This window comes from Haemorhous mexicanus, chromosome 32 (assembly GCF_027477595.1).
Source record: "Haemorhous mexicanus isolate bHaeMex1 chromosome 32, bHaeMex1.pri, whole genome shotgun sequence".
Taxonomy (NCBI): domain Eukaryota; kingdom Metazoa; phylum Chordata; class Aves; order Passeriformes; family Fringillidae; genus Haemorhous; species Haemorhous mexicanus.
The window spans coordinates 2,896,060-2,965,653 of NC_082372.1; the positions used below are offsets into that span (position 1 = coordinate 2,896,060).

General features: G+C 54.0%; 4 protein-coding genes and 2 long non-coding RNA genes across 14 annotated transcripts; 5 read left to right on the forward strand and 1 right to left on the reverse strand.

Annotated features, from left to right (window-relative positions):
- Window positions 1-201: 201 nt before the first annotated feature.
- Window positions 202-3,768, forward strand: LOC132340628 (uncharacterized). Its single transcript, XR_009489940.1, has 2 exons — window positions 202-348; window positions 486-3,768. It is a non-coding gene; the product is annotated as an uncharacterized LOC132340628 (long non-coding RNA).
- A 3,964-nt stretch (window positions 3,769-7,732) lies between these two features.
- LOC132340549 (uncharacterized) lies at window positions 7,733-10,379 on the forward strand. Its single transcript, XM_059871612.1, has 2 exons — window positions 7,733-7,886; window positions 8,388-10,379. The coding sequence occupies exons 1-2, from the start codon at window positions 7,872-7,874 to the stop codon at window positions 9,492-9,494; spliced, it is 1,122 nt and encodes a 373-aa protein (XP_059727595.1). The 5' UTR covers window positions 7,733-7,871; the 3' UTR covers window positions 9,495-10,379.
- Window positions 10,380-26,961: 16,582 nt separating this feature from the next.
- LOC132340591 (uncharacterized) lies at window positions 26,962-28,860 on the forward strand. The gene is made up of 2 exons (XM_059871665.1): window positions 26,962-27,101; window positions 27,402-28,860. The coding sequence occupies exon 2, from the start codon at window positions 27,670-27,672 to the stop codon at window positions 28,336-28,338; it is 669 nt and encodes a 222-aa protein (XP_059727648.1). The 5' UTR covers window positions 26,962-27,101; window positions 27,402-27,669; the 3' UTR covers window positions 28,339-28,860.
- A 1,730-nt stretch (window positions 28,861-30,590) lies between these two features.
- Window positions 30,591-33,640, reverse strand: LOC132340539 (uncharacterized). 2 transcript variants are annotated; one of them, XM_059871596.1, is made up of 2 exons: window positions 33,325-33,640; window positions 30,591-32,654 (listed from the first exon to the last, which is right to left on the reverse strand). In XM_059871596.1, the coding sequence occupies exons 1-2, from the start codon at window positions 33,638-33,640 to the stop codon at window positions 31,927-31,929; spliced, it is 1,044 nt and encodes a 347-aa protein (XP_059727579.1). In that variant the 3' UTR covers window positions 30,591-31,926. The 2 variants fall into 2 exon arrangements, with proteins under 2 accessions (XP_059727579.1, XP_059727578.1); XM_059871595.1 differs by having other exon boundaries at window positions 30,591-33,135; window positions 33,325-33,459.
- LOC132340616 (uncharacterized) lies at window positions 33,578-37,977 on the forward strand. 8 transcript variants are annotated; one of them, XR_009489909.1, is made up of 4 exons: window positions 33,578-33,718; window positions 35,442-35,596; window positions 36,587-36,667; window positions 37,411-37,977. It is a non-coding gene; the product is annotated as an uncharacterized LOC132340616 (long non-coding RNA). The 8 variants fall into 8 exon arrangements; XR_009489910.1 differs by having other exon boundaries at window positions 33,599-33,718; window positions 35,287-35,596; XR_009489912.1 differs by lacking the exon at window positions 33,578-33,718 and adding an exon at window positions 33,747-33,762 and having other exon boundaries at window positions 35,287-35,596.
- A 22,313-nt stretch (window positions 37,978-60,290) lies between these two features.
- Window positions 60,291-61,612, forward strand: LOC132340488 (patr class II histocompatibility antigen, DO beta chain-like). The gene has a single exon (XM_059871510.1). It carries the CDS (start codon window positions 60,291-60,293, stop codon window positions 60,762-60,764), a length of 474 nt encoding a protein of 157 aa, XP_059727493.1. The 3' UTR covers window positions 60,765-61,612.
- The last annotated feature ends 7,982 nt before the right edge of the window (window positions 61,613-69,594 follow it).

Here is a 69,594-nt window from a genome sequence, read left to right on the forward strand (position 1 = left end):
TAACTGATAAAAACGCGAGCAGGCTCCCAGTACCAAAGTGATTTCAGCATTTATTACAAGAAAAAGAAAGGCCCAAAGCAAGGGGGCCCGCGGGCCGAGCAGGAGCGTTCCCGTCGAGGATGCTGCAGCGCCGGCGCTGGGGCTGCCTCAGCAGCGATGGCCCCGATGTCCCAGGTGGAGGGGCACAGATTCAGTGGTCAGAAGCCCCTTTCTATCCTGTTTTTTGTCCCTTTGGATTGGTTTCTTTTTGGATCCTTCATTTGCATGAAGGTTTAAGGCGCTTGATTGGCCCATGGCAGTTCTGTCCAGGCTGGCTGGTTTCCCTTGGGGGTGGTGCCCTTTACTGAGGTGTGTTGTGGTACGTTGGGTACCGTATTTCTTATAACTACCCTTTTAACCCCTTTTACAATATAATAACCAAATGAACAGTACATGCTTAATGGTCTATCAACTATTTACAACAATTCCCAACCTTTGTTTAACAGTGTGCTCTGGGAATCCTGAACTTCATGTGCCAGAGGAATCTTTAACTTTGTGTGCCCCGGGACTCCTGAATTTCGTGTCTCCCGAGAATCCTGACTTTCGTGTGCCCCCAGAATCCTGAATTTCATGTGCTCTGAGATTCTTGAATTCCGTGTGCCCTAGTATCCTGAACCTCGTGTGCCCCAGGAATCCTGAACTTCATGTTCCCTGGGAATCCTGAACTTCACCTGTCCCTGCCTTTCTCAGACACCGGCTGCCACTGTCCTGTCCTCACTGTTTTCTTCATTACTGCTCTGCATTTTCTCCACACCATAGCCACCCCCTGCTGCCTTGCCTGCACGTCCCCACAGTTCCACCTCCCTCAAAACTCCTGATACATCTCAAACTTCTGATACATCTCAGTGTCCTGGGTTGCCAAGCACATTGTGTTCTATTTGCCATCTGCATGGCAGTTGTCTTCTGATAATTGGGCAGTTTTCCTTATCTCTTCCACCACCACTCCTCCCTCCAGAGACATCTGCTGATAACAGGCCATTGAATGTCACTGCATGGCTGATAACAACTATGGCATCCCATTGGGAGATGCTCTCCCCAGAGGGAGGAGCCAAGCATTCCTACCCGGATATAATCTGGAGATTCTGGAACAGCAGCACGGCTTCTCCACTGGATTCCCAGAGGAACAGCAGCTGCCTCTTCCCGTGGATCTTCAGAGGAAGAACACACCCTTTTACAGGATCCCTGCTCCAGCAGAACCACCCCTGACACTCCAGGAGGGCTACAGCCACAATTCCAACTGGACTGCTGCCAACACCCTGACCCACAGGGTGTCACGTTGTGTTCTGACTCTGGCAGTGTGGGTTTAGTTTACTGCATTGTTTATTTTATTTTCTTCCCTAATAAAGATCTGTTATCCCTGCTCCCATATCTTTGCCTGAGAGCCCCACATTCCAAATTCATAGCACAGGGAGGGGATTTACGTTTTCCATTTCAGGGGAGGCTCCTGCCTTCCTTAGCAGACTCCTGTCTGTTCAAACCAAGACAGATTTTGGCGCCAATATGCAGCTTGAGGGCATTGAGAGAAAAAGGAATAACAGTTCTTGAGTAATCTAATTTTTGTGTGCTGCTATTGAAACCTCGTTAGGTGTCACCATGTGGTCCAGCTTACCCTGGTTTGGGTGGCACATGGCCCTGGCTACATTTCTCCCATTTGCAGGCCCTTATCTCAACATGGGTCCTGTAACCAAGGCTACTGTGGCTGTTATCCAGTTTGCTTTACAGGTTAATAAGGTGAGCAATTAACGGATTTTTAACTTCCTCTGGAAAGCAGGCACATGGATTCAGAGCTACCACACCCTAACTGTACAGTTTTGGGGTCACTTTAATAATGGCACCCACTGTGAGGAAATGACACCGGGAGAAATTTTCTCTCAACCCTTCACCCAGCTCTTTGGGTCTGCCCCACCAGTTTTCGAAGGGTTCAGATCCACTCTAAATGCTAATGATATCAGACAGTGGCTGGTGTTGCTGATAGGCCTGTTAACCCTTTTTATTTAGCATTCAGTAATAAGGGAAGGCTGACTTGGATAACCACCCTGACACCTGTGGTAATCACATATCCTCTGAACAGAGAGAGAGACAGCTCTGCCAGGATTTTCCTGGGAAGCTGTGAGGAGCTGTGGCAAACTTAGAGAAAAGAATTCAAACAATTATTCTCTCTCTTTCTGCAACCATTGTTTATAGATAGGGTTCTCCAGAGTGTGCTATTCATAGTTCACCAAGAGTGTGAGAGGTTTTCACTTTGAGACCAATCAGATCTCACCTTAGCGGGTCACACTATACAAGACCCGCTGCTTTCATTAAATGCTTTTTGCCTCCTGATCCACCTGAGGACCGGAGTCTTTCATTCCATCCCTGACTCAACAGCGTCATCCGGTGACCGCCGACGTGTGCTGCAGCCTAGGCTGGAGGCACAGGGTCTGCTGGACCCCGACCTTTGGTGCAGCCGAGGCTGAAGAAACAGGACCTTAAGGGATCTGGCCGAGTTCACAGCTGAGACTGAACATGGGCGGGGTCTGGTGACCCCTCATGGAATCGCAGGACAGCCGGGACACGTCCCGAGATGAGCGACCCAGCGACCCTCTGCGATCGGACACCGTTTGCCCTCTTGAGTGAGGTAACTCTGCCTTTGCCCCGTGTCTTCCTGAGGAGACTGGTCCTGTTCAGACCACAGGGTTGGGGGCAAACGACAGACCAAACAAACCTCCCCCGGGAGGCTGAGAACTGAGCAGGGGATGGCTTTTCCCGAAACAGCAGACTGTCTGTCTCTTGAAGTGGACACCTGCTGAGGGATGGGTTTTCCTTAAAAATGGGGAACCAACCTTCCAGAGATGAACAACTTGTTCTGGCCATGCGGAGGAATGTCATACCTCCCATGGGAATTGCAGTCTCAGATGAAGTGCTCTGTGATCTGCTGGGCTGGGCCAGAGATCACGGGTTCCCGGTGGAGCTGGGCGCTGCACTGAGTCTGAGAACTTGGGAGGAATTGGGGGATTGCCTCTAGGATGAGGTTTGCAGAGGGGACGCAGTCGTGTCCGCACCGATCGTCACCTGGAGATGCATTTCTAAATTCCTTCGGTGCAAGGTCCTGGGGAGCAGAGCACTGACAAAGCCAACTTGTTGTTCACCTCTTGTCAAAAGTACATATTATATGGCTCTATGCAGATATTTACTATGTGTATTATGTATGATTAGTAGTGCTGTATTAACAGTTTAATAGTATTGTAATTGTAGTTTTGCAGTTAAAATGTAACTTTTGTAGTTAAAATAGAAACTATGTGTGCGGGATTATTTTTAAAGAAAGGAATAAGGCACTCACACCAGATAGCAGCCACAGGACATCTACATCTTTCAGAGAAAAAGAATTTATTGCTCCATCATCAGAAGAAACCAACTTCTTCCTGCCTTGCTCAGCCATGAAGATGCCGTCAGGATTCAGAGGACGAAGTTGACACTGACCAGGCAGAATCCTTTGTTTGAATGGAATTCATGCATCATGTATGATGTGTATGAATATGCCTATTGCTTTTAAGGATTAATCCTCTGTTAAGGTGTGTCCTTTTTTGGGCTTATTTTGCCCAGAGAGAGGTACCTGGACTTTTCATAACTCTTTGTTTTTATTGTCTTGTATTGTCCTAATCCAAATTGTTCAAATGTTTATTACTTTAATTATATTACTATTTTTATAACCATTTTATTACTATTAAACTTTTAAAATTCTGAAAATAAGTGATTGTGGTTTTTCACAGAAATTATGAGAGTATGATCAACGGCCCCATGCGGGCTCGTGTCTCTGCCATGGTCAAGGAACTTAAAGAGGAGATGAGGGAGAAGAGGGAGGAGGTGAGGAGGAACAGTTGCCATATCACCCGTGCGAGTCACAGGCCCCAAAGTCAGAGCCGAATGTCCCCCAGCTGGACAGAGAGGGTGCACCCCACGGGCTGACCTGTGTTTCTGTCTGTGTGACCATGGGGCAGACATGGGAAGGTGGGATGGGAAACCCACTTCTCTTGGGAGGGATGAAAGTTTGACAAGAAAGTCTCACAGGTGTGTGTGCTTGGCAGAGAGATTTTTGGATGCAGAATCTGAAGAAGGAATAGAGATGGAAGCAAGTTTTGATGTAGAAGAAAAGAATTGCTGAGCCAGTCGTACTGGATAACCAAGGAGGCAAAGGGTGTGCTAGTTAGAAGGGGGTTTATGGCTTAGAGCAAAGGATAAACCCACCCCAAACAAAAAGATGTTTTTACCAAGCAGAAAGAGAGCACAGGAAAACAAGTCAGCAAATGTGGCAAGTAGAAAAAAGGTCTCAGAATTTTCCACTGCAAGAAAACTGAAAAACACCTTCTAGCTTAAACTGTAATGTACTGACTTTTAGTGATTGGAGAACAGCAACATGAATATGGTAATTACAGTAGTTATGATAGGCTGTGGTATCCCGTGTTTTTCCTGGGCCTCTTACGAGTCCAATCCGGCTAGCTTAAGACTCTAGCCCACACGGACCCGCACAGACGAAGGTAAAAGACGAGAGGCGCTCTTCTCCACGTGGGTGCAAGTATCTTGTTTATTGGCTTGGTGCAAGACACAGGTGATGGGGTCACCCAGGTAGAAAAGAGGGCGTGGAACTCTCACACAGGAGGTTTTATACCCTAGGGGATGGGGGCGGGGGAGAGAGGACCGGAGCCAACGGGATGCCATTGGGGAGGGGCGAATTACCTATGGGACAGGCCAGGTGTATAACGGGGGGGGTGTGAGGGGGAGACCATGTAATGAGGGAGGGGGAAAACCCATCTACTTGACCCAACATGCTCAGTAGAAATTGCCCATCACCAGTGCAACAACAACAACTAAATAAACTACTCAGTGAAATACAACAATAGGCTATAGGTAAAAGTTAAGGTATAGATTGGTTCTGCTGTATTAAGATGGTGAGCAAAGAAAAGTATAAAATGCATTGTACCCAAAATTAAAGGCTCTCCAGGCCTGCCTGCAGCTGGAGCTGACAGCTGTAGGCACAGGCTCTGTTGCCCACGACCCTGGCCTGCTGTAACCAAATGGATATAATAAATTGCAATCTAAAGAGCCACCTGGACTCCCACATCCCTCATTCAGGCTCTAACTCTCACCCAAGTGACAAATTACACTGTTCTCTATTATCCATCTCACACTCTTGTAGGCTCCACTCTATCTTGAAGTCATTCTTGGAGCTTTCTCCATGGGTGAGGGTCAAAGGCAGGGCTCCTCTGGGGGTCAGGGGCCCTCAGAGCAGGCTGAGAAATATTCCCTGTGCCCTGGGTTCCCACAGAGTTTCTGATAGACACTGGAGCAGCACGTTTGGGGTTAAACACTGCAGAAGGGAAACTGAGTCACGATACTCTACATGTTGTTGGGGTGACCGAGGTGAGCGAAACACGGCCTTTCTTTACACCTTTAAAGTTTAAAATTTTTAAAATTTATTTTATGTATTAAATTTGATTATTATTTATTTTATTTATTTTACTTTTACTTTATTTATTTTATTTATTAAAATTTAAATTAAATTTTTCTTTCAACCTTTAAAATTTAAACTGGGGAAGCTCTGGGGAACTCATCAATTCCTCCATATGCCTGACTCCCCTAAACCATTGCTGGGGAGGGATTTGATAGAAAAATTGGAAGCAGAAATTACATTCAAAAAAGAGAAGGGTGTACGAGTTGTAATTCCTGAATCCAAATTTGTCCAAGTTGCTGCACTTTTTATACAGGAAAAATGTGGTGAAATCCCTGCTGAGGCTGAAAATGCAGTCAATCAAATAGTGGGGGCCAGTGATATCCCCAGGGACTGAGCCTAAATCCCTTGGGATGGAGCCTAAATGCCCTGGAATGGAGCCTAAATCCCGTGGGATGGAGCCTAAACACCCTGGGACTGAGCCTAAATCCCCTGTGATGGAGCCTAAACCCCCTGGGATGGAGCCTAAATCCCGTGGGATGGAGCCTAAACCCCCTGGGATGGAGCCTAAATCCCCTGGTATGGAGCCTAAATCCCGTGGGATGGAGCCTAAACCCCCTGGGTTGGAGCCTAAATCCCCTGTGATGGAGCCTAAATCCCCTGGGACTGAGCCTAAACCCCCTGGAATGGAACCTAAATCCCCTGTGATGGAGCCTAAATCCCCTGGGACTGAGCGTAAATTCCCTGGGACGGAGCCTAAACCCCCTGGGATGAATCCTAAACCCCCTGGGACGGAGCCTAAATCCGCTGGGATAGAGTTTACACCCCTGGGACGGAGCCGAGCCCCCCGGGACGGAGCCTAAATCTGCTGGGATAGAGTTTACACCCCTGGGACGGAGCCGAGCCCCCGGGGACGGAGCCTAGATCCGCTGGGATAGAGTTTACACCCCTGGGACGGAGCCGAGCCCCCCGGGACGGAGCCTAAATCCGCTGGGATAGAGTTTACACCCCTGGGACGGAGCCGAGCCCCCCGGGACGGAGCCTAAATCCGCTGGGATAGAGTTTAAACCTCTGGGACGGAGCCGAGCCCCCCGGGACGGAGCCTAAATCCGCTGAGATAGAGTTTAAACCTCTGGGACGGAGCCCCCCGGGACGGAGCCTAAATCCGCTGGGATAGAGTTTAAACCCCTGGGACGGAGCCGAGCCCCCCGGGACGGAGCCTAAATCCGCTGGGATAGAGTTTACACCCCTGGGACGGAGCCGAGCCCCCCGGGACGGAGCCTAAATCCGCTGGGATAGAGTTTAAACCTCTGGGACGGAGCCGAGCCCCCCGGGACGGAGCCTAAATCCGCTGAGATAGAGTTTAAACCTCTGGGACGGAGCCCCCCGGGACGGAGCCTAAATCCGCTGGGATAGAGTTTAAACCCCTGGGACGGAGCCGAGCCCCCCGGGACGGAGCCTAGATCCGCTGGGATAGAGTTTAAACCCCTGGGACGGAGCCGAGCCCCCCGGCACGGAGCCTAGATCCGCTGGGATAGAGTTTACACCCCTGGGACGGAGCCGAGCCCCCCGGGACGGAGCCTAAATCCGCTGGGATAGAGTTTACACCCCTGGGACGGAGCCGAGCCCCCCGGCACGGAGCCTAAATCCGCTGGGATAGAGTTTAAACCCCTGGGACGGAGCCGAGCCCCCCGGGACGGAGCCTAAATCCGCTGAGATAGAGTTTAAACCTCTGGGACGGAGCCGAGCCCCCCGGGACGGAGCCTAAATCCGCTGGGATAGAGTTTAAACCCCTGGGACGGAGCCGAGCCCCCCGGGACGGAGCCTAGATCCGCTGGGATAGAGTTTAAACCTCTGGGACGGAGCCGAGCCCCCCGGGACGGAGCCTAGATCCGCTGGGATAGAGTTTACACCCCTGGGACGGAGCCGAGCCCCCCGGGACGGAGCCTAGATCCGCTGGGATAGAGTTTACAACCCTGGGACGGAGCCGAGCCCCCCGGGACGGAGCCTAAATCCGCTGGGATAGAGTTTAAACCCCTGGGACGGAGCCTAAATCCGCTGGGATAGAGTTTACACCCCCGGGACGGAGCCGAGCCCCCCGGGACGGAGCCTAAATCCGCTGGGATAGAGTTTAAACCCCTGGGACGGAGCCGAGCCCCCCGGGACGGAGCCTACAAAGCGCCCAAATCCCGGGGCTTCCCCTGGGCTGGGGCGGTCCAGGTGCGGGGAGGGGCGGTGACGTCACCTCGGCGGGCCACGCCCCTTTCCGGCCCTCGTCCCTCAGCGGCTCCGCCATTGCCGCGCGCGCCGCTACCGGGGCCGGTTCTGGGCCGGGATCGGCGCCTGTCCTGGGGCTCGTTCGCTGCCGGAGCGTCCCCAAGGTGTCCCCAAGGTGTCCCCAGTGAGCATGGAGCCCCAAGAGGTGCGACGGGAGGGGAGGGGGCACGGGGAGGGACAGAGGGGACACGGCGGGGGGGGGAGGGGATACGGGGGGGAGGGGGCGGTGAGGGATGGAGGGGACAGGGGGTGGCGGGAGGGGACACGGGGGTGGCGGGAGGGGACAGGGGGTCGCAAAAGGGACAGGAGAGAGTGGAAGGAAGGGGGGCGGTGACAGAGGGGGTGGAAGGCGGAGTGGGGGATGGGGGGACACGGAGGGTGGCAGGGGCTACGAGTGTGGTGGCAGGGGGTGGCAAAAGAGACAACAGAGAGGGCGGGGGTGGCAGAGGGGACAGCAGAGGGGGCAGGGGGCGGGAGGGGCAACGAGGGGAGGGGCAGGGGGTGGCGGAGGGAACAAGGGAGGGACAGACGGACAGCAGAGCCCTCCAGGGAGGGGCACAGAGGGGACCCCGGGAGGGCACAGAGGCCACCGCAGGAGGCCACAAATGCCACCAGGTCCCTGACACCTCCCCTGTCCCCTTTCCAGGTGTCCCCTGCCCAGCTGCTGGAGGCTCTGGTGTCCGTGGTGGCCACCCTGGGTGAAGTGGCGGCCACCGTGACCGGGTCACACCAGGGCGTGCAGCAGTGCTTGTCTCCAGACTCCCTGCGCGCTGCCCTGAGGAGATTCACCCAGAGCCTCCGTGAGACCCTGGACCACAGCAGTGTCCCCTCCCTGGGCCAGGCCCTGGCCACCCTCAGGGCCACCTCTTGGATCAGCTGGGCCGATGTGAGAGCTGTGGCCAAGGCCTGGCAGAGGTTGGTGGCCGCGCTCAGGGACAGATGGGACCAGCTGGCCTTGGAGGCCGCCGAGCTCTGTGTTGCCTGCGCGGACGCGGCCCCTGCCCGGGCCAGGGACCTGTGGTACAAGACTGCCCGCCGGGGGACAGCTTGGCACAGACTGGCGGCCACCGCCCAGCGGCCAACGGTGGCCCTGGACTGGGAGGAGGTGGCCTGGGTGGGGGCCACACGCAATGTCCTGGAGGCAGCGGCCACCAGTGAGGAGGAGGTGGCCACCAGTGAGGAGGAGGTGGCCACGAGCATGCAGGAACTGGCCCCCAGTGAGGAGGAGGCAGCCATCAGTGAGGAGGAGCTGGCCCCCAGTGAGGAGGAGGCAGCCATCAGTGAGGAGGAGCTGGCCCCCAGTGAGGAGGAGCTGGCCCCCAGTGAGGAGGAGGCAGCCACCAACAAGGCCATGGGAGAGGCCGTGGTGGCTGCCAGCCAGGCAAGGGCGGCCACCAGGAGGGGACATTGGGCAGAGGTGGCCCTGAGGCCACTAGAGCGCTTGGTGGACGTGTGTGACAGGAACATGGATTACTGCCTCTGGGAGATCAGGATCATCCTGAACAGGACAAAGAAGGCATCCCCCAATGTCCCTGTGGCCTTGGTGGCCAAGGTGGCCGAGGCCGAGCAGCTGTGGGAGGCCGGCTCCCGCCTGGCCAAGGAGCGCCTGCTGGGGATATTTGAGCTCATTGACAACCTCCTCTTGAGTGCCTGTGGTGGCCCTGGTGGCCCAGGTGGCCCCTGTAGCCGCACAGTGGATGAGTGGTGCCAAGAAGCCATCAAGGACATCCCAAGGCTGCTGCAGGGACAGTGATGTCACCACTATGATGTCATTGGGGCAGTGATGTCACTGGAGAGACTTGTGGATACTCAGCTGCCACCAGCTCCTCGTGTCACCAAGAGCCCCTCAAGTGTCACCAGCGCGAGTGCCACGAGCTCCTCATGTCACCAAGAACCCCTCAAGTACCACCAGTTCCCCAAGTGCCACCAGCTCCTTGTGTCATCAAGAGCCCCTCGGGTGCCACCAGCTCCCCAAGTGCCACCAGCTCCTCGTGTCACCAAGAGCCCCTCGGGTGCCACCAGCTCCTGGTGTCACCAAGAGCCCCTCGGATGCCACCAGCTCCTGCTGTCACTGGGATCTTGTGCAGGAGAATCTGGGGGGGGTCCCTTGGGGCTCGGTCCTGTCCTCCTTCCCCATTATCAGCCAAGACCCCCCTGGGAGACAGTGGTCAGAATTGAGATTTTTATAAAAGTTTGTTAAGGGATAAAATCCTGGTGCTAATTGCCAAAAGCTCCCCATTAATTAAACCACGTTCTTTATATTCTGTTACATCACAGAGGTTCATGCATATTCACGGAGGTTGATGCATATTCATAATATATTATTGATCTAAAAATATATATATATGAGTAATAAAATAGAAATATAGATTTTATAAAAATACTTTACATTAATATATTTTATACCAACAGAATTTATATTATATTCATATATATAATTATGTTGATTTACTATATTATTTTAAAATAATATTTTATATTAACATTTTATATATACATAAATATACATATATTTTTCTATATTCTATATAAATTATATTCAAACATTCCTGGAAGTTCAGATGTTCTTTTGTTTGGTTTTAACCCTTGACTTGCCTCCACGCCATCTTGTGCATTAAACCAATTTATTTTATTTCTCCTTGCGGTTCCATCGTGTCGTGTTTTCACTCTCTGGTGATGGGAAAAGAATTCATAAATTCTTCTTTTTTTCACTTTTTTGGCACTGAGATGGAACTGGTGGCACTGGGACACAACTGGAACACTGGGAGAGGATGGGGAACACTGGGATGGGACTGGGTTGGTGAGATTGGGCTGGAGGCACTGGGACAGGGATACTGGGACAGAACTGGAGACACTGGGACACAAATGGGAGCACTGGGATGGGATTGGGAACACTGAGATAGTGACAGTGGGATAGAACTGGGGACACTGGGACACAAATGGGAATACTGGGATGGGGACACTGGGGCAGGATGGGGAACACTGGGATGGGACTGGTGACACTGGAGCAGTGACACCAGGGCAACCCAGGTGACACTGGGGTGGTAACACTGGGCTGGAAGTGGTGGCACTGGAACAGGGACACTGGATGGGAACTGGTGGCAGTGGGAGGGGACTGGTGACAGTGGGATGGGGATACTGGGACTGGACTGGGGACACTGGGAGGGGACACTGGGATGGGGACGTCAGAAAGGGGCTGGGGACTGATGGCACTGGGGTGGAACTGGTGACACTGGGAACAGTGGGATGGGGGCACTGGAACAGGATAGGGGACACTGAGATGCTGGCATTGGGCTGAAGTGGGGACACTGGGATGCTGGCATTGGGCTGAAGTGAGGACACTGGGACAGGAATGGGAATACTGGGACAGGGACACTGGGATAGGATGGGGGACACTGGGACAGGATGGGGACACTAGGATGGTGACATTGGTATGGGGACAATGGGCTAGTGGCACTGGGCTGGCACTGGGACAGGACTGGGGACACTGGGCTGGCACTGGGTTGCTGATGTCATCATTAATTAATTAACCAGAACACTACTTGAACATTACCAGAGCTAATGGCCAAGTCATGGCACCTGCTGGAAAGGGGCAGGATGAGGTGATGTCACTGCCCAGGCCCCGCCCCCACAGAGCCATGGCCTGCTGGTGGCCAGGTGACACCACGATGTCCCCTCCTCTGTAGGGCCAGCTGGCAGGACACTGCCACTGCAGGCAGGGCCAGCAGCAGGTGAGTGTCCTCGGCCACTGCGGGGACACGGGGACACCACACGGTGGCACCAGGGACATTGCAGTGCCACCCATCCAGTGCCACCAGTTCAATCCCAGTAGCACCAGTTCAATGCCAATGTCCCTGTGCCACTGCCACCGGCCCTGTCCTGGTATCCCCAGTTCCATCCCAGTGCCACCAGCCCAGTGTCCCCAGGGCTGTCCCACTGTCACCACCCCAGTGTCCCCAGCTCAATCCCAGTGCCACCAACCCTGTGTCATAATTCCAGTGCCACCAACCTGGTGTCCTCAGCTCTGGTCCAGTGTCCCCAGTTCCACCTCAGTGTCCCCAGCCTCTCCTCCCAGTTTCCCCACTCCTGTCCCAGTTTGCCTGCCCCATGTTCCCAGTTGTGTCCCACTGTCCCCAGTTCCATTCCAGTGTCACCAACCCAGTGCCACCAGTTCTATCCCAGCGGCACGATTTCAATCCCAGGGCCACCAGCCCAGTGTCCCCAGTTTTCCACTCCACCCAGGGTTTTCAAGGGAAATCTCTCAGTGACAGCGCCTTGAAGCAGCTCCCTGGCTGTGCTCCCCTCAAGGAACTTTGGGATGGCTTTAGTGACCACTCATCCCTCAGTGGGGTCAAGGGATGTGTCTGACACAGAGCTCAGATCAGCCTGGTTTGATTTATATAGAGGACATTTATTTATTTATTTGTTTATTTATTTATTTATTTATTTATTTATTGGCTGTATGGTGTACACACAAACTGACAGATTATATTGCACCAACCAGCAGCTACAAGGAATCACCAATAATCAATATCAGTATCAAATACCACATCAAATCAAATTGCTGGTGATCAATAACAATGTGCAAAAGGCAATAGAAAAGTGAAAAGGCAATTATTAAATTGTCATTTAGCCCCTCACTCTGCTGCAGGCACAGTGGAAAGCTAGAAGCTCTTCAGGGGACTCATTCACCCCTGTCCCCTGTCCCTGAGTGTCCCCAGAGTGTCCCTGAGTGTCTCCAGTGATGTCACACTAGGATTTGGGAGAATTTCAATGAAAATTCCCAGAAAATTTCCCAAATTTGTCTCAAATCCTGTGAGGGGAGTTGGGAGTGAAGAAGTGACAGCAGTGATGTCCCTGATGATGTCACAGCCCCCATGTGACACTTTCCTGCAGCAGCCTCGGGATGTCCTCGATGGCTCTTTGGCACCTCTCAGCCACTGCTCGGCCACCGGGGCCATCCGGGCCACTGGGGCCACCTGGGCCACCATAGGTGTTAGCGTTCAGGAACACATAATCACGAGAAATGATTATATGCAGGTGCTTTTATTGAAGAGCTCTGGGTGTCAGGGGTAAAGACCCAAATCTGACTCCGACATAGGTTCGGGATGGATATGCTTTTATATTCTATCGTTATATACCTTTCATGTTAATTATTGAACTTACATTGTTCTATAGTATACATAGATTTCAGCCAAGCATGGCCACCTTAGACTAGGAACATACAGTTTCTCATTGTTCTTCTTATGATTATACAATAATTATTTTAATCACTAAACAATCATTTCAGCTAGCAATTATACTACTTACGCAGGTAAAACACAAGGCTTAACATTTCAGAGTTTATCTTAGCATTTTCTAGGGCGCCACTATCATTATCTCCTTTTTGAAAGCATTTTCACTTCACTATAGGTGTAAATGTTTTCACTTGATACAGTCTTTTACTTCTCAATTTATGTTTGATGTTCTTCAAATCCAGGGTTGATGTAAAAGTTGTCATGGATGCTATCACGTGCTGGAGAACTAGAAGATAGTGGGTGTGGATCTCGTGTCAGTGCCTTTATTATTTTCTGGTTCTAGGACGTTTTCTTCTGTATTTCTCTCTTTAAAATGCTGTAAACTAACCAAATTGCTAAGAATACAATTAGTAAGATTATCACACTCTCAATGATAGATTTAATCTATGAACTCACATTCCACCTTAACTTTTTAAAGATTTTTCTTAACTAGCTTGTAGTCAAATCTTTTTGCTCTTCTTGTGCCTCATGCTCTATTTGTTTCAACTGATTGATGTCATATTCTACATCTGCAGTTACATTTGGGATGTGAATGCAGCAATGATCAACTCGTCCCTTTAAAAATCCACATACTCCATGCTCCTTCAGGAGTAACAAATCTAAGGCTAATCGATTTTGCAAAGTCATTTTTGTGGTGGCTTGTAATTGTACGTTTAATTCTTTAAATCTTTCTCTGGTGATTTTTGCTAGTCTATCTACTTGGCCTGTAAGTTTGTACAGCATCTCTCTATTCTGATAGTTTGCTATAGGACCGAGTAAAGACTCTAGGGCCCACACAAGTTTCACTCCACTAGAGGGTTCTTGCCAAGTGTCATCTGGATTTTTGTTGTCTAGAACTTCTCGTCTTGCTCTTATTTGCAGAAGTTCATGTTTTCTATTAAATGGGGACTTTTTCCAAATTGGACATAAGGTTGGGAGGCCCAAAGTAATTTCTTTTACTTTCTCATCTACAGGCAGATGTGTTGTCCAGGTACCATCGCTTGTTGCCCATACAAATTGTCTTGGACTTTTAATTGTACTCTTGGTACATCTTATAATCACTTTATAATTCATTTTGCCTTGTTTATGTTTGATCTCTCTGCAAGCACAACCAATCTGTAGGGCTATTGCCAGGGGTGGTATCTGTTTTATCTCTGCATCATCAGAAGTACAGTCATAAGTTTTACTGCATGCCCATGTTCTGCTACTCATGGCAGTGTATGTTACTCTTGGATCTGTTTCACTCTCAGAACTTTCTCACTTAATACACCAAGGGGTGTTTGCCATATATTGGAATTTTTGAAGTATACTCACAGACCACGCACTATCCCAAGGCTCTATCTGATCTTTCTGATCCTCGGTCTCACACTGCCATACCAGACTAGTTTCTGTAACATTTTCTATGATCTTTTTATAGTGTGGCAAATAGCATTGCCATTGTGTGATGCCTCTTGACTGTCCCAAAGGGGTTCTTAGTATGCCATGACTTAGAATACAGTCTTTCTGGCTCATAGGTCTCATCCATGTTCCTACTTTCTCCCAAGTTTCTTTGACTACCTGTCTCGGTTCGAGTACTTGTTTGCATGCAATTGTTTTGTTCTTTTGTATTTCAGGTAGTTTTGATGTTATGATTCTCCAATTTACTGGATCTCTTGCTGCCTTAGGTATTGGCAGACAGGCAGTTATTCTACTGGTGTTTTGTATTTTGGCAAAATCTTTAACTAATCCAATCATTACATTCTCAGCTCGAACTGCATTAGAAATTTTATCACTTGTGTTTCTGCCTCTCTCTTCATTCTAGAATGAAGAGTGGTTAGTTGATCTTTTTGCACCCTACATCCCAAAGATGTTAATGACCATAACATTAGCACAATTACTAATAACATTCTCAAAGTAATTAAACATATCTTATCTGCAGTCTTGGTTCTACAGTTTACACAGTCTGTGATCCAGGATGGACTTTCTTCACTCGGGTATAGTGAATCCAGGGGTCTACACCGGCTACTTTCACTGCTGTAAAGGTGGTGTCTAGGTTTGGATAAGACAGGTGCCTGCTAAAGAAGGCAGGAGCTTCCCCTGAAATGGAGAATGCAAACCCTCCCCACCCCTCCAAATTGCTATGAATTTTAAATTAAGGGGCTCTCAGGCAACAAAAAAATACGGGAGCAGGAAATAACAGTTCTTTAATAGGGAAGGGGGGAAAAAACATAAAATGATAAAATAAAAACAATGCAGTACACTAAAATGACAGAGTCAGAACTCAACCTGACACCCTGTTGGTCAGGGTGCTGGCAGCAGTCCAGTTGGAAAAGTGGCTGCAGTCCTCCTGAGGTGTCAGGTGTGGTTCTGTTGGAGCAGGGGGTCCTGTAGAAAAAGGGTGATTCTTCCTCCGCAGATCCGTGGAAGTAGAAGCAGCTGCTGTTCCTCTGGTGAATCCAGTGGAGAAGCTGTGCTGGTGTGTCAGAATCTCCTGATTATATCTGGATAGCAATGCTCGGCTCCTCCCTCTGGGCGGAGCATCTCACAATGGGATGTTACAGTTCTTATCAGCCATGCAGTGACATTCAATAGCCTCTTATCAGGGATGCCCCCTGCTGAGGGAGGAGTGATTGTGATCTCTCAGGGAGAGAGATAAGGGGAAATTGCCCACTTAACACCTAGACAACTGCCATACAGATGGTAATAGAATACATCCTGCCTTGCAATCCAGAACACCATGACACCACCAAGCTCCACGGGGAGGACGCGGCCACCACGATGGGCCTGCCAGTGGAGGAGGCCCTGTGGCTGCTGGGGGACTTGGTGGCTGCATGGGACAGAGCCACCGTGTTTCCCCTGGAGCTGCAGCGCTGGCTCTAGGACATCGAGGCTGCCCTGGAGGGGACAAAGGAGGTGCCCCCTTATGTCCCCGAGGCCTTGGTGGCCATGGTGGCTGAGGCTGAGCAGCTGTGGGAGGCCAGCGCCCGTCTGGCCATGCATCACCTTCTGGGGACACTTTGGGACATCCACGCCCTCCTCTCGAGCCCCTGTGGTTGCCACAGTGGCCCCAGTGGCCATGTAGTGGCTGAGCATTGTCAAAGAGCCATTGAGGACATCCCGAGGCTGCTGCGGGCACAGCGACATCACATCAGCGGGGCAGTGACACCATCGGGGACATCGCTCATGTCACTTGTCCTCTCCCCCCTCCCCACAATATTTGAGACAAATCTGGGAATTTTCTGGGAATTGTCATTGAAATTGTCCCAAATCCTGATGGGAATTCCTGGGGTGACGTCACTAGGGACATTTGGGGACATTCTGATCACACTCTGGGGACACTCATGGAGGCAGGGATGGGTCGGGGGTGAATGAGCCCCTCGGTGCCTTGCAGCAGAGGCAGCTTTCTGCTGTGGCTGCAACAGAGCTGGGTCATAAGTGACAATACAATAATTGGGGTTTGCATTTCTGTACTGGATTTTGCACATTGTTATTGATCACAAGTATTTTGATATGGTCAGTTTATAATTCCTTGTAGCTGCTTTTTGTACAATATAATCTATCAGTTTATCTGTGCACCGTGTAGCCGATTTAATGCTAGAGTAAGAAAGAGATATCATAGGCCTTAAAATATTAAAAATAGACAAATAGTAAATAGATAAATAATAAATATTAAAATAGAGACTATGCAAAGTTGAAATGCTTTTCTCTAACTAACTCAGGTGTAAAATAATTCCATTGCTTCTCACACCTGCAGACCTCTCCTGATGATAACAGTGACACAAACCTGAGAAGAATTTATTAATTGATCAGGGGGTGTGAAACAATAGGATGGAACCAGGAGAAGAAATCAAATCTATTGACCCAATCTACAGAATGTCCTGCAGACAAGTCAGAGGTTAAAACCAAAAAAGAGTTCAAAACCTCCCAGGAATGTTTGAATAATATCTAAACTCAGGAATGTGTTTGTAGCCCTGCAGAGGAACTGGATCTGGAGAACAATGGGTTAAGTTAAGGGCGAGTTCTTTGGCTGAGTGCCAAAACCCTTTTATATCCCTTATTAAACTTTTACAAATTTCCAAGAGTGAACTTTGTTTTTCACACACAGCTGTGATTTGGGGTGCTGGGGGGAGGTCCCTGGGCAGCCCCCGCCTCTGCCCCCACCACTCCCAACCATGGCCAATGGCTGCCAGCAACGCGGCCCTGCTGCTGAGCACTGACCCTGGCCCCAGGGGGCACCGGGATCCCCCCAAAAACTGCACCCACCCCCTCTTCAGACCCCCTGACCCCCCCTCCAGCACTGACTCCCCCGAATCACCTGGCACCGGGATCCCCCCTCAGGCACCAGCACCAGGACTGGGCCCTCCTCATGCACCAGGATCCCTCCGTGGAGATTTGCCTATCATTATGAGAAAAACTGTAATAAAAATTTCAAAACCTGGGGCCCTGTAAAACGAGTTACATCAGCTGTATTTCTGCCTCAGCTTGCCTCGGGTGAGGCACTGAAACAATTATATCAATTGGGGTGTTGGCTGAGTAAAGAAGTCAATGCTACTGCCATTGCAGTCAGTGACATGATGACAGATGTTAGGACTGTGCTGTCAGACATGCAACCTGACAGAACAGAGCAGCAATCGATTTTCTTTTACTGGCACATGGGCATGGTTGTGAGGATTTTGAAGGACTGTGTTGTATGAATTTGTCTGACCCTTCAGTGTCCATCCACAAACAACTTAAAAAATGGAGAGGTTTAACAATTCAAATTAAAACAAACGATGGATTGAGGTTAGATGACTTGTTTGAAGGATGGAGTTTTGCATCTTGGTGAAAGAGCTTTGCACAATGGGTTTATATGCATTGATAGTTATTGTGGCATTGTTAGTGATAGTGCCTTGTGAACTTCACTGTGCATGGCAAATGAACCAGGCCATCCAAGAAGTTGTTTCTGTTCAAGAGAGAGGGGTAATGTGGGAAATGGATTTGTAGAGAGTTCTCAGGCCCTGACAGAAGGCCCACACAGTGTGCATATGTATACAAACCTTGAGACAAGAAATGCTGATTTAGAAATGCCATGGAATAGGACAGATATTGTTGAGAGAGAAATGGAGCTAGAAAAAAGTTTCAAAAGATGGCCTTGCAAAAATCCCTAGATACTTTGAAGAAAGAGAACTGTGAAAGATGCATTGTAGTAGGATCCATGAGGGGTAGTTTGAGATGATTTGCTTTAAGGCATCTCCAGCATGCTGTGGCAAAAAGCAAGTGGCAGGGGGTTATTACAGAAGCGATTATAAAAGGGACTTTTGTCACAAATGATTTACAGGCTTTTCCTGTAGTAACTAATGGTGGAGGTAGAATTTGGGAACCTTTTGATTGGAAGATTTTAGAGAGGGTAAGAAATGCAATCTCACAATTTGGCTTAAAATCCCAGCTTGCACAGTCACTGCTGCAGTATATTTTTACCTCTAGCACATTTATTCCAGCTGATGTGTATACCCTAATCAGGCTTGTAATGCCACCCCACCAGCAGGTGATGTTTCATAAAAGCTGTGAGGAAAAGTGTGCCCAGGAAGCAGCAACCCTTTTCTTTTGTTTTCTCATTTTAAATCTTGTGGATGGGAAGACTGTAGAATGGGCACAAAACTCACCATTCTGCAGCGGGAGATTTATACCCAAGTTAAAATAACCCTTGTTGCTCAGGGAATTCCTTTTTCAAAGGGGAATTTTAAAGCTTTTGTTCATTTTCTTTCAAAATATTTTGCAAATGTTATAAAGGAATCAGTTTTATCACTTGGATTTTGGGATAATGTTGGGGTAAAGTTATTTGTTTTACAAATGGAGGGAATTTTTAAGGTTGGGAAGTTTTATCCTTGTTTTTGTTCCATTGAAAAAAGTCTGTTTTATCATCTTTTTTGTTCTATTTATGATTCAATCAAAAAATCAGGGGAGAGTTCAGGAGAGGTTACACGTTTAGATCCCCAGTTGTCTCCCCAGTTGCTGTGTTCCTCCCCTCATGTCCCTAGTCCCTCGTCCCCTAAGGGGAGGTCGAGTGACAGAACCCACCAAGAGGAGCAGGAATGCCACCAGCTTTCTGCTGTGCCTCGACCTCTCCTGTCCTTCTCTCAGGATGGTGCTGGCCATGCCATCCTGAGCCCGAACCTAACCCTCCTTCCTATGCCCTCTTACCACTTCCCCTGTCCAGTTTTATTAGCCAAGATGGCACTGGCCTGTGAGGGGACCTGGCATCTTAGCCCAAGTGGTGCCAATTTCATCTTACCATTACAAAACGGCCCCCAGGACCTCCCTCCTCCTCCTCTCTCCATTCCAGGAGTTCCTCTGTCATTGAATTCCTCCCCTGCGACATGTTCCCCTCCACCCACCCTGTCGATGGTCACCCCTGCGTTGGGACTGCCCCTTGCCATCAGCACCACCCTTCCCAAGGTGGGCCCTGGCTCTCCCCTCGTGGTCTCCACCTTCCCTGCTTCAGTCTCCAGCCCTGGTGGCCGTGACACTTCGAGTTCCCACATCAATGGAACTGGAAGTGGGCATGATAGTGGCCAGAAGGCAGCCGTCTTAGCTACCAACAGCTCCCAACACCGGCTCACACCGGTTATCCAGGAGCACCATTCCTCTACCAAAAGACCTCCCTCTTCCTCCTCGGAGGACAGTGATTCCTCAGACTCCAGTGCTGAGCCTGAGGCTCACTGGGCAGAGGTGCGGCAGCCGGCGGCCGGAGAAGGGGCCTGGGAGACTGCAGGGAGGCTGGCAGATCCTGGCAGCCCCTGTCCACTACAAAAGGAGGAGGAACCCAAAGTGGGAATCCATGATTGATAGAAGATTGAAAGAGCTTTGTAAGGCGTGCAGAGACTATGAAGAGGGGTTCCCATACGTTAAGCACTTAATCATGATCTACAAAAATATTAATCTCCAGGAAGATCCCCTGCCTTTGTTATTCCTAACACAACTCTTTTCCTCATGTAGGGTTGTTTTTACAGCAGATCTCACATTTGATCACTACTGATTGTAGAATATCAGTCATTCCCTTTCCTATTACTACCTTTTTTAGATGTTTCAGAAGATTTTCAACCCCAAAATGGATGTTTTCATGTTCTCTCTGAGCTAGCTCCCAAAGGATTGGGGTGGGACTACAACCTGGTTCACTGGTGTAACAGCCCTTCCACTTTCTGCGACCTCAGTGTGAAAAATGCGTATTTTACGATTGGCTTTTTGCAAATATTAAAATGAATATTATATGTGTTGTGTTAGAAAGTGATGCTGTATTAATTCTCTTCAGTAGTGTGTTAAATATAGTTTTAGGTTATAAAAATTGTTAAAATAGAAACTATGCTATGTAGGATACTTTTTTTAAAGAAAGGACTTGCAGCGAGATAGCAGCCACAGGACACCTAAATCTTTCGGAGAAAAAGAATTTATTGCTCCCTTATCAGAAGGAACTAACTTCTTCCCACCTCGAAGGGGCTGTTAGGATTAGGAGGAAGAAGTTGAGGATGACCAGGCCGAATCTTGTGTTTGAATGGAATTTATACATCATGCATGAAGTGTACGAATATGCAGCTGGCTGTTGTTTTTAAGGGTTAATCCTTTGTTAACGAGTGTCCATTTTGGGGCTTTTCCTGCCCAGAAAAAGGTACCTGGACGTCCGTAACTCTTTGTTTTTATTGTCTCATATTGTCTTAATTCAAATTGTCTAAATTATTATTACTCTAATTGTATTACTATTTTTATAACTATTTTATTACTATTAAATCTTTAAAATTTTAAAAAACAAGTGATTGGTGTTTTTCACATCAGCTTTAAGGAACTTAATTAGTTTGTGGTCTGCTTGGTCATATTTTGGGGTGAACCCCGAGAAATTAATCTCTCTTTGTGGAATTACTGCAAGAATACCTTTTTCTGCAATTCCTCTTGCTGCTTTATCAGCAAAGTGATTTCCCAGTTTCAGAGTGGTTTTCCTTTTTTGGTGACTTCTACAATGCATGACAGCTACTTCTGCGGCCTTCTTAATGCTCTCTGAGAGGGCGAATATTTGTTCAGCGTGTTTGATTTGATTCCCTTCAGCGCCCAGAACTCCCCTCTCCTTCCAGATGGCTCCATGGGCGTGGCCAACACTAAATGCACATTTAGATCAGTCCATATATTTCCCTTCTTTCCTTGGCTTGCTCAGAGCAGCAATGATCTCCTCGGTCTCATCCTCCTCGTCCTCGAGGCCGCTCGAGCAAGAGCGGTCCGGCTCTGCTGACTGTGCTGGAATATCAGATCTGCTCCCACCGATGCCAGGTCTGAAATCGCTGAGCGCGACTCCCAGCGCCGTGGCAGCCGGGCTGTGTCCCTGCACGATCGGTGACGTCATGTCGTGAGTCAGCTCCCGGGAGTTCCCGGTTGCCATGGAAACCCGCGGGCTGAGAGCGGAGCGATCCCCGCTCCCTGCGGAGGTTCCGTCGCCGCCCGCTCGGCAGAAGGCTCTGCCCGCCGCCTCCTGCTCCGGCCGGGGCCGGGGGCTGCTCACGCCGCTGTCCCCTTGCCCCGGCCCGGCCCTCGCTGTGACCGCGGCGGTGACGGTGACAGCGGCGGGGGCCCGACCGGCGGGGCTTGAGGGGTCGCAGCGGGAGCCGGACCCGCCGCGTCTCCGCCTGTTCCTCGAGTGTCCCCCGGGCGCGTCCCCGCCCCGGAGTGTCCCCAGCGGCCATGGAGCCCCGCGAGGTGCGCTGGGGACGGTGGTGGCCGCAGTCACCCGGGACAGGGAGGTGACGCCTTGGCGGACACGGGGACAGGGCTCACCCAGCGCTGCCCGGGCGCTCGGGAACATCGTGGTGGCCTTGGGGACACCAGGGGAGGGACACAAAGACGTGACCAGAGGCTGGAGGTGGCCCAGGGGGCGCTGGCGGAGCAGGGGTAGGGACAGAGTTAGGGTTAGGACAACCAGTAAATCTGAGCCTAATAGACTTCATTGAAACATAGACTTGTCCATTCGCTTCTGGAACTCATATGAGGTTTGGCCCTTATAATATTTGGTGGCAATTGTTTCTATAGCTTAACTAAATTATTCCTTTTCCTCATTTTCAAATCTCCCGCCTTTTATTTGAATTGGTGATGGTCACATTACAAGAGCCCCTCAATGGCCATTGCATCTTCATTATCTTCACATGCCTGAGGCTTTACAGATAAACTGAGGTACAGGGAGGCAATTTGCCCAAAGTCACTGCGAAAGTCTTGACAAAGTGAGGGACAGGACACAGATATGTTGGGACAGGGACAGGGTGGGGACACGCGGGTGGCAGTGTCACTGCTGGGGCACGGGGACATCCCAAGGGACATTGGGGACTTTGGGGACACCCCTGTGTCCTTCCCTTGGGGAGACCGGGGCCACCCTGATGTCCCCTGTCTAGTTTTGGGTCACCACAATGTCCCCAATGTTTCCACAGTGTCCCCAACAGGACATCAGGGGACACTTGGGCGTTGTTCGGGATCCTGAGGAGACACCGGGGCCATGTAGGGACACTCAGGGGACATCGGGGTCCCATTGGGGAAATCAGGGGGACATTGGTGACCCCTCCCTGGCCCTACCAGAAAGGGGCTGTGCCGGGGGGTCACCTCACCTTTCCCTCACCTCTCCCCACCCCCCCAGCCACGCCCCATTCGGGCGAGTCCCTGACTGTCACTCGGGTGTGTTCGCTCCCGAGAGTGTCACCAGAGTGTCTCCAAGGTGTCCCCGCCATGTCCCCCAGCAGCCATGGAGCCCCACGAGGTGCGACAATCCTGGTGCGGGGGGCGGGAGGGGACAGAGGGGACACGGGGGGGTGGCAGGAGGGGCCAGGAGGGACAGAGGGGACCGGGGTGGTGGGGGGGGGGGGGCAGGAGGGGATGAGGGGGTGACAGAGGAACAGAGGGGACAGCAGAGGCCTCCAAGGAGGGGACAAAGGGAACCCCAGGAGGGCAAAAAGGGACCACCACAGGAGGCCACAAGTGCCACCAGGTCCTTGACACCTCCCCTGTCCCCTCCTCAGCTGTTCCCATCCCTGCTGGAGTCGCTGGTCACCGTGGTGGCCGCCCTGAGCAAGGTGGCAGCCACCACGGCGATGCTGGAAAGCGATATGCTGCGGCTGTGGCCGTGTCCTGAGAGGTGTCCTGGCGGGGCCCTGGGCTCCCTGCACACGAACCTGGCGGCCTTCTCCATCCACCTCCGTCACACCCTGGACCACGTTGGTGTCACCCGGTGGCACCGCGATGTCACCTTCCGGCGCGACAAAACTCTCACCTCCCTGGGCCAGGCCCTGGCCGCCTATGAGAGCACCCCATGGACCACCTGGGCCCAGGTGACAAAGGTGGCCAGGACCTGGCAGAAGTCGGTGGCCACAGTCATGGACAACTGGTTCCAGCTGCTGGAGGAGGCCACTGAGCTCCGGGATGCCTGCAGGGACGCGGTCACCGGTGAGGGCACCGCTGTGGCCATAGAAGATGCCATGGGAGAGGCCGAGGTGGACACCAGCCAGGCCGAGGTGGCCACCATGGTGAGAGAGCGGGCAGAGGCGGCTCTGGGGCTGCTGGAGCAATTGGTGGCCGCATGTGACAAAGCCACTGAGTTCCCTCGGGAGCTGCAGCTCAGGGTTCAGGACATCAAAGCTGCCCTGAAAGGGACAAATGAGCCATCCCACGATTTCCGTGTGACCTGGATGGCCAAGGTGGCCGAGGCTGAGTGGCTGTGGGATGCCAGCGCCCGTCTGGCCACGCGTCACCTGCTGGAGACACTTCAGGATATGGAGGGCCTCTACTGGGCTTTCTATTATCAACCTGCAGCTGATGATGCCCGTGTGGTGCCCGAGCTATGCCAGAAAGCCATTGAGGACATCCCGAGGCTGCTGTGGGAACAGTGACGTCACCACTGTGATGTCATCGGAGACAGTAACATCATCGGGAACTTGGCTGGCATCACCTGTCCCCTCCCCACTCCCCACATGGTATTTCAGACAAATTTGGGGAATTTTCTGGGATTTTTCACTGAAATTGTCCCAAGTCCTGATGGGAATTCCTGGGGTACTGTCACTTGGGATGCTCAGGGACACACAGGGACATGGTGGCGGGTCAGGGGGTGAATGAGCCCCCTCAGTGCCTTGCAGCAGAGGCAGGTTTCCACTGTGGCTGCAGTGGAGCGGGGTTATAAATGACAATATAATAACTGGCTTTTGCATTTCTGTATTGGCTTTTGCACGTTATTAATGATCACAAGCATTTTGCTATGGTGCTTGATAGATATTGATGACTGATAATCCCTTGCAGCTGCTCCCTGGTACAATATAATCTATCCGTTGCTGCGTGCACTGTGTAGCCGATTTCTTGGTTGCCTAATGGTCCCTTGAGTCCCTGCCTCCGCCCCCCGCCCCGTTATCACCAAGGACCACCCCCCAATTTACCAGGGTCCCTCCATTCACTGCTCCCCCTCTTCACCAATTCCCCCAAAGCGCTGGGACCCCCCCGATCCATGAGCTCCCCCCTGTGCGCCAGGACCCCGCCACCACTATCCATGGGACCCCCTCCCCGCCACTGCCCTCCCACTCACCAGGACCCCACAATCCATAGGACTCCCTTCTCCCATCACCACGACCCCCCCCGGAATCCCCTGGGCCCCCCCCCCCCCATTGGCTGAACCCCCCTGAAAGTCCCCAGCCCCTGCCCTTCCCCCGGGCCCCCCGAGCCCCCGGCCCACGTTGGGCCCCGCAGGGGCCGGGCTGGCTCCAAGCCCCCGGGGCCGCCGCTGTCAATCAAAGCCGATTGGTCTTGTAGCCACGCCCACAGAGGGACGGGGCAGGGGTTGGAAAGGTGAGGAATGGGAGTGTAGGAAAGGGGCGGAGCCCCAGGAGCACCGACCAATGGGGAGCAGAGGGGCGTGGCCCTAGGTGCAGGAAAAGGCGGGCAAGGAATGGGGGCCTGGAGGGCAAGGAATGAAGTGCGGGAAAGGGGAGGGGCCTGGCCAGAAATGAAACTGGGCGGGGCCTGGTGAGCAAAGGTTGGGGCATGGGAAAGGGGCAGGGTTTCAAGGGGAGCCTGGGAAGGGGGGAAAAAAGGACCCCCTGGGGACATCAGGATGGGTTGGGGACACCGAGGGTCCCAGGCGATCCCAAATCCTGCTGGATCCCAAGAAATAACCCCAAATGGTCTCAATTCCCAAATCCTGGATCCAAAACTTCCCAGATCCCAAATGCTGCTGGATACCCCAAATCGTATCCTAAAAGATCTCAAATCCTGGATCCCAAACAATCCCAAACCCCAGACCACACATCTTGCTGGATCCCCAAAAGCCAATCCCAGATGATCTCAGATCCAAAATCCTGGATCCCAAATGCTCCCAAATTCCAGATGATTCTGTGTCCCAATAAACTATTGCAAATAAACCCAAACCCTGCATCCCAACCAAACCCAAAGCCCAGACCCCAAATCCTGCTGGATCCCCAAAAACAATAAAAAAACCAATTCCAAATCAGGGTCCTGGCAGGGAAGTGGACAAGGATAGTGGGACAAGACTGGGGACACTGGGGGGGAACACTGGGACAGGGTGGGGGGCACTGGGGTGAACCTGGTGGCACTGGGATGGTGTCATTGGTATGGGGACAATGGGGTGGTGGCACTGGGAGGACAGGGATGGAACTGGGCTGGTGGCACTGGGGCAGGACTGAGGACACGGCTGGAACTGTGTTGGTGACACTGGGCTGGCAGCACTGTGGTGATGACAGTGGGACAGGACTGGTGGCACTGGCCTGGAACTGGTGACGCTGGGTTGGGGCATTGGGATGGAACTGGGGACACTGGGCGGTTGGCACTGGAATGATGACACTGGGTTGGTGGCACCAGGACAGCCCTGGGGACACTGGAACTGAGGACACTGGGCGTCAGCTGGGGACAGTGAGAGGGGACTGGGAAGACTGGGATGGTGACATTGGTATGGGGACAATGGGGCGATAGCACTGGGCTGGCACTGAGAGCACTGGGATGGAACTGGCTTGGTGGCACTGGGATGGAACTGGTGGCACTGCTCTGTCCCTGGGGCGACCACTGTGGTGCCACTAGACAGGTGGCACTGCTGTGTCCCTGGTGCCACCTCTGCGGTGTCTCCATGTCCCCACAGCGTCCCTGGACTCAGCTTGCACTGCGCTGGGGGTGACTGAGGATGGTCACCTGCTGCTGGCCCTGACTGTGGTGGCCGTGTCCTGCCAGGTGGCTCTGCGGGCCTTGGGGACATTGTGGTATCACCTGGCCACTGCTGCGGGCCACCAGCGGGACATGGCCCTGCGCCTGCGGGACCGCGTGTGGCGGGTGGCAGCCACCAGGACCAGCGCCGAGGCCGCTGCAGCCACCAACGAGGCCACGGCGGATGTGCTGGGGCTGCTGGAGGAGGTGATGCTGGCGCTGGGGCTCTTGGTGGCTGCTGTCACCCGGACAGGGAGGTGACGCCATGGGGGACACGGGGACAGGGCTTCCCCAGCGCTGCCCGGGCGCTCGGGAACATCGTGGTGACCTTGGGGACACTAGGGGAGGGACACAAGGAGGTGACACGGAGGCTGGAGGTGGCCCAGGCCGTGCTGGCAGGGCAGGGGTAGGGATGGGGTGCGGGCACAGGGGTGGCACTGTCACCATTGGGGCACAGGGACACCGAGGGACATTGGGGACCTTGGGGACGCCCCCGTGTTCTTTTCTTGGGGACACCGGGGCCACCCTGACGTCCTCTGTCCCGTTTTGGGTCACCACGATGTCCCCGATGGCCCTGCAGTGTCACCAACAGGACCCTGGTGTGTTCCCAGTGTCCCCAACAGGACATCGGGGGGCACACTTGGGCTTTGTAGGGGACCTTGGACGGACATCGAGGTTCTGTCGGGGACACTCAGGGGACACCGGGGTCCCGTTGGGGACATCGGGGGGACATTGGGGACCCCGCCCTGGCTCCGCGGGCGGGGGGGGGGTGGTGACGTCACCTCTTCCCACTTTCCCTCTTCGGCCGTGCCACGTTCCTGCGTGTCCCCAACTGATCCCCGGGCGTGTTCACCCCCGGAGCGTCCCGCAGTGTCCCCGGAGTGTCCCCAGCGGCAATGGAGCTCCAAGAGGTGCGACAGCCCCGGCACGGGCTGGGGGAGGACGGGACGCGGGTGACAGAGGGGACAGGAGGGCGTGGCAGGAAGGGGGCAGGTGACAGAGGGGTGGAGGGGACCGAGGGTAGCCGGGGGAGGGGGGAGAGCGGGGCGTGGCAGGTAGTGGCAGAGGGGACGAGGGGGGGACAAAGAGAATAGAGGGGACAGCAGAGCCCTGCAGGAGGAGACAAAGGAGACCCCGGGAGGGCAGAGGGGCCACCGCAGGAGGCTACAAGTTCCACCAGGTCCCTGACACCTCCCCTGTCCCCTCCCCAGGTGCTGGAGGTTCTGGTGTCTGTGGCGGCCACCTTGGGCGAGGTGGCAGCCACGAGACTGGGTCAGTAAGGGATGTGTGGCAGCGAGTGTCCCCAAAGTCCCCGAACACGGCCCTGAGGAGATTCAGCTGGCACCTCCATAGGACCCTGGACCACGGCGGTGTCCCCTCCCTGGGCCAGGCCCTGGCCACCCTTGGGGCCAGCCCAGAGGCCACCTGGGCTGATGTGAGAGCCACGGGCAGCGCCTGGCGGGAGTGGTGGCCACACTCATGGCGAGCTGGGAACGGCTGACCAGGGAGGCCACTGAGCTCCGTGACGCCTGCGAGGACGCGGCCAACGCCGAGGCCACCGCCACCACCTGGGCCGGGGACCCGCGGGACGAGGCCACCTGCAGGGGGACAGCGGGGGACAGCGTGGTGGCCACGGCCCAATGCCGGCCAGTGGCCCTTGACAGGCAGGAGATGGCCTTGGTGGGGGCTGCGCACGAGGCCCAGGCGGCTGTGGCCACCAATGAGGCCGTGGGAGAGGCTGTGGTGGCCACCAGCCAGGCGAGGGCGGCCACCAGGAGGGGACATTGGGTGGAGGTGGCCCTGGGGCCCCTGAAGTGCTTGGTGGCCGCATGTGACAGAGCCAGGTTGTTCCTCTCGGAGCTGCAGTGTTGGCTTGGGGCCATCCAGGCCACCCTGGAGGGGACAGAGGAGGCGTTCCCCTATATCCCTGAGGCCTTGGTGGCCAAAGTGGCCAAGTTTGAGTGGCTGTGGAGGGCCAGCACCTGCCTGTTCATGTGTCACCTGCAGGGGACACTTGGGGACATCCACAATCTCCTCTTGAGTCTCTATGGTGACCCGGGTGGTCCCAGTGGCCCCGGCAGCCGCGCGGTGGCCGAGCAGTGCCAAAAAGCCATCGAGGACATCCCAAGGCTGCTGCAGGGACAGTGATGTCACCACTGAAACATCATTGGGGCAGTGACATCATCAGGGACACCAGTGTGTCACTTGTCCCCTCCCTGCTTGGAATTTGAGACAGATTTGGGGAATTTTCTGGGAATTTTCATTGAAATTGTCCCAAATCCAGATGGGAATTCCTGGGGTGATGTCACTGGGGACACTCAGGGACACTCTGGGGACACCCAGAGACAGAGGACAGGGGTGAATGAGTCCTCTCAAGAGCTTCCAGCTTTCCACTGTGCCTGCAGCCCAGCTGGGTCATAAATGACAGTTTAATAATTGCCTTTTGCACTTTTGTATTGCCTTTTGCACATTGTTATTGATCACCAGCAATTTGATATGGTGTTTGATACTGATATTGATTATTGGTGATTCCTTGTAGCTGCTGGTTGGTGCAATATAATCTGTCAGTTCATGTGTGCACCATATAACCTATAAATAAATAAATAAATAAATAAATAAATAAATAAATAAATAAGCAAATACATAAATAAATGTCCTCTATATAAATCAGACTGGGCTGCTCTGAACTCTGTGTCAGACACATCACTTGACCCCACTGAGGGACGAGTGGCCAATAAAGCCATCCCAACATTCCTTGAGGGGAGCACAGCCAGGGAGCTGCTTCAAGGCGCTGTCACTGAGAGATTTCCCCTTGGAAACCCTGGGTGGGATGGAAAACTGGGGACACTGGGCTGGTGGCACTGGGATTGAAGCGGGGACACCGGGAGAGGACTGGTGTCAGCGGCACAGGGACACTGGCATTGAACTGGTGACACTGGGATTGAACTGGTGGCACTGGGCTGGTGGCACTGCCATGTCCCTGGTGCCACCTGTGCGGTGTCCCCGTGTCCCTGCAGTGTCCCCAGGGGTGGCCGAGGATGGTCCCCTGCTGCTGGCCCTGCCCGCAGTGGCCTTGTCCTGCCAGGTGGACCAGCGGGGGGAGGGGACACCTACCTGGCCACCAGCGGGCCACCAGCGGGCCATGGCCATATGGGGGGCGGGGCCTGGGATTGTGATGTCACTTCACCCCGCCCCTCTCCGGCAGGTGCCATTCCTTGGACATCGGCTCTGGCTCTGCGGGGAGATCGAACCGGCTCTGAGAGTGTAGCAGGCGCAGGGCCGGCTACGGCTCCGTGGAGGGATGTTTAGAGATAGGTAATTGCTGAGTCATAGGAATTGAACCAGGAGTCCTCACTCTGGTCCTCCAGGCCTGCTCATCTCTCTGTGACCCCATAGGCTAGTTTCCCCAACCCTTACAATTGGTCAGTTTTCAATCCTCCCTAACCCTATAAAAGAGGCTGTCTTGGCCCATTGCTTTGGAAGAGCAGCTTCAAGACCCTTCGCAAGACCCTCAGAATAAACCATCGTGGAACCCTTGGCCGCCTTCTCTCTCTTTTCGTCTGCCTTCCAGAAGCCACAGCCAGCCACAGCCCCTACGAGCAAGCTAAGAGCTGAAATCATAAAAGAGCTGATTTTCACTATGAGCTGACAATCACTAAGCTTGCTAGTGGTCACGGCTGTGCCACAGTCTGGCCTAGGGCACCCAGCCTCCATAGGGCTGAGGTATCCGGCCTTGAGACTGCTTGCCTGGGGCACTTACCCTACGGGGGACCAGCTATCCAGCTAAGAAGCTAGTCCCTGTGGCTTCATTTTATTTTACATGAGAGATCAAAGGAACAATGGGAAGGCTTCTCCTGAGTGATGGATGCAAAAAGAGATTTGCCTTCACAAACAATTGGAGCTTGGGGGGTTAATTAATTAATTAATGCTGACATCAGCAAGCCAGTGCCAGCCCAGTGTCCCCATCCCAGTGTTCCCAGTGCCACCAGTTCCAGCCCAGTGTCACCACCCCAGTGTCTCCAGTTCTGTCCCACTGTCAGCAGCCCAGTGCCACCAGCCCAATGTCACCAGCCCAGTGCCATCCCAGTGTCGCCAATCCTGTCCCACTGTCCCAGTGGTCTCAGTTGTGTCCCAGTGCCACCAGTTCCAGCCCAGTGTCACCACCCCAGTGTCCCCAGTTCTGTCCCAGCGCCACCATCCCAGTGCCACCAGCCCAATGTCACCAACCCAGTCCCATCCCAGTGTCACTCATCCTGTCCAAGTGTCCCTGTCCCAGTGTTCCCAGTCATGTCCCAGTGTCACCTGTTCCATCCCAGTGCCAAAAAAGTGAAAAAAAGAAGAATTTATGAATTCTTCTCCCGTCACCAGAGAGTGAAAACACGACACGATGGAACCGCAAGGAGAAATAAAATAAATTGGTTTAATGCAAAGATGGCGTGGAGGCAAGTCAAGGGTTAAAACCAAACAAAAGAACATCTGAACTCACAGAAATGTTTGAAAATAATTCATACAGAACATAGAAAAATATTTGTATATTTATATATAAAAATATTAATTTTAGATAATATAAATTAATATATAAATATATATAAATATAAATTCTGTTGGTATAAAATATATTATTGTAAAATATTTTTATAAAATATATATTACATTTGTATTTTATTACTCATATATATATTTAGATCAATAATATATTATGAATATGCATAAGCCCTCATGAATATGCATGAACCTCCATGATGTAACAGGACGTAAAGAACATGGCTTAATTAACAGGGACCTTTTGGCAATTAGCACCAGGATTTTATCCCTTAACAAACTTTTATAAAATTTCAATTCTGACCCCTGTTTTTCAGAGGCGGGTCCCGGGGGGGAACAGGACCAAGCCCCAAGGGATCCCCCAGTGCTGGGGACCCCCCTGTGTCCCCCCAGTGCTCGGAGCCCCCCCAGTAGCTCTCCAGGGCTCCCCCCCCAGTCCAGGTGCTGTTCCCAGGGGTCCCGTGGCTCCAGGGGGGTCAAAGGGGAGGGGTCAGAACCCCCGTGATGGGTGGGGGGCACAAAGGGGGGTCCGGTCCCTGTGCTTGGGGGGTTGGTACACGAGAGGGGGTCCGGTCCCTGTGCTGGTGCTCGGGGGTGGTGTGGCCCAGGGGGGTCCCGGTGCCCAGGGGAAGGTCCCAGGGTTCGAGGGGGGCTCCAGTCCCAGTCCTGGTGCTCAGTGAGGGGGGGTCAATGCACAGGGGGGTCATGGTGCTCGAGGAGGGTCCAGTCCTGGTGCTGGTGCACGAGGGGGGTCCTGGTGCTCCGTGATCTGGGGAGATCTCCAGTGGTCCCAGCTCCTCTGGGGGTCCGGTGGTGCCGGTGCATGAGGAGGGGAAACTCCAGGGTCCTGAGGGGGGGTCCTGAGGGGGGTCCCGGTGCTCAGTGGGGTCCCGGTGGGTGTCCGAGGGCAGCATGAGACACAGAGAGAGACCCCGGTGACACCAGGGACCCAGCACACGGGGGCTGGGCCAGTCCTGGTGACACTCGGGGGGCTCTTGGTAACATAAGGAGCTGGTGGCACTCAGGGAGCTGGTGGCACTTGAGGGGTTCTTGGTGACACGAGGCACTGGTGGAACTTGAGGGGCTCTTGGGGACACGAGGCACTGGTGGCACTCAAGGAGCTGGTGGCACTCAAGTGTCCACAAGTCTCTCCAGTGACATCACTGCACTGATGACAACACAGCAGTGACATCACTATCCCTGCAGCAGCTTCGGGATGTCCTCAATGGCTTTTTGGCACCGTTCGTCCACTGCGCGGCTACCAGGGCCACCCGGGCCACCGGGGCCACCAGGGCCACCATAGGGACTCAAGAGGAGGGCATGGATATCCCACAGTGTGGGCAGCAGGTGATGCGAGGCCAGGTGAGCGCTGGCATCCCACAGCCGCTCAAACTTGGCCGCCTTGGCCACCAAGTCCTCAAGGACATCAGGGAACAACTCCTCTGTCCACTGCAGGGCGTCCTCGATCTCCTCGAGCTGGTAATGCATGACCCAGGTGAACTCGACGGCTTTGCCAAACACGTCCACCAAGCGCTTCAGTGGCCCCAAGGCCACCACTGCCCAATGTACCGTCCTGGTAGCTGCCCTCGCCTGGCTCGTGGCCACCACAGCCTCGTCCATGGTCTCGCTGGTAGCTTCCTCTTCCTCAATGGTGGCCACCACAGCCTCGTCCATGGTCTCGCTGGTAGCTTCCTCTTCCTCAATGGTGGCCACCACAGCCTCGTCCATGGTCTCGCTGGTAGCTTCCTCTTCCTCAATGGTGGCCACCACAGCCTCGTCCATGGTCTCGCTGGTAGCTTCCTCTTCCTCAATGGTGGCCACCACAGCCTCGTCCATGGTCTCGCTGGTAGCTTCCTCTTCCTCACTGGTGGCCGCCTCCTCCTCGCTGCTGGCCGCTGCCACCTGGGCATCATGCACGGCCCCTGCCGAGGCCCCCTCGTCATTGCACAGGGTCACCGGGGGCCACCAGGCTGTGGCCTCCAGGTTGTCCCAAACCGTTTTACAGAAGGTAGCCTCGAACCACAGGTCCCTGGCCCGGGAGGGGGCCGCGTCCCAGCAGGTGTTGCACAGCTCGGCGGCCTCCTCTTTCAGCTGCTCCCAGCGCTTCCCGAGTGCGGCCACCAACTCCCGCCAGGCCCTGGCCGCGGCTCTCACATCGTCCCGGGTGGTCCCAGGGGTGGCCCCGAGGGCGGCCAGAGCCCGGCCCAGGGAGAGGACACCACGGTGACCCAGGGAGGTGACATCGCCGTGGTCCAGGGTCTCACGGAGGCTCTGGGTGAATCTCCTCAGGGCCGCGGGCAGGAACTTTGGGGACACGCGCCGCCGCACGCCCCTGTGTGACCCGGTCACGGTGGCCGCCACCTCGCCCAGGGTGGCCACCACGGTCACCAGAGCCTCCAGAAGCTGGGGAGGGGACACGGGAGGTGTCAGGGACGTGTCTACCACCCCCTGCCCTGCTCCGCTGTCCCCTATGCCACCCCCAGCCCCGTGTTCCCCCTGTCCCCCACTACCCCCTTTCACCATCCCCCGTCTCCTCTCCCCGCCACGTCCCCTCTGTCCCTCCCCCCCCTTCCTCCCGTCCCCCCGTCTCACCTGGCGGAACGCCATGCTCACTGGGGACCCGGCGGGAACGCTCTGGGGACGCTCCGGTGGCGAACGAGTCCCGGGACAGGCGCCGGTCCCGGCCCAGAACCGGCTCCGGCAGCGGCGCGCGGAAATGCCCGAGCGGGACCGGGAGGCGCCGGAAAGGGGCGGAGCGATGTGACGCCCCCGAACCGCCCCTCACCTGTACCGCCCTAATCCATGGGAAACACCAGACTGGATTTGGGAGCTTTTTAGGCTGAATCCCAGGCAATTTAGGCTCCATCCCAGGGTGTTTAGGCTCCATCCCAGGGGATTCAGGCTCCATCTCGCCATTTCCAGGTGGATTAATTCCGCCGTTCCCGGCTGGATTTATGAGGAACGGGCGGAACTGCCCTCAACCAAGGTGGCGGCGCTGCTTCTCTCGCGAGACATCAGGCGTGAAGAGGGGTGGGGGCGGCTAGGAGGGGGTTTGGGGGGTCCTGAGGGGATTTGGGGGGTCCTGAGGGAAAATTGGAGGTCTTGAAGGCGAACTGAGGGTGCTGAGGGAGAATGGGGGTTCCTGAGGAGGTTTGGTGGGTTCTGAAGGGATGTGGAGAGTCCTGAGGGGGTTTGGGGGGTCCTGAGGCGGCGTGAGAGGGCTTGGGGGATCCTGAGGGGATTTGGGGGGTCCTCAGGGGATTTAGAGGGTCCTGAGGGGGATTGGGGTATCTGAGGGAGAACTGGGGGCGCTGAGGTGATGTGAGGGGGTTTGGAGTTGGTGAGGGAGAATTGGGGGTTCTGAGAGAGAATTGGGGGGATCTGAGTGGATCTGAGGGCGTCTTGAAGGGATTTGCGGGTGATTTTGGGGGATCCTGTGGGAGTTTTGGGCGGTTGTGAGGGGATTTGGGGGTCATGAGGGGATGTGAGAGGGGGTATGAGGGCGCTGAGGGGATGTGAGGGGTCCTGAGGGGGACTGGGGGCTCCTCAGGGAGACTTGGGGGTCCTGAAGGGGTTTGAGGTGGATTTTGGGGGTTCTGAGGGAGAATTGAGGGTTCTGAGGGGATTTGGGGAAGGGGCCTTGAGGGGCTTGGGGTGGATTTTGGGTGGCTGTGAGGGAGAATTGGGGCTCCTGAGGGGGTTTGGGGATCCTGACAGGATTGTGGGGTGGCTTGAGAGGGATTTTGGGGGGTCCTGAGGGAGAATTGGGGTCCTGAGGGGATTTGGGGGGAAATTTGATGGGGTCCTGAAGGAATTTGGGGGTCCTGAAGGACTTGGGGGGGGATTTTAAGGGGTCCGTGACAGGATTTGGGGGTTCATTACTGAATTTTGGGGGGGCTGGGCTGATTTTGGGGGACTTTGGAGGTCCCTGATCAGTTTTGGGGTGATTTGGGGTCATTTTGTGGTCACTGAGCTTATTTTGAAGATTCCTGATGGGATTTCAAGGTCTTTTTGGGTAATTTTGGGGTCCCTGACCAGATTTTGGGGGTCCCTGATTGGATTTTGATGACATTTTAGGGTATTTGGAGTAATTTTGGGGTCCCCGATGGAATTTTGGGTGTCCCTGATGGGATTTGGGGGGTTCTTGATCATATTTTGGGGGGTTTGGGGGTAATCTGGGGGGATTTTGGTGCAATTTCAGGGTCCCTGATAGGATTTCAGGGATCCTGCGACTGGATTTTGGAGTAATTTTGTGGTAATTTCAGGGATTTGGGGGCAATTTCGGGGTCCCTGACGGGACTTTGGGATATTTTGGTGCAATTTTTGGGGTGATTTGGGGTAATTTTGGGGTCCCTGACAGGACTTTGGGATTGATTTGGGGTAATTTCGGGGTCCCTGATGGAATTTTGGGGTATTTTGAGGTAATTTTGGGGTCCCTGATGGGATTTCAGGGTATTTCGGTGCAACTTTTGGGGTGATTTGGGGTAATTTCAGGGTCTGTTATGGTATTTGGATGGAATTTTGGGGTATTTTGGATTGTTTTGGTTTGAACAGACAGGTGTGTGCTGAGGAAGGCAGGAGACCCCTGAAATGGAAAATGTGAACTGTCTCCCTCTGCATTGTTGTAAATTTGAAATGAAAAGGCTCTCAGGCAAAGATATGGGAACAGGACTAACAGTTCTTTGCTGGGGACTGGTTCCATGACAAAGGTCACGTCGGCGTGCTCTGGATCGCTGAGAACTGGAAAAGGACCAGACCCAGCTAATCTGAGGCCCCGCACTGTGAAGACGCCGTGGCCTTGAGCACGGCTGTGTTATGATACCAAGGTGCTGTAGCCGAGAGCAGAGCCTGAGAAAAGAGAGATGTAAGTTGTAAAGAATGAGGAAGTAAGAATAACCAGGAGATTGCTTAGCTTACAGAATATTCATGAGCTTATTATGTGTTGTGCTTAAATGTCTGATGCTCTAATCAATAAACGAAGCTTGCTGAATTCTCCTATTGAGATCCCCGAGCCTCCCTCGCTGCGACAGTTCTTTATTTGGGAAGGAAAATTAAATTAAAATGAATTAAAATAAATTAAAATAAAATAAAATAAAGTAAAATAGTTAAAATAACTATAGAAATAAAAATAAGAATAAAAATAACAATAAGGATAAAAATAAAATCAGAAATAAAAATAAGATAAAATAATAAATAATAAAAAGATAGAAATAAAAATAAGATGTAAATAAAATGAAGTATAAAAATAAAATTAAAAATAAAATTAAAAATAAAATAAAATAAAAAAATTAAAAGAGAAATAAAAATTAAAATAAGATTATAATAAGATAAAAATAATAAAACAAAGTAATAAATAGAAGAATATAAATAAAAATAAATTGAAGAATAAAAATAAAATCAAAAATCAAAAATAAAATAAAGTAATAAAGTAATAAATAATCTCAAATTAGAAATAAAAACATAAATAAAATGAAGAATAAAAATAAAATCAAAAGTAAAACTCCAAAACAAAAAAAAGAAATAAAAACTAAATAAAATCAAAATCAAATAAAAACAAAAATAAGAAATAAAAAAGTAAAAATAAAGTAAGAAATAAAAATAACAAAAATAAAGTCAAAAATAAAAAAAAATAAAAATGAAGTCAAAAACCAAAAGAAGGAGAAAGCTGCTCCTCTGGGAAGGCAGAGGGAAAGGCTCTCTGGGTTCCAAATCTGACTCTCTCCAGGTAGGAGTGCTTGGCTCCTCCCCCTGGGCGGAGCATCCCCCGATGGGATGATGGAGTTTTTATCAGCCATGAGTGACCCTCGATGGCCCATGAACAGAAGGTAATTAATAATTAATGGCTCATTCACAGAAGATGTGTCCTGGAGGGAGGATTGGCTGTGGAAGAGAGAAAGAAAACTGCCCCATGAACAGCAGATAACTGCCCCGTCAGGTAGGAATAGAACACACCCCCCCATCTCCAACCTTTAGACACACCTGTGACACCTGAGTGACACCTGCCACACCTGGGCATGTGCAGGGACAGGTCTGTGAGGCACAGGGACCTCACACACCTGTGAGGGGACAGGGACACGGGGCATGGGACAGGGCACAGGTAGGGAGTGACACCTGTCACACCTGGACAGGTAATGTCACACCTGAGTGACACCTGTCACACCTGGGCAGGTGCAGGGACAGCTTCATGAGACACAGAGCCACCTGTGGGAGGACAGGGACACGAGGGGGACTCAGGGTGATGTCACAGGTGTGACATCAGCCCATCTGGGGACTGACAAACCCAGGGAGGGGTGGTGACTTCACACCTTGGGGAGTGACATCACAGCTGGTGCAGTTAGTAACATCACACCTGGTGGGGTAGGTGACATCACACCTGGGGAGGGTGGATGACATCACACCTGGTAGGGTGACATCACACCTGGTGGAGTTGATGACATCATACTGGGGGTATGGACAGATGAGGAGGGAGGGGACAGCTGGGTATGACGGTGACGTCACACCCAGGTGAGCCTGGAGGTCACAAACCTGGATGATGTCACACCTGGCGGGGGTCATGTCACACCTGGGCAGGAGGGGGGGTGTGGGCAGGTGATGTCATGGCAAGGTGAGCTGGTGACATCATTCCTGGCTGGGTGGGTAATGTTCTAGCCAGGTGACATAACACACCTGGATAACCAGGTCCCACCCACACCTGGGCACCTGGATCCCTCACACCTGGATCCCTCACACATGAGTTCCAGCCTGCCCAGATGTTCAGGTTCCTGCACACCTGGATCACCAGTTCCCAGCACACCTGGGCACCTGCACCCTGCCCAGAGACACTAGGATCCCTCCCAGGACACCTGGATCCCCCAAAGACACCTGGACCCAGAGAGGAACACCTGGAACTGCCCCCAGGACACCTGAAACTGTCCCAGGAACACCTGGAGGCCTCCTGAGCACACCTGGATCCCCCTAAAGAGTACCTGGGACACCCCAAAAACACCTGGAAATGCCTCTGGGACACATGAATCTCTCTCAAGGACACCTGGACCCACCCAAACTCACCTGGACCCACTCAGGAACACCTCGATGCCCCCAAAAAACCACCTGGGACCCCCCAAATCCACCTGAGACCCCCAAAATCCCACCTGGACCCTCCCCATGATGTCACAGGTGTGGCCATGCCCCCCATCTCCCCCGGGTTTCTATTTTTGGGTCGATTTGTGGTGATTTTTGGTTTCCATCGATAAAAATCCAACCGGGGGCGTGGTCAAGGCTCCATTGGGGGCGGGACTTTGGGCGGGGGTGGGGCCTGAAGAGGAGGGGCAACTGCTGGGCATGTCCCGCGGCAAGGAACCGTGTTAGAAACGCGGGGCGGGGCTTAAAAAGGGGGCGTGGTCAACACCTAGAGGGTCATCCTGCCCCCTCCTCCCCCCCAAATTCCCCGGGAACACCCCCTCACCGCCCCTCCCCCACCCATGGGACGCCCCCAAAACCCCCCCCAGCCCCTCCTCCCTCGGCCCCCCTGAGCCGTCCTCACCTGGGAAACCCCAAATCTTTGGGAATTCTCACCTGAGACCCCCAAAATCTCCTCAGGACCTCCCAAACCTCACCTGGGACACCTGGGAAACCCCAAATCTTTGGGAATTCTCACCTGAGACCCCCAAAATCTCCTCAGGACACCCCAAACCTCACCTGGGACCCCCCCAAAGCTCACCTGGGGACACCTGGGCTGCCCCCGCACGGGGGTTCTGCTCCCCCCCCCTTTGACCCCCCCCGGAACAGCCCCGGGACCGGGGTGGGGGTGGGGCCAGGAGGGGGGGAGGGGGGGATGTGTGAGTGTCCCGAGCCCTGGGGGGCACAGGGGGGTCCGGGCCCGGTGCTGGGGGGGGTTCGGTACCCGAGGGGGACCTAGTCCCGGTCCGGGTGCGCGGGGGGTCCCGGTGCTCGGTGAGGGGGGGTTAGTGCTCGAGGGGGGGTCGGGAGGGGGTGCAGGTGCAGTTTTTGGGGGGTCCCTGTGCCCGGTGAGGGGGGGTCAGGGCTCGAGGGGGGGGTCGGGAGGGGGTGCAGGTGCAGTTTTTGGGGGGTCCCTGTGCCCGGTGAGGGGGGGGTCAGTGCTCGAGGGGGAGCACTGGAGGGGGTGCAGGTGCAGTTTTTGGGGGTCCCGGCGCCCCCCGGGGCAGGGTCAGCGCTCAGCAGCGGGGCCTGCCCGGGGACCCCTCCCAGCCCCCCCAAATCGCAGCTCGGTGTGAAGAACAAAGTTCTCTCCTCGAGATTTGTGAAAGTTTAACGAGGGATAAAAAAGTTTGGCTAAAAACGCATTCCTGAGTGTCATTGTCCCCAGTGACGTCACTGCCCCAATGACGTCACAGCAGTGACATCACTGTCCCCGCAGCAGCCCCGGGATGTCCTCGATGGCTCTTTGTCACCTCTCGGCCAGCGCGCGGTGTGCGAGGCCAGCACGGCCACAACTCCGGAAGGTGGTGCTGATGTCCTGAAATGTCCCCGCCAGGTGACGCATGGCCAGGCGGGCGTTGGCCTCCCACAGCCGCTCGGCCACGGCCACCTTGGCCACCAAGTCCTTGAGGACATCAGGGGAGGCCTCATTTATCCCCTTAAGGGTGGCCTCGATGTCCCCAACCCTGTGCTGCAGCTCCCGGGGGAGCGCAGTGGCTTCGTCACATGCGGCCACCAAGCGCTCCAGCAGCCCCAGGGCCGCCTCCAGCCGCTGTCTCACCTTGGTGGTGACAATCTGCCAGGGGGCCACCACGGCTTCTCCTGTGTCTCCTTCTGTGCCTTCTTCTATGTCCCTGTCTATGTCCCCTTCCATGTCCCTTTCCATGTCCCCTTCCATGTCCTTTCCCATGGCCTTTACTATGGCTCCCAGGTCCCCTTCCACGGCCTCTTTGGTGGCCTCCTTTGGTGGCCTGGCCGCTGGCCACGTCCCTGCAGGCGTCCCAGAGCTCGCTGGCCTCCGCCACCAGCCGGAACCAGCCGTGCACCAGCGCGGCCACCGAGCCCCACCAGTCGCTGGCCACGCTTGTCACCTGGCGCCAGGTGACCCCTGGGTGCTCTCATAGATGGCCAGGGCCCGGCCCAGCGAGGTGACACAGCAGCACCACCGGTGACACTGACCTGGTCCAGGGTGTCACGGAGGTCACGGATGAGAAGCTCCAGGGCCAGGTGCAGGAGCCCTGGGGACACGGCCAGCACCACGGCCCCAGGGCTGGCTGTGCTGGCCACCAGCTGGCCCAGGGTGGCCACCACGGTGACCTGCCACTCCAGCAGCTGGGGAGGGGACAGCTGGGGAGGTGTCAGGGACCTGGTGGCACTTGTGGCCTCCTGCGGTGGCCCCTGTGCCCTCCCTGGGTCCCCTTTGCTCCTCCCTGCAGGGCTCTGCTGTCCCCTCTGTTCCCTTTGCCACCCCCTCGTTCCCTCTGCCACCCCCTCCCCCACCCCATTGTCCCCTACACTGCCACCCCTCTGTCACCTCCCCCCTTCCTTCTACTCCCTCCTGATCCCTCTGTGACCCTCTGTCCCCTCCTGCCACCGTCCGTGTCCCCTTCCACCACCCTCCATGTCCCTCCAGTCCCCTCCTGCCCCACCGTGCTGGGATTGTCTCACTCGCGGGGCTCCATGGCAGCTGGGGACACTCTGGGGACACTCCGGGACACTCTGAGGACACTCTGGAGACACTCCGGGGACACTCTGGGGACACTCCAGGACACTCGGGGACACTCCAGGGACACTCTGGGGACACCCCGGGGACACTCTGGGGACACTTGGGGACACTCCGGGACACTCTGGGGACACTCCGGTGACACCAGTCCCTGTCCCGAGCCCCTGTCCCAGCCGCTGTCACCGCCCCTTTTAAAACGCGCGCTGAAGGGGCGGGCGAGATGACGTCATCCCCAGGCCCCACCCCCCGCAGGGCCACGCCCGCTGGTGGCCCGCTGGTGGCCCGCTGGTGGCCAGGTGACACCGCGATGTCCCCTCTCCCGCCGGGCCACCTGGCAGGACATGGCCACCGCGGGCAGGGCCAACAGCAGGTGACCGTCCTTGGCCACCCCCAGGGACACTGAGGGGACACGGGGACACCGCACAGGTGGCACCAGGGACACGGCAGTGCCACCCGTCCAGTGGCACCAGCTCTGTCCCAGTGGCACCAGTTCAATGCCAGTGTCCCTGTCCCGCTGCCACCAGTCCTGTCCCGGTGTTCCCAGTTCCATCCCAGTGCCACCAGTTCAGTGTCACCAGTCCAGTGTCCCCAGTTCTGTCCCACTGTCACCACCCCAGTGTCCCCAGTTCAATCCCGGTGCCACCAGTTCTGTCCCACTGTCACCACCCCGGTGTCCCTGCCACTGTCCCAGTGCCACCAACCCAGTCATCATTCCAGTGCCACCAACCTGGTGTCCCCAGCTCCATTCCAGTGTCACCAGCCCAATGCCACCAGTTCTGTCCCACTGCCACCACCCGAGTGCCACCAGCCCAATGTCACCAACCCAGTTCCAGCCCAGCGTTCCCAGTGCCACCCAGCCCAGTGCTCCCAGTGCCAGCCCATTGCCACTACGCCATTGTCCCCAAAACCAATGTCACCAGCCCAGTGCCACCAGTTCCAGCCCAGTGTCCCCAGTCCCATCCCAATGCCACCATCCCAATGTCTCCAGTTCCATTCCAGTGTCCCCATTCCAGTGTCACCAGTTGTGCCCCAGTGTGACCAGTTCCACCCCAGTGCCACTAGCCCAGTGCTCCCAGTCCCTTCCTGACGTCCCCATCCCAGTCTCCCCTCCCAGTGTCCCCAGTCCTGTTCCAGTGTCCCTGTCCCAGTGCCACCAGTTCCATCCCAATGCCACCAGCCCAGTGCCACCAGGGTTGCCCCAGTGTCACCACCCCAGTGTCACCAGTTCCATCCCAATGCCACCAGTTCTATCCCACTGTCACCACCCCAGGGTCCCTGGGCCTGTCCCAGTGCCACCACCCCTGTGTCATCATTCCAGTGCCACCAAGCCAGTGCCACCAGTTCTGTCCCACTGTCCCCAGTGTTTGGGGTTTTTGGGGGGGTTCTGGTGGAGTTTGGGGGCTGCTGGGGGGTTTGGGGGAGTCCCAGATGAAGTTTGGGGGATTCTTGGGGGTTTTGGGGGGATCCTGGAAGGGTTTTGGGGGTCCCAGGTGGGGTTTGGAGCTCGATGAGGTTTAGGGGGGTCCTCAGGAGATTTTGGGGGTCCCAGGTGAGGTTTGGAGGTCCCAGGTGAGGTTTTGGGGGTCCCAGGTGAGGTTTTGGGGGTCCCAGGTGAGGTTTTGGGCATCCCAGGTGAGATTTGGAGGGTCCCAGGTGAGGTTTCCAGGGATTTGGGGCTTCCCAGTTGAGAATTCCCAAAGATTCTGGGTTTCCCAGGTGAGAACACGGGCTGGGGGCTCAGGGAGCTGAGGGGGGAAGGCCAGGGGGAGTTTTGGGGGGCTTCAATCAATGGGGGGGGCCTGGGGAGTGCCATGGGGGGGGGGGGGTCTGGTGAGTGTGGGGGTGTCCCATGGATTTGATGCCTCAGGTTTTGCCTTTTCTATTTTTCAGATTCTGTGCTGCCTTACTCTGTGGCTCTGGGCTTCATATTAAGGGATGCTGAGCTCTGTTCACAGAGCAGGGAGACAAAACAATTCCTGCTCTAGCTGGGAACCCAAGGACAAATAATCCAAACCTCAGGCCCAAGAGCATAAACAATGTGGAGTAAGGAGAGAAAAACAAGGAGGATGGGACTTCATCAGCTAAAGCTATAATTGGACAATTAACTCCAAGATGCAAATGGAGCAGAACTGATAAAAGTGACCGACCTCGTGACCTCGTCCATTTTGTGGCCATTTTGGTTCATCTTGGGCGTAGCCTGGCTGGGCTCTTGTTCTGCCCAAGGTGGCTCCGTGGAGGCCTTTTAACAAATGCCTGCTTTATGGTGTAACTGTGCCTGGCCTCTGCTCCAGGTCAGCCTTCTGAAGCCATCAGTTGGTGGCGAGCACGAAGGGAGCCGAGGCACCTGGGCAAGGGCTGGAGCAGAGGCAGAGGAAGGTGCAGCTGCTGCCCCCCAGCCCGCGGCACTGGCGGGGCCCAGGTGCGGTGCAGAGGGTGTGGGAGGCCAAGAAGCTCGGGAGGAGCGAGAGAGGCGGCAGCGGCTGAAGGGGTGCTGTGTTTCTCAGGTGAGAGCGGTGGGAAGGGGTGTTTTGTGCTCTGGAGCGCAGGGGTGCGGTGCTCGGTGTGCCCCGGTGTCAGGGAGGGCGGGCGCTGTGAGAGCGGGACTGGATTGCGGTGCTGGGCTTGGCGTGGGGCCAGCAGCGGTGGCGCAGGGGATCGTTCCCGCACCGCCACTCCGGAGCGCGGCGATTGGAATCTTGCTCTTTCTCTCTCTCCTTGGTTCTTTTAATTTCTACTCATAACTGTTAGAAATCGGTGTGTATATTCTGCTGCGAGTGCTGTAGCGATAATATCCCAAGAGACAGGCCCCTGAGACTAGCGCTGAGAAACGGGGGAAACCTCGGGGTGGGGGGGGAGGAGCCTTGTTTTTCAAATGCAAAGTTGTTAGACTCAGAAAAGATCTGGCCGCGGTGTGAACTAGAGGACAATCAGACGAGGCCCGAGTGTGGTAGTTTGGATAAGAGATTAATATCAAGTTTGATTTCCCGTAGACGCGAGGATAAATGCTCAGGGTGCTCAGGTGAGCGGGAGTATGCGAGGCTCTTTGGGGTGTCAGCACGTCAGCGGAGCTCGGCAGCAAAGGAAAAGGGAGAGCATACCTTAGTCTGAAAGGGAAAAGAGGAGAAAAGGAAAAAAGAGCCAATATTGGACAGCGAAAGTAAAACAAAGGAGGGAGAAGGCTTAGATCGAGTTGCTCCCGTCCTGAGGGTGGGGTCGGTCGGGTCCGGGCCAAGGTGTGTCCCCGCCGCCGCCACCGCCCCCCGCCGCTGCCGCCACGATCGGGGGGCGGGGGAGGCGCAGCTCAGACGGGGTCCCAGCCAGGGCAGGAGGAGAAAGGCGAGCCTGGGCAGGCAGGGATGCCGCCGTCCCCGCCCCAGGAGGAGCAGCCGGGGGCAGAGCCTTGTACCGGGAGAGGGGAGGGGATGGATGGCGGGCACAGCCCACGGCACCGCCCCGGGAGGAGCAGCCGGGGGCAGAGCCTTGTACCGGGAGAGGGGAGGGGAGGGGGCACCTCCCATGGGGGCAGGGGTCTCTCCGCTCTCAGGTCTGTCCGTTTCCATAGCAACCCTGAACGCCGGGGAGCCGCTTCGGGGGATGACGTCACCGATGCAGGCGGACGCGCAGCCCGGGTTAAAAGACGCAGCAAATCCTGCGTGGGGCTTCCTAGGATCGGGGGTAGGCAAAATAGATTATATGGTACAACAGGGTCAGCCGAATCAGAGCGCTCCTGCTCCAGGAGCTCCGAGGAAGATGAAATTGATGAACTCATTGCAGCCTCGAGCCAGCGAAGGAGGGGAAAGATCGTGAGAAAAGCCATCAAAGAGCGCAGCCCCATAGAGAAACATACTAGATAAAAAAAAGAGAAAAACCTTCCTGTTAATATGTAAAAGTTTAATAAAGGACAATAGGAGACAGAGACAGTAAAGCAAAGATTACAGCCAGTGCACCTTGGCACTCAGCCAAGAGCACCCCTGCTAGTTTGGGAAACACCCTTTTTATACCATTTCTATTACATCAGCCTGTTGCATATTCAGAAACCCTTATGCATATCCATCATCTAGTTTACATATTCCAGGAAATGCTTAGCATGGTTCCTCCCTGGTCTGTCTTTTTAGAGCATGTGTGTTTCTTGGCTGTGGGTTTGGTTCCCTCTCTTGATCACTTCCACTCTGGCCTTTGGTCCACACTTTCTTCAGTCTGCAGATGCTGATAGTTGGCATATCAACAGCAGGGTGCTCATGCCATGTTCACTGGATGTTATCCTGACCAGACAGACAGTTCACTCCTAACTAGATCAGCTACTATGTATAAGTTTTCGTTAACAGCAGAAATAAAAGCAAACTTTTTTTAACATTGTACATACAACATTCATCTTAATATTTGCAAAAAACAAACAATATAATATGCATTTATATCAATCCCTCCTCTTCCCTTTTTTACAAATTATTTGGCTTGAACAGTTTTTCTATCTTTTCTATCATTTCTCTTTTTTTATCCTCCATTATTTGCTTCTTTTTTCAGAAAAAATTTTTGCTTCTTCTTAGGGGTATTCGGGTTTTTTTTTGTTTCTTTAATACCATAATCTTTTGTGCAGTCCCAGATGTAGTCAATTTTGGGTCTATAGGCATTGTTACTGAATCTTTAAAACTGAAAATCAAGGACAAAGACTCTCTAACTAGTTAAAGTTAGAAAGTTGTATGTTTATTACACCAGTGGGCAGCACAGGGGGAAGTCGTCCCCGAAATGTGGGACTGCACCACACAAGGATTTTTGCCTTCTATTTATTTCCCAAAATAATACATATGCACAACCCCAGTACTTCCTATCCCCTCTTTGTGTTTAAATGAGGTTATTAGTCCTTCATGCACGCGCAATTCTTCTCTTGAATTGGGTGGGTGTAGTGGTTTTGGTTTGCCTGTTTCAGGTTTCCCAATTTTGAGATTTTCCCGGCCAACACACCAAAGAATGTGGGAGATTCAGTGCTGGCCAATGACCAATACACTCACTTCCTGCTGTGAGATGGGATTAGGAGAAAGGCAAAGCAGGCTCAAAACTTTAAAAGGGTATAAAGAAAATGTTATTAAAAGTAACTAAAAAGAAAAAACAGTAGTAAGAATCAAAACAAACCTTTCAGAACACTTCTCCTCCTCCCACAACCTTTTCTTTTCCACTGGCAGTGTAAAGAAACCAAACCTAAGACTTCCAGTCAGTTTACCACTTCCAAAAAAGTCTTTCTTCAGTTCACTGAGGAAGAGAAGTCCCTCTTGTTAAGGTTATGGAGACTTCTCCACAAGAGGATAGAAACCAGTTCTCTCGTGGTTCTCAATTTCGTCACGAATAGCAGCTGCCTGGGGAACCCTGTAATTGTGAAATCCTTCCCATTTCTGCAAGCCTTCCCACTGCTCCTTGATGGGCCATGCTGACTTATGGGGGATTGTTTAATGATGAGCAGTTCAAAGACAAAAGTTCTCATTATCTATTTCTAAAATCATCTTCATCCCTGGGAACAGAGATCTTCTTCTTCTCCTGGAAGCACAGGACTGCTTTTCTCTCTTCCTCTGTTCAGCCTTCTCATGGGATCACAGCTATTTCAACATCTGCTTATCCTAGCATGGAGGCTTTTGCTCGATATCAATTTGAACACTTTCATCTCCCCATAGTTTCTTGTGTTATAAGGAAAAAGAGTCCTTTCTCCCTAGCTTCCAAGAGGATTTCAGCTCCAAAAACAAGGCATCTCTTCCTTCCTCCCACCAACTAGAAAGGAGAGAGCTCCCGGGTTTTTTCATCTTTAACATGTGTGTTGCCCAGAGGCATCTCCAGCTTCTGAGTCGTTCAACAGACTGTCAGTTACACAAAAAGCTTTGCATCACTTCCCTGAATTTCCTCCCATTCCAAACCATGACAGTCGGTGTCTCGAATTGGGTCAGTGGTCCCAGGGATGAAGTCAAGAAGGTCTTCATCAGGTCTCTGTGACCCTCTGGCAGGATTCAAGGCCCCCTGCTTTGTGATGGATTAACATGGAGTCCAGGTGCTGAGGATTGTTCTACTGGTTTCAATATGTTCCCATAATGGTTCACTTGCTCCACTTCCTTCTACAAATGAGCTCATAACATAACAATTAGCTTTAGCTTAAGCATCTAATAATCATTAACCAATTGTTGGTTTATCTGACTTCAATATGAATTGTTTCTAACCCTCAGCTAAAACCTTAAATTTTTAAAATCAGGATTCATTCCCTACTTCTTTTTCAAGGTTATAAATTCTTTTACTAATATATAGATTCTTGTTTATCTAGCCAACTCATGTGGTAGGTGTTTCTTAGAACTGTACCATATGTTCTCAATATTGAAGTTAAAGCTGCTACTTGCTGCAACAGTCTCTAATTCTAAATAAGTACTATAATAGACAAAATCAAACTTACACTGACTAAGAGAAGTAAAACAATAATTGGATGAACTAAGGTATTGAGCAAACCAGTTGCTGTTGGAGACTACTCAAAAAACACATCCCACTAATGATGGGATGGGCCTTTTCCCCATCCTTTCAATACTTTCCATATAGTCTCTGTGGCATGGTGTATTGTAATCAAAGTTCTTTTTCTTTTAACTTCTTTAAGAATCTTCTTTAATTCATAATGTTTTAACAATTGGGTAACCAAAGCTAAGTTCATCCCTATAGGCACAGGCAATATTTCTTGGACAGTGATGAAATTCACCTTTATATGTTGGTATGATACGTAAGGTGTCTGATAGGAAGAAGCACATCCTTTGGTTCTGACAAAGTTACAAATGCACAAGTTAAATTGAGTTTCCTTCACAGTGATCTCATCTACTATTATAGTGGGGTGTGCTGTTCTGAGGCAGATACAACCTTGTCTTGTATGCACAGGCAAGGCTGTCTGGTTAATGGGATGCATTTCAAAGTGATAAATACTTTGCTCTGTATCTAAGTCTAAACTCAGAGCAGTTAGTTAAGCATTTGTCACAGTATTTAGGATTCTTGGTGAGATTAATGAAATCTGTCTTGGACAAACACATATTTACATCCCCAAACATTTCTTCTTCCTTACACAGTTGCATTTGTAATTTTTAGCATTTGACCCAGAGACTTACAGGAGTTAAAATCATTGGCTTTCCCTTGGCACTTCTATACTAGTCACATGATCTGGAAGTGGTGCTGTATTAGCTGTGGTTAGAGCAATAATCATAAATGCCACAACTCTTTAAGCTACACCTGCTTGATTATCTATTACAACTACAAGCCTTTCTATTCTTTGGGGGATTATTACACTGTGCTTATCATTTTACTCACACTCTATCTATTTTCTCGAGAAACTTTTGATTTCAGTTTGTTGTTACCCGGTATAACTTTCTAAAGTCCCTCAGGAGCCTTCTTCACTTGGGAATGATGGATCTAGGTGCTTTGTTCCATAATCTTGATTGCAGTAAAGGTGGAGAGGAGCGCTTGGAATGGTCCCTCCCACTGTGGTTCCAGAATCTTCTCTGCAAAAGACTTAACATATACCTAATCCCCAGGCTGTACATTATGTACTGGTTCATAACAATGCTTTGGTTACCCCCTGTGCTTTGGCAGTTCTAGTAGGGAAAGCTTCTGGCCACCCTGAAAAGGTATCTGTTAACACCAATAGGTATCAATACCCTACTCTCCTGAAAAATCAATCTGAAAAATCAACTTGCCATTGTTGCCCAGGGGCATATCCTCTCTTAAATTGTTCAGGCTTTGGTTTAGGAATATTTTTGGGATTAGTTTGGAGGCAAAGGCTACATTGGCGAGTCACCTGAATCACTGCACTTGGCAAGTTTCTGGCTAGGATTCTGTTTTTCAAGGGATTATACAAGGCATCTATTCCCCAATGTGTTTACTCATATTCATCTTTCACTAATGAGCAGAGCATATAAGAGAGGATCACAAGCCTTCCTTTCCCTTCATCTGCAATAGCCCACCCCTCTTGATTATAACTTCCATTTTCTTTCTCAATAAGCCTTGTTTTCTTTTTACTGTACTTTGGCTTCCTTTCCATAGAAATTTGTCCGTCTGGGATTGAGGCTGCCTCAACTGTCTCAACAATTACCTCAGCTGTAGCTGTTTCTTTGTCCTCTCTTTCTGCCAGCTCATTCTTTTCCTCCAATTCAGAGCTCACTTTTTGGTGTGCCTTGATGTGCATGATGGTTACCTTTTCAGGCAGCTGGATTGTCTCCAACAGTTTTATTATCTCTTGTGTATCTTTAATGCTTTTTCCTTGTGAGTTCAACAGTCCTCTTTCCTTCCAGATGGCTCCATGTGCATGGACTACCCCAAATGCATACCTTGAGTCTGTATAAATATTGATTTTGTTTCCTTTTGCCAGCTCTAAAGCCCGGGTGTCCTGGTTCAGGGCAAATTTGGGAGAAAACCCCCAAAGGGCCCCCGTAGGAAATCGGATTCTACCACCCCTCCCCCAACCAGTCCAGGAGAAAATACTTCCTTGGAGAAAAGTGGAAAAAAACTGTTTATTAAACAAGAAAACTTAATATTAAACAATAAAACCCCTTGCTGCTCCAAAGGAGATGACAAACCCAGAAAGTCCCCTCCCCAGATTCCAGTTCAGCTCACTCAGTCCCTTATCAGTCCCTCCGGCGCTGGAAATGCCGTGGCCCAGGCCCGGCCCGGCCCACCGAGGCGAGCTGCTGGTGCTCTTATGGTTGTTCAGTCCAGAGCAGGTGTGAACAGGTCCAGAGAAAGGGGAAAAAAAGCACAGTCCGGGGAACTTCTTTGCCTCAGCTAGCTAAACTAACTAAAAAGCAAGAAAAAAAAGGGAGCCCAGTCCTGCCGTCTGTTCATCCGCAGAACCACGCAGTCCAGAAGCAGGAATGTGTAGGAGTGAGTTCAGTGTCTGAAAACAAACTGCGCGCCTCCTCTCCCCCCCTCAATCTTTGAAGCAAGTCTTAAAGGTGCAAAACTTACTATTCAGCATAAACAGAATGAGACGACTGGGGATAAAAGCATCATATAGTCAACCCAGGACATATAGGAAAAGCAGTGAAAGGTGATTACAAACTGTACCATATCAAACTCGTTGTGATTAAGAATAATTTGCACAAGTCCATACATGATAGCAAAAGCCAACACTGCCTAGTTATTTACACCAAAGCCAGGGCAGGTTTTTCCCTTGCATGGAGCACTTGGGCCTTCCCCGGGCCCCTTCTGCCCTCCTGCAGAGCCGCTGGCATTTTCCAGCACACACAGTTTGTAACCCAGAGCCGGGTGCAGCCCCGAAGGCTCCAAGCGCCTCCTTCCAGGCTGACTCTGCAGGTGCCGAGGCTGCTCTGGGCTCTGCCAGGGCTCTGCTGGGGCTCAGCTCTGGGCCGGGCTGGGCCCGCTCTCCCCTCACATGGCTCCGGGCAGCTGAGGCACAGCGGGAGAAGGAAGGGACACGTCAAGGGAGTCGAGGTTTGAGAGAATTTTTATTCCAAGAACTGCCATAACAAACAAGAACCATAACAAACAAACTGTGCAAACTACCCTAACCAACTAGCAGTACTAACTACCATAACTATCAGTGCTAACTACCAAAACTAACTAGTTGTCCTAACTACTGTAACAAGAAACTCTCTTCATGTGCTTCATCTCCTCCGCTGCTCCCTCAGTTGCTTCGCTGCAGTGATCAGAGGGGTCAGGCTGGAGAGAGGCTTGGCTGATGACAAAAATGGGTGCTGCCCAAAGGATAAAAAAGAAAGAAATGAACTGTTACTTCCCAGAGTCAAGTTCCTCACAGGCCCTCTTGCAGCAGGACAAAGGGAAATGGTTTGAAACTCAAGAGAGGGAAGCAGGCTCAGATTAGATCTAAGGGAGAATTTTTTAACCAGGAGAGTGGGGGAACACTGACAGAAGGTGCCCAGAGGTGTGGGAGGTGCCTCCTCCCTGGAAACCGCCATGCTCAGGTCGGGCAGGGCTCGGAGCCCCCTGACCTGTTGAAGATGTCCCTGCTCGCTGTGGGGCACCAGGCCCAGCTGGGCTCGAAAGGAGCCTGCCAGGCCAAAGCAGGCGAGGATTCTGCTCGCTCTGCGTGTGGAAAGCAGCGAGGCTGGAGACTGTCGGAGGGGGCCCCACAAGAAAACCCCTCCCTCGCGCTGCTGCTTGCCCTGCAGCCCTTGGCATTCACCTGCAGCAGCTCCTGGGCAGCCCAGCGCCGCTCCTCGTCCGGCTCCAGGCTGCACTCGAGGAAGTCCCGCAGCAGAGCCGACAGGCGCCGGGGCTCCTGCAGCTGCGGGGTCCCGTTCTGCCGGATCAGAGCGCGAGCCTGCAGGGAAAGCAAACTCAGCGCTCTGCCAGCTTCCTTCACACCCACACGGGCTCACATCCACCCCGGGTCCTCAGCCCCAGCTCCAGGGGCACTTTCCTCCCTGCCAGAGATGCTGCTCACAGCTCATTTTTCTGTGCCAGCCAAAAAACCCAAACCTGGGGCTGCCACAGCCACTGCAACATCCAAATGATCTCGCCTTGAGAGCCAGTTTCATTGGCTGACTCTGTTAGTAGGAACCTCCATCAGAAATAGCACATTTTGCTTCTCCAAATGTGGACACCAGCTGTACAGGCCATTTTCCAGAGTCAGTGTGGTCTGCCTGGGTTATTTCACAGGATTCTTACATCAAGTGCATCTCTGCAGTGCCACTGACACTCAAGTGAATGCATTCCTGATGCCCCATCCCAGAAACTGCCAGGCCAAAAACAGGAGGTTTGTGATGCTGAAAGCTCAGCTTTGGTGACACAGAGAAAGTAGCTTGGACTAGGAAAGAAATATGTTAGACTATGGGGATGTTAAACAATCATCCTCAGGTTTTCAACAAGTTTCACAGTGAGAAGAATCAGAGGGGAGATCCTCTTGTAAAATGTCTTCTAGAAGCTCCTGCAGAAATCTTGTTGGGTTTGGGGGTGGGATGTGGGGTTGGTTTGGGGTTTTCTTGCAAGATAACATTAGAGCTGATGCACTTGCTTCACATTTCCATGTCATCCTCACAGCCAGAAGAGCTGCAACAACGTAAATCCCAAAGCAAATTATTGCTGGAGACTGCAGAATATTCGTCTGTGTTGAGGCTGGAGTCCTCTGGGAATTCCCTTCCCATGTGCAGAAACCTCCAGCTGCTGCTCCCAGGGCAGGGTCCCCCTGTGCTCACAGGCCTCTGCAACCACTGGAGAATTTGCCTCTTACCATGGCCCCCGTTTCCCTGAAGTAAGGAGGTTCTCCTTCCACCATCTCGATGGTCACAATGCCAAAGGCCCAGATGTCCACCTTGGGGCCATAAGGAGATCTGGTCACAACTTCTGGGGCCATCCAGTGAGCAGTGCCCACCATGGAGCTGCACCGGTCCTGCTCAGGGCGGAGCTGAGCACAGAGGCCAAAATCAGCTGAGGACAGAAACAAACCCTGTCAAAGGCAGCTGGAATGAGGAAACCAAGCACAAAGATTCCCCACTCTCCATCTGAGAATGCAGTAGTGAAGTCAGCTGGAAAAGTCCTCAGGGCTGTAGCAAGGAAAGATTGAACTGGACCCTTACAGAAACCCTCAGCTTTCATGCAGTGGCTTTTACTGATTCCCTTGGAGCTTTAGATTCCCACTGCTGCCCCTCTGGAAGGGCCAGAGCCAGAGCAAAGGCACTGCTGGCACCCTGCTCCTCTCCTGAGCTCTCTGCAGGGGCAGCCACTCTCAGCTGGCAGCAGGGCCCGGGCAGTGCCCCCAGCAGCCCTTGTGGGGCTCTGGCCTCACTGGGAAGCAGCCCCACAGCCGCAGCCCGGGAGCGCCGTGCCTGGCCAGGAACACCCACCCAGCCTGACAGAGCCGTCCATTCCCAGGAGGATGTTGGAGCTCTTCAGATCCCTGTGCATCACCCGGTTGGAATGGAGGAAATCCAGGCCCTGCAGACACTGAGAGAGAACAAGAAACACCAGGGTAAAAACCAATGGCCAGAATATATCACACCAGAAAGGACAGTTCAGAATTCTGCCAGCAGCAGCTTTGCTGGGACAGGCCAGGAGTGCAGTGCACACAAGCTCCAGGCAAACGGTGCAAGGCAAAGCTGAGAACAGCAAATCAAATAAAAAAAGGACAGAGAGTACCACAACAGCAGGAGAGAGAGCAAGAACAGAGCAGAAATGCAGTGATGCTGGCAGGCCGTTCACTGCAGAGGCTCTTTCTTCTCCAGCTCATGAAAACAGCACAGAAACAAAGCCCTGAGCATGGAGCCACTCCTGTTCTCATGCCTGTTTGGAAGGACCATCGTGTCCCAGCCATGGGAGTGACAAGCAGGATCCCTCACCTCCCGACTGACAGCTGCCATCTCTCCTTCAGCCATGCGTGTCTGTCTGACAACGTCCTGCAAAGTTCCTCCATCCATGTATTCCATCACCAGCCAGAGATCTCCATCAACAAGGAAGCTGGAAGAGGAAAACAATGGCGTGGAGATGAATGGGCAGTGCTCAATTCCCCCATGGAAAAGCCTGGATGGAGTTTTGTTTCCAGGTCACTTGTCAGTGAGGACAGAATCAGATGGAGAGACATTCCTGCCAGGCTGCCCAGCCCTTGGAATCTGCACAGTCTAAAGGAGAAGGAGACACCTGTGAGAAAGGAGAGGCCTTAGATGGCAAGCAGGTGAAAAATGCAGGTTAGCAACAGCCCAGATCAATGTGGAACCACAACACTTGCCCCCAGCTGGTTCAGCTTCTGAACTCCTCAGTTCCACCATTCCCTCCAGAACAAGGCAACACAACTCCCAGGGTTAGCCAGGGGAGGAGGCCGTGCAACACTTGGGACAAAAGCAGTCAGAAAACCTTTCAGAAAGTCCCTTCAGAAACAGGCAAGGCCAGTGAAAAATTGGCAAATGAGGCATTGCTGGAAACAAGAACCTGGTCTGCCTGGCACCTGTAGCAATGGAAAAGGGCTGGGAAGAAGAAGTCAAGGGAAATATTTTCTGCTGTGGTTCATCAGCACTTGTTGGAAGACACAGCAAACAGGGTCAACTTGAAGGAAAAACCAAAGCAAAGCAACAAAAGCACACGCAGGGAGTGAACTGCCAGGCTGTTGTTTGGGGAAGATGTGGCTGGGCCAGGCATTTTCAAAGGCTACAGACTCGGGATGCCAGGAAAGGTTAACGCAGGGCCCGGGCACGGGATAAGAGCTGAAACACTCACCTGTCCAAAGAGTTGACAATGTTGGGGTTCTTCTTGTCCTTCAGGAGCAGGATCTCATTCACAGCTCGTTCCCTGTTCTGCCCTTGGAGACTCATTTTCTTTATGGCCACCTGAAGGGACATGGCAGCCCTTGAACTGCAGGAGTCTGTGGCAGGAGGCCACAGCAAACACAGAGCGAGTCTGTTTGGAGTGACGGAGCCGGGCTGTGCCAAACTGCCTTGGGATGGGACACCAGAGCTCAGCAAGTGCCATTCCCACAGCCCATTGCTCTGCCAGCTGGGGGCTGCTCACAGGACACATGGCCAGAGACATTTGGCCTTGCCAGCTCTGCAGAAATGGTCCCTCAGCTGTCAGCCTCAAAGCTCTAACAACATCCTCTGCACCTACAGTCTGCTCAAATGGCCTCAACTCTCTCATTATTATTATTCAAACCCATTTGGAAAGCAGGAGGTAATTCTGGTTCTGTGAAAACAGAGCAAAACAGCCAGGAACCCTTTAGCAGTTCTATGGGATTTGGTCATGATTTCAGATGCAACTGCTCTGTTTGGGATTGCACAACAAAGCAAACATGCACATCCATTGCTCAGGTGATCCCTGTCACAGGCTGTCACTGACACCAGACCCAAACACACCTGCAGGGTTTGAGAGAGAGCTTTGCTCTGGACATCCATCTTCTCATTTCTCACCCTCACCCTCTATGAACAGCTGAAGTAGGACTAAAACCCCAAGTTGAGCCCAAGCAGGATCTCTCCCTAATCAGGCCTTGAGGCTCTCTTTGAAGATGAAAGACAGGATGGAAATACTGCTAAATAGTGTTCCTGTGAGAGGCTGGGGTGAAGATAAATTGGGCCTCAGTCTCCAGCAGCTGATGCATTCACACTTTTAGATATGCAGACCAAGCCAGCGTGTCCTGCTCTGACAGACACCGCTGCCCTCCTTGCATTCCTTTGGCACTTCAGAAGGACCAAGTCTGTCCCAGCTGTGCTCTGCAGGCTGACACTGCTCTGCCTTCAGAGGAGCAGCCTGGGCAGGAAAGCTCTGCTGGCCCCCAAAGCTGCAGCCACAGCTCCCAGCAGAGGGGAAAGCCCTGGAGAGCTGCCAGGCGTGCTGGGCGTGTTGACACTGACCTCTCCTCCAGTGGCCCTGTCCAGTCCTTTGTAAACGGTTCCGAAAGCCCTGGAGACAAAACAGCAGAGAAGAAAGAAGCAGCGCTTTAGGCCCTGGCAGTGAAAGCCAGCCCAGACAGGAGATCTCTGCTGCCTGCAGCCTTCACAAACACCTGGGTGCATCGACCCTTCCAACAACAGCACAGCAGCCACCAGCCCTCTGCCATGCAAGGTGGGCAAGAGAAAACTGAGACCTAGCACGAAGGAATTGGGCTGGAGCAAATCCCAAATGTCCACCCTGAACTGCTTTAGTTCAAAACCTAGGAGGGGAAATGGGTGTCTAAAGAACTGGAAAAGAATGCATTTCATCCTTTTCCATGTCCTGCCTAAGACCTGCAGGCTCCACAAGGGCCCTGCCATCAGGCAGGTGATGCATTTTCCCCCAGAGTGCATCAGCTCTGTGTCTGTTACTGAATGGATGGGGTCTGCTACCTGTGCTAGAATAGAGCCCTTATTAGTTCATCTCTGGTTTCTGTTTCTAAACCTTTAGGTTGATCATTCTGACCCGTGGATATTTTTCAAAGGAAAATATTTGAAAGAAATCTTCTTGAGAATTGCTTTCTGACAGTCATCAGATGGTGAGTTGCTCTTTTAGGCAATCCAGTTCCAGGGACAGAAGATCTTCCAGGTCCTGCTCCGTGCTGCAGGCAGGACACTGCCAGCCTCAGGGGGCTCTGACGATGCCTCCTGACCACAGTTATCAATTCTGATCAGGACTGAGAGACAGCAGAATGGTAGCCCAGTGTCTGAAGGTGTTTGGAGCTCTCCTGACTTCTCACTGGATCCTGCACCAGCACAACCCCTGGCCCTGCTTGTGCAGAAGTCGCTGCCGTGCCCTTACCCTTGGCCAATCTGCTCCAGCTCCAGGTATTTCTCGGCAGGCTCCGCCTCGCTCACGGTGTTCCCTGAAAGAAACCACGTGGAAGACGCTCCCTCCCAGAGTGAGACCCCGCCCTGCAGCAGAGCCAGAACGCAGCCCCACTCCCTGGGGCCGTGGGCCCCTTGGTCTCAGCTGGGGAAGGACAAGAAATGGCTCGGTGACATTCAGTTGCAGAGCAACCCTGGGTGCAGCTGATGCCGAGACACACACACAGCGCCCTGCTCGGGCACCCAGGGACAGAGCAGACGTACTCAGCTGCATCAGGCACCACTCCCCTCTCCCCTCTGGCTGCAGGGCTGTGCTGCTGTCAGAATGCTCAGCCCAGGATCCCACAGAGGAGGGAGGTTCTTCATCCTCTTCCCAAAATTCTTCAGCTTCTCCATCCTCTTCCCAAAACGCTGCCGGTTCGCCATCATCTTTCCAAGCCAGGGGATGTTTGCTGTCCACTTCCCATGCTGGGAGATGTTCACTCTCCTCTTCCCAAGACACAGGATGTCCTCCATCCTCATCCCACACCGGGAGATGTCTGCTGTCCTCATCCCATGCCATGGGAGCTTGGCCATCCTCGTCCCACTCCGGGAGATGTCCACTGTCCTTGTCCCAATCCGCAGGAGCCTCGCTGTTGCATTCCCACACCACGGGATGTTTGACCTCGTCTCCCAGAACAGTGGGAAGCTCACTGCTGTCTTCCTCCTCTTTGGGCTCCTCTTTGGAAGCAGAGGGAGCCACAGGAGGTGCTGGTGCTGCTTTTGTGCCCTGTGGACGGACAGCAGCGTGAGGGACGGGAAGTTCTACCTCAGTTCTCACCTTATTTATCCTCAGCTGCACATCCAGCTGCACTAAGCAGAAATTGGGTTTGGAGCTGTTCCAACTAACAATGGGCTAAAGTTGACATTGCCACTTATTGCTGGGAATTCAACATTCCACCATGGCTAAAGCCAGCCAGCAATCCTCTGCCTGCAAAGCCAGACCTGCAGCTCTTCAAAAGCTCTTCAGCAGAAAAGGAGAAAACTTCTGGGGATCGCTTTGCTGCTACTGCTGCTGCTGAGACACTGACAGGAACTTTCCTTCAGCCTCCCAGGCTGGCACTCAGCTGCCACATGCCAAGCTCACCACTTGCTGCACAATTCCAAACACCAAAGGTTCCTTTCCCACTCACCGAAGGAGGAGCTGCTCGGGATCCACAGAAGAAGTGCCCTGAAATGGGAGAGGGAACATGAACCAGATGCTGTTAGGATGAAAACTGCCTGTGGTGGAAAATGCCATGGAGCAAGGCAACCCCACGAGAGCATTTTGCTCTAACAGCATCCCTGCAGGAGCCACAGTCCCTTCCCACAGCAAGCAAGAGAACAGCACAAAATACTGGGCTGGGTCAGTTCTTGGCCGGAGCAGCAAACGGAGGGAGTTCCAGGCTCTGCTGGCACAGACTCCCTGCCTGAGGGAACAGAACCCCCCAGGGCTCTTTGCAAATGCCATACAAGCCCCCCTGGCTGCAGACACCCCCTTTTTCAGCTGCAGCTGCTGGCAGCAGCTCTCCCAAAGCAATGGTGTCTTCATGGCAATTTGGTTCCAAAATCAGCTCAGCTCCAGAGGAAGAACACAAAGCACACAGCAAGCCCAAAGCCACAGATGCTGCACGGAGGGAAAGCCTCGACTTACGTGCCAAGTGGGTTAAAAAATACCCCGAATAAGCCACCGAGTAGAGAGTGCAAACTGCAGCAGCCACGTGCTGGATCATTTTGGCTGCGCTGCACACGTCTGCAGCCTGTAGCCCTCCGAGCACAGAAGGACACCCGTCAGGGCTGGGCTGGCTGCTGAGAATGCCTCAGGCAGGAGGATCCTCTGGCAGCAAGCCCAGAGCCACTCTGGGCACTGAGGCCTCCGTGTCCCACAGCAACGGGAACACCACGGGGACGTGGCACTGCTCCTGTGACACCACAGCAGCAGCTCACGCAGAAACCGCCTGGAAGGTTCTCCTGTGTCACAAAGGAGCACAAAGATCCCTCCCAGGGCACAGCCTATTGCCCAAAGGATGCCAGAGGAACTCGGAAAATGCAGCACACAAGGACACCCCATAGCCCAGCCTGAACACTGAGGGGGAACAAGGACGGCACCAAACCAAAGGAAACGTGACCTTTAGTCACTGATACTTCTGACTGAAAGCAGCAAGCCTTGTTCCATCGGGGATCTTTGTTCTAGTTCTAAAAACAAGCAAGGGTCTCCAACATTAAATACACAGAAGGCAGGAACTGGGGAGGAGGTGGGATTGGGAAGGAGGAAGAGGAGGGAGAGAGGAAAAGGAGGAGTAGGAAGAGGCGGAGCAGGAGCAGGAACAGGAGGTTCCAGTGACCCCTGTGGCCGCAGCCGCGGGACCATCGCCCCCACCTCATCCTGCAGGTGAGAGGGGAGGAGGGGCGTGTCCCAAATCTATCAGGGGTGTCGCTGAGAGGGTTTTTTATTGGGGTGTGTTTGGAGACTGCAGATTGTGGATTTGAGCCCCAAATATCATCTGGCGTCTCTTGGAGGTTTTTTTCTCTGTGTTTATAATTTTGGGTCATGCAGGACCCCAAGGCTGAGCCCCTTGGGGGGATCTTTGGGGGTTCACGTGGCCATTGCCCAGTATGGGCTGGGGAGGACATTGGTGCTGGGGACCCCTGGGAGAGCAGAGGAGGGGAACCCCTGGGACCCCCAGAGTGGGGAGAGCAGAGAGGGGCGATCCCAGAGCCGGGGGACCCCGGCTGCCTTGAAAGGGGGGGAGCCTGGAGAAGAGGGACCCCTGGGACTCCTCGGATCTCAAAGTAGAGCATCAGGGGAGAAGGGACCCCATGGACCCCCAAAAGCCCCTGGATCATCCCTAAGCAGGATGCTGGAGAAAGGACAAGCCTTGGAGCCGTTGGACCCCCATCATCCCAAGGAAAGGAAAACTCTGGAACCCCAAAAGTGGAGAGATCAGCGATAGGGAATTCCTGGGAGAGATTTTTTTGGGCTGAATCTTGATATTGTGGAGATTTTCATGGACACAAGACCCCTGCTGACTTCTAGAAATGGAATTGGGCAGGAGGAGCCTCTACTCCAAGGCGCTCCCACCTTGGTTTCCCCCAAACCAGGATCTGTCATTGCCAAGCTGTGGCCTGATGGAGGAGGAGGAAAAGCCCCAGAGATCCCTCACGAGGAGTGGCTGCAAACCCAGCCCAGGGAGCTGCAGGAAGGAAAGAGTCCCCCTGAGCCAGGAAGGTGTCTGGAGATCCAGCCGGAGCTCAGTGGAGAAGCCTCATGGCGGGGAGAAGCCCTACAAGTGCTTGGAATGTGGGAAGGGTTTCAGCCACAGCTCTAGCCTGATGGAACACCAGAACATCCACGCTGGGGAGAGGCCCTGTGAGTGTGGGGAACGTGGGAAGAGCTTCAGTGGAACCTCCGACCTCACCAAGGACCACAAGATCCACACTGGGGAACGGCTCCATGAGTGCTTGGAATGTCAGAAGAGCTTCAGGTGGAATTCAGGGATCGTCACTCACCAGCATTTCCACACCAGGGAGAGGCCCTGCGAGTGTCCCGAGTGTGGGAAGAGCTTCATGCGCTGCTCCAGCTCAATCCCCCATGGGAGGATCCGAGCTGGATGATCCACAGTGACCCCCGTTGGGCAGAGTCCTGGTGACCCCCGATCCGGGTGATCCCCGTTGGGTGGGGGAAGGTGTTGGAGAAATTTCTTTGCCCTGTCCTTGTGCTGCTGTGATTTGGTTGGTAATAAATTCCCTCCGTGTGCCCAGGCCGGGTCTGTTGTGCCCGTGCCGGATTTGCTGAGGGATCTCTCCCGGTCCTTGTCCCCACGGAGGAACCCTCGGTTCCATTTTCTGTCGCTGTGCGGCTGCGGGGGGCAGGGACAGAGCGGCTCTGCATCGGGCCAGCGTCACCACTTGCCACGGGCACCCTTGAGATCCCGCGAACCTGGGCACGCATTTCTGGGCTCACCTGAGCTCCCACCTGCCCAGCGCCCCAAGGTTCCCCCTCCCCAAAAAATCCCCCAGCCCGGGGCTGCAGCCTCCCGGAAAGGCCTCAGCCAATCCCAGCGCAGGCAGAAGGCGGCGCAGCCAATGAAAGCGCGGGGCGTTGGATTGCCTCATCGGTTGCCGGGCAGAGCCCGTGGCCAATCGCTCCCCAGCAGTGGCGGGAGCCAATGAGAGCGCGCGGCGCTGCCGAGCCCGCCCCGCTCCGGACTGGTGCTCCCAGCGCAGCGCGGCTGCTTCGGGGCTGCGGCCCCTGCCCGGCGCTGGCCGTGGGGCGAGGGGCGGCAGCCGGGGCCGGACTGGTGGCACTGGTGGTGCTGGGAGCCCCCCCGGCTGCGGGCGCGGGGCTCTCGGGTGAGCGGGGGGGGGCGGGAGGAGGTGGGACGGTGGGGGGGAGAAGGGGGAAAAGGGGGCGAAGGGGGGAGCCCGGAATGGACAGGAGGAGGAGGGGACCCCCCCAAAAGGGAGAGCGGGAGGGGCAGAGGGGTGGGCGAAGGTGAAGGAGAGTTGGGAGAGGGTGGGGAAAAGGGGAGGGGGGACCCCGAAACTGAGCCCGAGAGTGGCTGGAGATTGGGGGATTTGTAGGAAAATGGGGAAACGGGACCCTTAAAGTAATTTTGGGAGCGGCCAGAGATGGGAGGGGAAAAAATGTGGAAGGGGAAATGGGGGAAGGATGGCACAGAGGAAGCGGCAGCGTGGGCAGGAGGGTCCCATGGCGGCCGTGGGGCACAGGGAGTGCGCAGTGGGGATCCGGGTTGGCCCCCGGTGCTCTGGGGGTGCTGGGGGGGCACCCCGGAGCTGTGTCCTGCACTCACAAGGGTGTTCCAGGGGATGAGATTGAAGAGTGTCACTTGTTGAACGGCACGGAGAAGGTGAGGTTCGTGGAGAGGTTCATCTACAACCGGGAGCAGTTCCTGATATTGGACAGCGACGTCGGGGTGTACGTGGGGTTCATCGTCTATGGGGAGATGAATGCCAAGCGCTCTAACAGGCACCCGGTTCACATGGAGTACTACCGGGCTTTGGTGGACACGCAGTGCTGGCGAAACTACGAGCTTTATGCCCCTTCACAACGGTGGAGCGCCGAGGTGAGCGCGGGGCAGAGCGCGTCCCCTCGGCCCCTGCCCTGCCAATGACCCTGGAACTCCTGAAATTCCCAGTATCCCTCGAGTCTGGGAATCGCCTCAGAGGCCGCAGCCCTCTTTGTGTCCATCACTGGGACATCCTCTCCCACCCAATGACCCCCCCGTGGCTCCTCCAGCCCATCCCAGTCCATCCCGGTCACTCCCAGTGCTCCGCGGCGCGTCCATCTCGGTCGAGCGTAGAGATAACGCCTCTCAGCCAATCACAGCTCGTCCCTCCGATGACCCATCTGTTGCTAGGATGATCCGCAGATCCGAGTGCCCCGAGCTGGACTCGGCCTCGCAGCGCCGCGCACGTCATTGCCAGTTCCATCCCAGTCCATTCCCAGATCCCTCCCAGTGCCACCGCAGTCCCTCCAACTCCCTCCCAGACCCTTCCAGTCTATTCCCAGTCCACTCTCCGACTTTCACGCTCTCTCATAGTGCCGAGTGCCCCTCCCACCTTTCTCAGTGCCACTCCAGTCCCTCCCAGTTCATTCCCAGACCATCCCAGTTCCAACCAGCCCCTCCAAGTCAATTACCAGTCTATTCCCAGTCCATTCCCAGTTCACGACAAGACTTCCACCGTCTCTCCCAGTACCCTCCATCCTCTCCCACCTCTCTCGGTGCCACTCAACTCCCTCCCAGTCCATTCCCTGTCCCTCTCCACCCCACTAAAGCCCTCCCCTCTCCCAGTGCTCCCCAGCTGATTCCAGTGTGTCCCCACTCTCTCCCTCTCACAGTGCCCCCAGTGTGTCCATCTTGCTGGTGCCCTCGAGCTCCCAGCCTGGCCCCAGCCGCCTGCTCTGCTCCGTCATGGATTTCTACGCTGCCCACATCCAGGCGAGGTGGTTCCAGGGCCAGCAGGGGCTCTCAGACCACATGGTGGCCACCGACATGGTCCCCAACAGGGACTGGACTACCAGCTCCTGGAGCTGCTGGAAACCCCCACCCCCAGGGCAGGCTCACCTACACCAGCCAGGTGGAGCACGTCAGCCTGGAGCACCCCCTGAGCTGCACTGGGATACGGGGGAGCCCCCGGGGGCACTGGGAGAGCCACTGGGCTGTGCTGGGAGCCACTGGGAAGGAGCTGAAGGGAGCTGTCTTGGAACTGGAAGAGGGGCTGGGGGCTTGGCAATGGCTGGGAAGGGGTTTGGGGGATGCTGGGGAGGGTGAGATGGGGTTGGGGGGGTCCTGGTGGGCACTGGGAGGGAGTTTGGGGGTGCTGGGTGTGACTGGGAGGGAGTTTGGGAGCACTGCCATCCTCTCGCCACCCTGTGTCCTCCTTCACCCCCCGTCTTTCCACATCCCCCGTTCCCTACCCGGAATGGTGATTGCTGTGTAAGAGACGGTTGGAAGTTTCCCTCATTTGCCTCATGACCGTCGCAAGGACAGACCCTGAGGGCCCTGGCTGGAGTTCTGGCCTGGTTGAAGTGGATGCTCACCAAGTGATTGTGTGCAGGTGTGCTTGCTGTGCCTCCACGGTCTCACACCTGCTTCACCATCCCACAATGGCCCATGAATTTCCCCATCTCTTGGCCAAATGAACTTTCTGAGCTAACTCTGGTGATCCCCCCACGGAAGATCCCTCATCTGCCTCATGACCACCATCAAGGACGGAGACTGAAGCCCCCTCCCAAGGAACGAGACTGAGACCCTTATAATTCTAACACAGGATGCTGGCCTGACGGAAGTGGGATGTCTGCCAAGTGTTGCCTGCAGGTGTGTTCGCTGGACCAAGACTGGTTTCCCACAGAACCAATCCTGAAACAATGGGTCCCGCTCACTGCTGAGATTGCTTTGTCCTGTTTTGGAACATGGACTGTCCATACCTGTTTTCAATACACTTATTCTCTGTTGTCTTAACCCATTCTCCCCTCAGCAGAGGACTATAAGAGACCCCCTGAGTTAACCAAAGAATTTGAGATTCTCCTCGATGTGACAAGACGGATCTACTGGCCGGACCACAGGGATTTCATCTCTCCATTGGCAGCTATTCCCCCCAGCCCTTCTTTTCCTCTCTCTCTCTCTATCCTTTATCTCCTTTCTAATCCTTCTATCGCATTTGCTGTGGGCACTCAGTAAAGGTGCATTTGTTTTGATGAATACTGAAATCCCCTCTGTGTTGTTTTGCACTCTGAGATCAGTTAATGAACCATCACAACCCCACTTGTACAAGTGGATCATGGCAGGCCGCGCCGTCCTGGGCCCTCCTTCTGAAAACGGCGCTGACCACGCTGTTTAAGATTCCCCTTTTTCCCACCAATTCCTTCTCCTCTGGTCCCAAACCTCCCCTTCCCCCCTACCTACCTCTCCCCCTTCCTGCTGTGCCTCTGCAGCTGGCCCTGCCCCGGGCCCGCGTGGCGCGGCTGCGAGCCCCGTGCAGGAGTCAGCCGGCCTCACCACCACCCTGTGAAAAACCAATCACTCGTTTTAAAAATTTAAATGTTCAATAGTAATAAAATAGTTACAAAAACAGGAATAAAAAAATAGAACAGTAAGAACTTGGACAATCAGAGTTAGGACAATAAAGGACAATAAAAAAGCAAAGAATTATGAACATTTGGATGCTTTCCTCATAAAAGCATGTCAGCTAACAAAGGGTTAACCCTTAAAAGCAATAGCCTGCTGCATATTCATAAATCTCATACATGATGCAAACATTCCTTTCAAAGTAGAGATTTTTCTGGTTATTGTCACCTTACCCCCCTATATCTCGTAAATCATGGTTTGGCTCCGTGGAGTCTGAAAGAAGGAGGTGAAAGGAGTCTGGTTCTTCATGATAAGGAGGCAATAATTCTTCTCTTTGGGATTTAAGTGTCTTGTTGCTGTTATCTCTGTGAAAAGAATTTCTTGAACATCTCATCCCTTTCTTGAGCTAGTTAGAAAAGTATCTTACATCGCATAGTTTCTATTTTAATATTATGCTATAGCCTAAAACTCTATTTACCACACTACTTAAGAGGATTAACACAGCATTAATTAAGTAAAACAGATTAACTTTCTAACATAACACACATAATATTCCTTTTAATATTTGCAATAAGCCAACCATATAATACTCATTTTCCACAATAACAACACCCACAATACCAGCACCAACGCTGAGACCAAACACTAAAGTCTGTGCCCCTCATGAAGAGGGGATCAAAGAACTGCACCCCTCCTGGTGAGGAGATCAAAAGCCTGAGGAGATTGAGCTGTTAACTCATGAAGTAAAAATGTATTCATTTAATCAAGGATCATCATTTCTGTTACTTTATCCTTTGTGATTAAGACTCAAATGCTTTTCTATTCCTTGTTAATCATAATTAAAAATTATTAATTATTAATATTAATTTGCTGAATAATATTCTTTTTGGTTTTGTAAACTATTCAGTCATATTCCCGAGAATCCCCTTATTTTAAGTTATTCAGCATGCATTGATCAATTTAAAAACAGGGAGTTGTGGAGTGCCCCTGTTCCTAAGAGACAGGAATTTGATCTCACCCTCCTTGTGCTGCTAAGAATTCCTCTCTTGCCTCCAACGCCAACTCCCCCCTGGGATCCCCTGTAAAAACCCCCGGCCCTGCCTTTGCCTGGTCTTTCGTCCCCATCCCGCCCCTCCTGCCCGGGGGTAAGGAATAGATTCTGGAGCTTTCTGGAACCAGGACCCATCTCGTTTGTTCCCCTGCTCAGCGCCGGCAGCTGCGCCCTCCGTGGGCACGATGAACCCAGCTGCAACACACAGCAACAGCAGGGAGCCTAGAATTACCCCAAATGCCCCAAAACTCCGGTCAGGGACCAGGAAATTACCCCAAAATTACCCCAAAACTCTGCTCAAGGATCACGAAATTACCCCAAATCCCCCAAAACTCTGCTCAGAGAACACAAAATTACCCCAAAATACCCCAAACTCCAGTCGGGGATCCCAAAATCCCCCCAAATCCAGTCAGGAAATCCAGTCCTAAAATCCCTGCAGGACCCCCAAAAATCGCCCCAAATTCCCTCAGGATGCCCAAAACCCAGTCAGGACCCCCAAAAAATCCCTTCAGGATCCCTCAAAATCCCCCTCCAAATTCCTGCAGGACCCCCCCAGACCCCCTCAAGACCCCGTAAAATCCCCCTCAAATCCACTCACAACTCCAGTTCTCCATAGAGACCCCACCAAAATCTCCCCAAAAACCTTCACGAGCCCCCAGTTCTCCCTCAGGACCCTCCAAAGCCCCTCACATCCCCTCAGCCCCGTCACAACCTCCCAAATCCCCTCAGGACCCTCAATTCTCCCTCAGAATCCCTCAAAATCACCCCTAAACCCTTTCACAACCCCCCAGTTCTCCCTCAGGACTCTCACATACCCTCAGGACCCCACAAACCCCCTCACATCCCTTCAGACCCCCAATCTCCTCACAAACCCCCAAAATCTCCCCCTAACCCCTCAGGACCCCCCAGATCCCCCTCAGGACTCCCCAAAGCCCCTCAGAACCCTCCACATCCTCTCAGGACCCCCCAAAACCCCTCAGATCCCCTGTTAACCCTCTCAGGACCCTCCATATCCCCTCACGAACCCCCAAACCCCCTCACGACCCCCCTGATTCCCTCAGAACCCCCAAGTCTCCCTCACGAACCCCCAAACCCCCTCAGCTCCCCCCAACTCCCTCCTCACCCGCCCCCGCCCCCTCCCGCTCCCGGTGCTGACTGCGGTCGCTGTCGCCCATCCCGTGCTGCCGGCAGGGGTCCCGGGGCTCCCTCGGCGCCCCCAAATTCCCGCCCCGCCCCCCCCGCGGCCTCGGCCCGGCCCCGCTCCGCCGCCGCTGGGCCCCACCGGGACCACAATGCCCACAATGCACCGAGTCTCAGCCGGAAGCAGCCGCCGACGCCGACGCGGGGGTAACTTCTGCCAGTACTTCTGCCATGCATTCTGATTGGTCCGCGCAGCGTTTGGCGCTTCTCCCCAGAGGTCTCGCGAGAGAAGCAGCGCGGCCATGTTTGTTGAGGGCAATTTTGTGGGGTCCTCAGAGCGCTCCGCGTTCTCTCATAAATCCAGCTGGGAACGGAGGAATGAATCCGCCTGGAAATGGCAAGATGGAGCCTAAATCTCCTCGGGCTGAGCCTAAACCCCCTGGGATTGAGCCAAGTCGGCCAAATCCTGGACCTTCCCATGGATTTTGGCGGTACTACTCGGGGGCTGGGGGCCACCACAAGTGCCATGAGGTCCCTGACACCTCCCCTGTCTCCCCACCAGCTGTCCCTGGCCCTGCTGCTGCCACAGGTCACCGTGGTGGCTACCCTGGGCGAACCTACTGGCCATCCTACCCAGTCTGAACGAGGAGATGAGGCCGTTCGTGTCCCCAGGGTGCCTGTACAGGGAGCTGGAGAAAGTCACCAGGGAGCTCCGGACCACCCTGCACCGCATGGATGACACCTGGAGGCACTGCAGTGTCACCTCCGATGATGGAAGACGCTGTCAACCCCCTGAGCCAGGCGCTGGCTGCCTGCAAGAGCACCCTATGGACCCGCCCGGAGCCATGTGACAGTGGTGGCCCACAACTGGCAGGGGTAGGTGGATGTGCTTGTGGATGGGTGGGCCCGGCTGTCAGGGAAAGCCACCGAGCTCCGCAATGCCTGGAGGGATGTGGCCACCAAGGCGGCCATCAAGGTGGCCACCGCCCGGGCCAGGGAGCTGCAGGACAAGGCTGCCCATTATTGGACAGGTCAGGAAGACATTCTAGAGTTGAGTCTTGCCCTGGGCAGGGAGAAGGGGGCCAAGGTGATGGCCGAATAGTAAGCCTGGGTGAGGAGACAGGCCAGGGTGGCTGCCAGCAAGGGAATAAGGGCCACCATGGATAGACAGGAGGTGGAGGTGGCCCTGGGGCTGCTGGAGTGCTTGGTGGCCGCGTGTGACAAAGCCACCACATTCCCCTGGGAGCTCCAGCGCCCGCTCAGGGACAATGAGGCCACCCTGAAGGGGACAAATGAGGCGTCACCCAATGTCCCCAAGGACTTGGTGGCCAAGGTGGCCGTGGCCAAGCAGCTGTGGAAGGCTAGCACCTGCCTATTCAATCATCACCTGCTGGGGACACTTGGGGACATCCACAACCTCTTCTTGAGTCCCTATGGTGGCTTACGGGGCATGGCAGAGGGGACAGCAGAGGGGGCAGGGAGTGGCAGAGGGGCAGGCGTGGGAGGGGCTACGAGGGGAGGGGCAGGCGGTGGCAGAGGGAACAAGAGGCTGACAAAAGGGATGGAGGGGACAAAGGGGACCCCTCGAGGGCATGGGGGCCAGCCTAGGAGGCCCCAAGTGCCACCAGGTCCCTGACACCTCCCCTGTCCCCTCTCCAGCTGTCTCCAACCTGCTGCAGCCACAGGTCACTGTGGTGGCCAACCTGACAAGCTGCTGGCCACCCTGCCTATGCAGGAGAAGGAGATGAGGCTGTTCGTGTCCCCAGGGTGCCTGCACAGGGACCTGGAGGATTTAACCAAGGAGCTCCATCAGCCTGTAAAGCATTGATGACACCTGGAGGCGCCGCAGTGTCACCTCCGATGATGATGACCCTGTCACCTCCCTGAGCCAGGTGCTGGCTGCCTACGAGAGCACCCCATGGACCACCAGGTTAGATGTGACAATGATGGCCAGCAAACGGCAGTGGTTGGTGGCTGTGCTTATGAACAGCTGGGCCCGGCTGGCCAGGAAAGCCACCAAGCTCCGCAACACCTGCAGGGTGATGGTCACTGAGGCGGCCACTGCCCGGGCCAGGGAGCTGCAGGACGAGGCTGCCCGTTATGGGACAGCTCAGGAAAACATGATGGAGCTGGGTCAGGCCCTGGGCGGGAAGGAGGGGCTGAGGTGGTTGCCAGACCTGAGTCGCAGGTGAGGGAAGAGGCCATGGAGGCCACCAGCGAGGCAACAACAGCCACCATGGAGAGACAGCAGGTGGAGGCGGCCCTGGGGCTGCTGGAGTGCTTGGTGGCCGTGTGTGACAAAGCCACTTCGTTCCTCTGGGAGCTGCAGCGCCTGCTCAGGGTCATTGAGGCTGCCCTGGAGGGGACAAGTAAGGCATCCCCCAAAGTCCCCAAGGCCTTGGTGGCCAAGGTGGCCATGGCCTAGCGGCTGTGGGAGGCCAACGCCCGCCTAGTCAAGGATCACCTGCTTGGGCTAGTTGACTACATTGGTAGCCAAGCTCGTGGAGAGATGGGACTGGCTGGCCAGAGAGGCTGCCAAGCTCCATGACAACCACAGGAAGGTGGTCACGGACCATCAGCTGATGGTGGCCCTGGACAAGGAGGAGGTGGCCTGGGAAATAGCCACCATCAATGCCCAGGTGGCGGCAGCCACCAGTGAGGCCATGGGAGAGGCTATGGTGGCCACCAGGAGGGGACATTGGGCAGAGGTGGCCCTGGGGCTGCTGCAGCGCTTGGTGGCCACGTGTGACAGAGCCACCTTGTTCAACTGGAACATTGAGTGTCCCTTCAAGGACATTGAGGCCATCCTGAAGGGGATAAATGAGGTGTCCCCTGATGTCCTCCAGGCCTTGGTGGCCAAGGTGGCCAAGTTTGAGTGGCTGTGGGATGCCAGCACCTGCCTGGCCAAGGATCACCTGCCAGGGACACTTGGGGACATTGACAACCTCCTCTTGAGTCCCTGTGGTGACCATGGTGGCCCTGGTGGCCCCAGCAGCCGCGCGGTGGCCGAGCGGTGCCAAAGAGCCATTGAGGACATCCCAAGGCTGCTGCTGGGACAGTGATGTCACCACTGTGATGTCATCAGGGCAGTGATGTCACTGGAGAGAGTTGTGGACACTTGAGTGCCACCAGCTCCTTGTGTCACCAAGAGCCCCTCAAGTACCACCAGCTCCTCGGGTGCCACCAGCTCTTTGTGTCACCAAGAGCCCCTCAAGTGCTACCAGCTCCTCGAGTGCCAGCAGCTCCTCATGTCACCAAGAGTCCCTCAAGTGCCACCTGCCTGGGACAGAACTGGTGCCACTGGGCTGGTGGTAGTGCCATGTTCCTGGTGCCACCTTTGTGATGCCCCTGTGTCCCTGCAGAGGGGACATAGGGATGGCAGGAGGGGACTGGGGGTTGCAAAGGGACAGAGGGGACAGCAAAACCCTCCAAGGCAAGTGCCACCAGGTCCCTGACACCTCCACTGTCCCCTCCCCAGGTGTCCCCTCCACAGCTGCAGGCACTGGTGGCCATGGTGGCCACCCTGGGCAAGCTGGTGGCGACTGTGACCAAGCCACACCGGGCCAAGTGCCTGCATGAGTCCCCAAACTCCCTGCATGAGGACCTGGAGAACTTCACCCAGATCCTGTGTAGGACCCTGAACCACAGGAGTGTCACCTCCCTGGGCCACTCTGGTGTCCCCTCCCTGGGCCAGGCCCTGGCCACCCTCAGGGCCTCCCCTGAGACCACCTGGGCTGATGTGAGAGCTGTGACCAGCACCTGGCAGGAGTCGGTGGCCAGGCTCGTGAACAGCTGGGATCAGCTGGCCAGAGAGGCCACCGAGCTCTGTGACTCCTGCAGGGAGGTGGCCACTGCTGAGGCCGCTGTTGCAGCCACCACCAAGGCCAGGGACTGGCAGGACACGGCCGCCTGCTTGGGGACAGCTCAGGAAAACATGGTGGCCATGGAACAGGAGCTGCCACTGGCCCTTGGCAGGGAGGAGGGGGCTTCGACTGTGGCTGCACTCAAGGCCCAGATGGTGGCGGCCACCAACGAGATGCTGGCGGCCACCATGGCCATGGGAGAGGCTGTGGTGGCCAAGAGCCAGGCATTGATGGCCACCAGGAGGGGACAGGAGGTGGAGGCCGCCCTGGGGCTGCTGGAGCACTTGGTGGCCACGTGTGACAAAGCCACCGCCATCCC

Excerpts from the sequence above, each read along its gene's own strand:
- LOC132340488 (XM_059871510.1), top strand. The coding sequence starts at position 60,291 with ATGGGGGAAGGATGGCACAGAGGAAGCGGCAGCGTGGGCAGGAGGGTC.
- LOC132340591 (XM_059871665.1), top strand. The coding sequence starts at position 27,670 with ATGGCGAGCTGGGAACGGCTGACCAGGGAGGCCACTGAGCTCCGTGAC.